Raw genomic sequence first — 72,089 nt, forward strand, 5'->3', positions numbered from 1 at the left:
CAATTTTTTTCAGGCTACTCTGTATGAAAAATGACTATAGAATATGCAGCACAATTTCCTGATGTAGATAGGATATCTGCAATGCAGATCAGAGGAAGGAAATTCTGCCTACATTTACTATATATATAGATATATGTTGATGCATGTTTATGTTTTACTTACATGCCTCCTTGCAAAGAGAGCACCTTTCACATAGATAGACTATTTTTAATTTTATCTACACCTCTAAAAATAAAGTGTGATTACTTTGGCATATGTCCACTGCTGTAATCTCTGCTAATAATTTCTATTCTTAGGTATTAAAGGCAGGGAATGTAGAAATGTGTATTCTTCTATAAAGCTTATTTGTTGAAGAGAGGCATAGTCTTTCACAGCTTCCCTTCTTCACCAGCTATTTTGGTGATAGCTAATGCTCCCTCCCTCTATCTATCCATTTAACTATCTGCTGTAGCTCTCATATATTCAAGGGTAGTATATTTTAAATTATTATTCCATTGACTTATCACAAGGTTTCAAAGGTGCCAAGCAGTTATTTAAGTTTCTTGAATATAACTATGCAAAGTTAATGGCATCTAATAGTAGATTAGGTTTCAGGATTAGTCAAAGTCTAAGCCTGGTTTAGATTCAATTTCAATTTTTTTCATTCCAACAGTGACCTGAAACTCACTCCCAAAATTCCAAGGTAAAACCCCATAAAAACAAAAAAAGCCCATTTCATAAGCTTATATTTTCCCCTCCAGATCTTCTATTCTCTTACAGAAAATTTAGAAATGCATGTTTCTTTCTGAAAACTTAGAACCACTCAGAAAAGAGCAAAAGCAGCTTTGAATTTAGATTGCATCCAATGTAAAAACTACAACAGAGGATCAACAATCTATCAAGGTTGCTGTGTCAGGCTGCATTTTTTCATCCTCAAATTGGAGACTGAATGCAGTGGCATCCTGAGGATGCCTCGTCTCAGAGGAAAAGGAGTCCAAGTATCTTAATTTCTCTATTTTGTCTCTGGGTGAAGCAGCAGATCCCTGAGATTTTTTGCTGAGTTTGGACCTCCTGGAAATCAGAAAAACCAACTATTTCTCATAGATGCCACTGTCCAGATATAATGCTTCAGTGTTGTACCTCCTATTTTTATTTAAAAATTTGCCTCAGACAAATCCCTCTATCTGTTTTTGGCACCTAGACTGCCTGTTAGCAGCCCCTGCTATGTCAGCTGCCTGAAAACTTTCTTACCCTTATATTTAAAGGCACTTAAACAATGAATTTGTATTAGCACCTTTCTCTTGTTGTTACCACTTTCTCATCCACTGGTGCAATTATAATGACATGGCTAAGTAAAGGGAGTTGTTGCAAGAAAAGCAGAGATAATTAAATTCAAAATTTTATTTGATTGTGTTCTGTATTTTCTAATAATTTGTCTATTTCTCCTATTTCCTCTCATGTCCTTAAAACTTTTTTTTTCCTCACTTGAACAAGATTCCCTTCCATTTCTCATTTAACAGGAAAAATGCTGGGTTCAAAGTTTCAAGTTTATTGATTAGGAAGATGTTTATTTCACTCTGGAGGGAGTACAGGCCAGATTTACATTTACTTTTTCTTTACTAATATATGTCTGCTCACTCAATTTTTACTAGATAATAGTAATAGAATACTCTTGACAACTCTACACTCAAGAAGACTTAACTGAAATGACCAACAGATGCTAAAGAGATATTTACAAATATACAGATTGAGACAATTTGGCTGCATGCCTGATTTCTTCAGGAAACTAAGGTGAATATTCTGCATTAAAACAGTTCAACACTGTAGATGCTTTACAAACCTTTTCTCCAAACCCTATTCATGGGGTTCTCTGGTGAAAACCTTACTGAAAATAGATTGGAACAACAATGAAATGTAAAATTTATATACCCATACAGGTCTATGAAATCCTATCCCACATTTAGAAATGTGACTAGGCAACTTAACTCTGAGAGCACTAAAACTCTCCAGAAAGAATCAAAATATCTTTTGCATGTTTTTTGAAATATCTGTTTATACTCTTCTACCTAGGTTAATTTATACTGAGTTATTAATGAAGAGTAACTGACCAAAGCTTTCTGCAGATGAAATAAAATATTAAGCTGTATGAAGAAAAGCAGAGCACATGGTGGAAAATATGTCCTTTTGAAAATGTATATACAATTGATTGGTGAGATCGGCAGCTGAAAATTCTTACTGGGCATTGGTGTATCTACTAGGAAATTAAACAATACCAGTACTGTTACCAAGTAAAGCAAAACTGTTGTTTCTATGTTTTGAAGTTACCAAAATGGTCCATGGCATTACTCTGGCCCATTGTGATTTGCATCTTTGCAAAAAATTCCTGATTGCATTTGAGTTGGCACAGGCTAGAAGTAGTTGAGGACAAGCTTTTCTAGTAGGGCCTCTTGCAATGGAACAAGGGGGTTTGGTTTTGAACTAGAAAAGGGCAGATTTAGATGAGGTATAAGAAAATTTTTGTGCAATGACAGTGGTTAAACACTGGAACAGGTGTGCCACAGAGGTGGTAGATGCCGCATCTATGGAAACACTCAAGGTCAGGTTGGATGGGGCTCTGAACAACCTCATCAGGTTGAAGATGTCTCTGCTCACTGCAGGGAGGTTGGACTAGATGACTTTTAAAGGCCACTTCCAATCTGAACTCTTCTGTGAGTGTATGTCTCCTTAAAAGTAAATGTCAAAACAGAAATGAAGTATTCTTTCAAAGAATTAAAAAAATGCAAAGTGTTTCTGGATATGCATTGCATATCCATTATATGTCTGGATATGCATTACAACATTTCCACAGTGGATTAAAATAGACAAGTCTTTAAATATATGATGACTGAAGGATCCCAACACTGGAAAACTTGTTGGAAGAAGAAATCACTATAGAGCATCTGACAAAATTGTGTAAAATGAAAGTAGCAATACTTATGAAATTAAAATGGCAGTAGCTTTGGGAAATTATTACTGACCTTTGGATGAAATAATATTACCTCTTCCAATGTCTTCTAGTAGAAATCTTTGGAGTGAAGGATATTTGCTTTAACTATATTTTTTAACCTCTTAAGAGAGTAAAATAATGATTTAAGAAAGAAGGGAGGACGCAATATAAAGGTGATGCACAGTATTACACCTTCTCAGAGCTGTAACTCTTAGAAACAAAAACATAAACCAAAAAGTCATTAACAACATCTTTGCAGCCACTCTGTTAAAAAAAAAAAAAAAATAGTATAGACATGGATCATTTTGTTCTGTAGCTATCTATGTATGCATCACGATACTGTTTTGACCTCTGTGACTCTGTGGGCTCATGAGATAATCATGTAAGGAACAGTCTTTTATTCACCATCATTTTTCCCCAGTTCAGAACAGCAGAAAAAAAATTACTTTGAACAAACAGTAATAAGCAGACATTAGGCTTTCTTGAGTCATCATGAGTCTCTTTTAATTCAAAATAGCTCAAATCTAGCTACTTTGAGTGATACTGTAAATCTACTACATATAAGAATTAAAAATGAGGGGGTGAGAATGTATATTTATAAAGTTTTTAAAGATTTAGAGTTGTATTGATGCCTATTTCAGAAAGAAGTTTTTGGTATAACAATATTCATATGCACCAATGGTTCACACATTTTATATTCCTGGGTTGTTGTGGGTTTTTTTAATTTATTTTTTTATTTTGATAGATTTTGCTACAGCAGTCCCTTTTAATAAATCAAAAATTACTTTCCTAGTACAGAAAGTCACATAGAACCTAGATATCATCCTTAAAAGAGAACATTTACTATATACTGGACCTTCATAACTGAAAAAAAAATTATGCATGAAATGCTAAAGGAAATCAGTAATATGTTAGTGGATTAAAAAAAAAAAAAACAAACTAACAAAATCAAAGCAAAACTCAAACCAAAAATACCTAACATAATGAATGGCTTTGAGTACTCCTAGTCTTTATTTAAAGTTAAAATTAAGTTGCTTTGGCTTTGAAATTTTGAAATTTTGAAATGCTACAGTTTCTAACTGTGAGTCAAAAAAATAAAAAGTGTTACAAAAAAGATGTCACTGTTTTCCAGTGACAGATCAGTATAACAAATTCAAAGTGGAGGATATCAAGTTCAACAAATTTTAAAATGTTAATCATTTGCATTTGCCATCCATGTTGTTAGGGAAAAGTAACTTCCAAATTCATAAAGAATATGTGTTTATCTACTAGATCTATCCTACTATGTTTGAACCCAGTACCTAATCACAGTTGAAGAAAAAGAGGGTAAATATCTACAAAATATTATCCCTCTCTACAAGCTGAATAAAAACTGTCACCAAAAAGAGACATCACTGTAATACTTCTGTGTGGGAACTGCTAAATAGTGAGGTCATTTGTAAACCTCATTCATTTAACTGCTAGTACATAGGCAGCCAGGATATATTTACCAGGCCAGGTAATTGGAAAGTAGCTTTTCATCAAGGACATAGCACTTACTTGACAAGCCATGCAAAGAAAGATAGAGAGTAGGAAAAGAGATGGGGACTGGCATTGAAACTGCTAAATTTGTGGAAGTGACCAGTGGTTACTAGGTCCTGTTTAGGGACCACAAGAAGGTATGCTTTCCACAAAGGGTTGGAAGACTGGTCTAATACCAGTGACATTGCACAATGTCTTTAGTACTTAAGAGCTTCTGTAGGAAACAAAGCCTCATCAGTTCTGCTGTTGGGGAAGCAATTTTGGTTTGATATTGTTATGAACAGGGCTCAGTTAATAAATTGAAATACACGTGTTCAAAGTCAGTTTGTTTTATGGCCATCTAGCCACAAAAAATTCTAGACTGTGAGTACCATGACTCCTTCCTAGGGATTTGGTTGAGTTACTACTCTCACGCTTCATGCTGGGTGCTTGTAAGTAAAACAAATACTGTTGAAAAGCACATGGCAGTTGCTTTATCCAATTAAAGGAATTTATAGAAAATATGTATAAACCAAAAAACAACAAAATTGACTGGATGGAATTAAACAAGTAGGGTCAGAGACATGGGCACACCTGCAGGGCAATGATCTTACTGTCATCACTGAGACATAGTGGGATACCTCCTACAGTTGGAGTGTCGAAACAGAAGGATACAGACCCAGGCAGGGAAGATGAAGAGGAATTGTCACTCTCTGTGTCAATGACCAGATGGAGTACATGGAGCTCTGCCTGAGAATGGATGAGGAGCTGAACAAGAGCTAATGGGTCAGCATTAAAGGGAGGGCAGGGTCATGTGACATTATAGTAGGGGTGTCCTAAAGGCTGCCCAGTCAGGGCACTGAGTAGATGTCACCCTCTATAGAGAGATAAGAACAGCCACATGTTCATAAGCCCTGACTTCATGTGCAATTTCAACCACACCAATATCTGCTGAAGGAAGAACACAGCAGGACACAAGTAACACAGCACATTTCTGGAATGCATGGATGACAACTTCCTTCCAAGTGACAGAGAATCACATGAGGAGAGATGCTATGCTGGAGCTTACCCACAGCAATGAGAAGGGATTTATTGGCAATGTGAAGTTTAGGGGCAGCCTTGGCTGAAGTGACAACAAAATAGTGGTGTACATGATCCTTAAGGAGAAAGAAGGTCTCATGGCAAACTCACTGTCCTGGACTTCAGAAAAGCAGACTTTTGTCTCTTCAGGAGTCCATTTGGTACTATGGAATAAAGCTTTGGAGGGAAGAGAGGCTCAAGAAAGACTGTTGATATTCAAGAGTCATACCCTCCCACCTCAGAAATTATACATCCTAGCAAAGGGGAAGTCAGGCAAAAACACCAGGAGCCCTGCATATATGGACAAGGAAATCCTGGAAAAAGGCAAGCAAAGAGGAAGCCCACAGAGAATGGAAGCAGAGAAAGGTAGCCTGATAAAGTCTGACTACTGAGAGATGCTTCTACCCTAATTAAGTTGCAGATGAGACCACATACCAAAGTCAATAGCAGGGATTTTATTTAACAGTAAATTATCAGGTAGAGACATAGAAAAAAAAAAAAAAAAAAAGAGAGAGGGGGTGAAGAGAGAAAGATTAAGAAGAAGATAGCCACCACCCATGCACCAAGTGGCATCCTGTTGGCCCTTTTTCACCCTGGTCTCCTTGATGCTGCAGGTTCCAAGTTCTTTCAAAACTTTTCACTATTTTTGCACAAAAAGGAATTTATGCTTGTTGGCTACACATTTCTCTTATTCTATTGGTTAAATGATTCTGTTTCTTCTAATGCTAATTAGTCCTTTTGAGTCAAGGAGTTTCTGGAGTCAGTGGGCCTCAATCTCCCCCTGACATTCTTTTACCTAGAATGATTTCAGCACAGTTGTTGAGCTGGTTTTCCTTGTGGTTCTTTGTGTCCATGAGCAGTGACACATTTTTCTCTCACAGCTTTGTTTAGGTCCACATAGGCTTGAGATAACACTTGGACAACTTTTCCACCTTTATCTTATCACAGTGGCTTAATTTACAGTCCAGGTTTCAGGTATTCTTAGAGAAATATTCGGCAGGGGGTTGGGCTTTACTAGTCACAGATGAGCAGTTGCTTCTTTACACAGTTTTTCACAGTGGGAGTTCTTTGGTGGAAACAATGTTTGAGATAGGCAACTGTGATTTGAGACAGAAAACTGTGATCTTTTACGTCTTTTCACCTGGGAGGAATAATCTGAAGAGGAAAGGATCAGGCAAGCCCTGAAAGAATCAAACTCGGCCAGGGATATTAAGGCCAGTATGAAAAATTTCAATAGGTAACTTGGTGATAAAAGGAAGATTAGGGAAAAAGTGAGATCACTTTGGAAAGAAATAGGATACCTGTTTACCTGTGACATGGAGAAGGCTGATGTACTCAATGACTTTTTCTCCTCAGTCTTCACTATCAAGTGCTCCAACCACGCTACTGAAGTTTCAGAAAGACAGGCACTGGGAGAATGAAGAACTGCACATTGTAGGAGAAGATCATGTTTGAGACCATTTAAAGAACCTGAAGGTCCACAATTCCATGGGTCCTGATCATATGCACCACAGATCCTGAGGGAATTGTTGAAAGAGATGGATGAACCACTGTCCATCATATTTGAGACATTTGGCATTCTGCTGAAGCTCCCACTGACTGGAAAAGAGAAAACATAATCACTACTTTTAAAAAGGGAAAAAAAAGATGTGGGGAATTACAAGCCAGTGAGTCTAATCTCTGTGCCTAGCGTGATCATTGTGCACATCAGAGCACAGCATTGTACTAAGGCACATGGAAAACAAGGTGGTAGTTGGTCACACCCAGAATGGCTTCACTAAGGGGAAATTTTACCTGAAAAACTTACTGTCCTTCTATGATGAGGTAACAGCAATGTTGGACAAGTGAAGAGTGACTGACGCTATCTACCTTGCTCAAAGCATTTGATACTGTTACACACAATGTCCTTATCTTTAAATTGGAGAGACATGCCTTTGGCAAATGGGTAATTCAGTCGCACTCACTCAAAGAAAAGTGGAAAGCAATGATAAGAGGAATTTCCTCAGGGGCTGTTATTGGGACTCACTTTTTAAGATCTTTGTGGTGACAAAGAAGTGGTATCAAGTGCACCCTCCACAAATTTTCAAACATTATCAAGCTGAGTAGTACAGTTGATACACTGGAAGGAAGGGATGCCATCCCGAGGGACTTTGACAGGCTTGAGAGGTGGGCCCATGAAACCCTTATGAAGTTCAACAACTGTAGGTGTCCTGCACATGGATCTGGGCAATCCCAAGTACAAATACAGGTTGGGAAGAGAACAGAGTATAAGGGCTATGAAAAGAAGGGCTTGGGTGTGTTGGTAGATGAAAAGCTTGGCATGATCTGGCTGTACATATTCACAGCCCAGAGAGCCAACCATATCCTGGGCTGCACCAAAAAAGGAGTGGCCAGCAGGTCTAAGAGGATGATTTTCCGGCTCTACTCTACTTTAGGAGGCCCCACCTGGAATGCTGCATCCAGCTCTGGAGTGCCAAGCACAAGAAAAACATGGACCTATTGGAGCAGATCCAGAGCAGGGCCACCAAGCTGGTAAGACAGCCGGAGCACCTCTTCTATTGAAGAGAGGTTGAGTGAATTGGGGCTGTTCAGACTGCAGAAAAGAGAGCTCCTTGAAGAGCATTATAGCAGCTTTCCAGTACCTAAAGGGGACCTTAAAAGAGAGCTGGAGAGGGACTTTTTACATGGCCATGTAGTGGTAGAACAAGGTGCAATGCCTTCAAATTGAAAGAAGGCATGCTTAAATTAGATACAAAGAAGAAATTTTTTACTGTGAGAGTTGTGAGACACTGGAAGAAGTTGCCCAGAGAAAGCCCTGCCTGGAAGTATTCAAGGCTGGTTCGATGGGTGCTTGAACAACCTCATCCAGTGAAAGGTGGTCCTGTCTGTGGTGGAGGGATTGAAATGAGATCATCTTTTAAGTCTCTTTCAACTCAAAACATTCTATGCTTCTAAGACTATAACTGCTGAAAGTCAATGTTGATACCCTGCATTGAACTATACCATGAAACAATGGTTCTTTAATGATTTCTCACAAAAATGTTCAATGTTTGTTTTCAAATACAGCATATGCCACTGCACACCAGAGTCCAGGCTAGCTCTCTTGCTATTCCGGTGTGGTGACAAGAGTGGGGAACTGCCCTGGCTGGGATGAAGCCACAGGCAGACCCTTAGAGCTATCTAAGCTGCAAGCAGAGAAGCAGGAGAGAGACAGTGCTCCTATGCGGCAGGGCAGGGACTGGGCAAAGAAGAAAGAGGACACTCTTCAGTCATAATGTTCCAACAAACTTTAACGATGTCAGATGCATCAGGACAAGGAGAGCCCCAAGCACCTCTGTGCACGGAGTTTTAAAGCACGGCGAAACAGGGGGTGTACATACAATGAAAACCAATAGGGTAGTATCAGAGCTGGAGTTTTGAGGTAATAATCAAGTAGAATAGGGGGAGGAGAGAAGTTCTGGGGATTGGTCCAGGAAATTAATAGCAGGGAAAGTTCTAGAACAAGGGGCTGGGTTGCTTTCATAGGCGGGGAAGAAGGGGCAGGATTGCCTTGATAGGCAGAGAAGTGGCTGGGATGAGGGGAGGGGATGCCTTGAAAGAAAACTGGAAGGGAGGGCACAACTTTGGGAGATATCAACTAGGGATAAACAGGGAGCATAACAGAAGAGACCATTTGACAATCAACTTAATAAAATAAACATAAAACATGAACATCAACAATCATATGCAAGTTTCCAAATTGTTTCTTAAATGAATCTGTGTTAATCACTGTGGAGTTGCGTTATTTGTATGTTTTATTATCCCTGTATTATGTATTGGTTTATTCCTTTGTACCCCCGTGTGCAACTTGGTTTATCCCCAGTTTTCCCGCCTTGTCCTCCCTTCCCGCCTTCCCAGTATCTATCCATCACCCTGAAAGAGGCATTTTACCCCCCCCGGGTGCCTTGTCTATCACTCAGTGCCCCTTCCCATCCATCCAGAAGCTTCTACTCAGGGCACTGGGTGATTGGGCGAGAACCTGGGGCTCCCCCCATATCCTTCCCCCATTAGACCCCACCATATCCCCCCATCCCGGAGCCACCCCCTATCCCTATCCCCATTGGTCGTTGGATACCCCTCCCTTACAGTTTATAAGCCAGTTCAAGCACCTTGTGCTTGTTCCTGTTGGCTGGCACCGTTCTAGAATATTTGGCCCCGTTGGGCTACAATAAACTCGGACTTAGCCCCCAGCAGGATCTGCTCTTCATTTACCACTGCGAGGCTTGCTAGCGCTGCCCGGAACCCACAAAGGCACTCTCCAAACCCCAGCTGGGAGCGGCGGAGGGTGCCTCCATCGCCCGCCCTCGCCCCACAAGAGCTAGCCAGGGCTGAGAGAAAAGGGAACCGGGGCAGGAGCGCGGCAGGTGGCGCCCAACGAGCGGCCCTGTTTTTGCTGCGTTGGACCCTCGTTTGAGGATTTTAGGGTCGTGCGGACCCGAAGAATCGTCCTCCTGGCCGTCAGCTTCCCCGGCGAGAGCAGACCCACGTTCTAGTGGGTGGCACTCTCGGGGACAGGATCGGCAGCTCTGGAACGCACCGCCGGAGTCGATCCTCTCGCGGAGGAGTCCTACGATTGGATTTTCTTTTCCACCCTTCCCTCTCGGACCCCTGTGGTTTGTGAGTATAGGGGCCCCTGGGGCTTTCCCGGTCCTTTTTTGGTTGGTTCCTTTCCCCTAGGGTTTAGGGGAAGGATCCCTTTTTGGTGGGTTTCTTTTTTCCCGGGGTTTGGGGAAAAAATTCCTGTTTTTGGTGCTTCCCTTTCCGGGCGGGAAGCTTAAGGACCGCGACAAAGCCGGAAGTGTGGTCTTTTGTTTTTCGTTCGTGTTTTCCCAATCGTAGGCGCTGCGGCACGATTTAACATCTAACAGCCATGGGTGCAAGGCTGTCCGTGCTGCAGAAGAGCATTTATTCCCAAGTTGTGGGTATCCTTTTAGTGGGGGGAATTAAGGTTAAAAAATCTGAAGTTAAGAAGTTTGTTCAGTGGTTGTCGCAGACTTTCCCTGATATTTCGGCAGCTAAATTATACCAAGCCCCTTTTTGGGAACAGGTAGCAGGGGAGATCCTGCGACAGTCAGATCTCTCTCTCTCCATATTCACCCATTTGGCTCTCCAAATTCGCGATATAATTAAATATCGCTACAAAAGTCTGCCACAGCCAGCCGCAAACAAACCGATCCCCAGTTCGGCGGGTAGTTCATATAACGCTACTCCGCTTCCCTGTCCCTCAGCCCAGTCGCTGCAGTACGATGCGGCGCTTGCAGCTGCGGCGGGGCGCAGGGCGGCTGCTGCCGCTGCTCCCGAGGCTGCGGCTGCGGCGGGGCGCGGGGCGGCTGCTGTCGCTGCTCCCGAGGATGCGGCTGCGGCGGGCGCTGCGGGAAAACTGCAGCAAAACTCTCCCTCTCTCCCGAAGTCGGGTATTATCAGACAGGCATCCCGGCATTGCCCGCAGGCAGATTCTGGCCCCTCTGAGAATACCCTAGACATCCCGCAGGGCGGTGCAGGCACTGTCTCTGCTTCTACCCGTTCCCCTTCTTCCCCACGCTGTACAGCCCCGTCCCGTAGAGACTCCGTTCGTTTTCAGTTATCCCAGACCCCCGAAGATCCCTCATCCCCCATCCTCCATCCCCAAACCCCACAAAATGTCTCCCCTTCTCCCCCCTTCCCCTGGACACAAGATGGAGGTGACCGCGTGGGTTTTCCCGCCACTCGTGCTCCTTCTTCCCATGATCCCTGTCCTCCCCCCTCCCATAATCCCTTCCGGCAGACCAACCCCTTCTGCTCCCCGGATTTCTCCGCTCACCTCCCTCCTCCACCCCCCGTCAACTCCCCCTCTCTTGAATTATTCAACACCCCACCCCTCAGCTCCACCCCCGGGGAGGGGAGTCCCCACCATACCACTCCCCCTGCTCCAGACCACGCCTCGTCCCCTGGTTCCCACGACCCCACAGCCCGTTCCCACGCTTTCGGTTCCGGGGGGGGGGGAGCGTGGGAACCCCGATCCACCCCAATCCCTACCTGCCTTCTCGGCCGCACCTGTCACCTGTACCCCGCGGCGGGGGGTAGGCCCCTTGCACAGTGGTCCCCCATCCCCCAGCAGACCATCAAAGAGCTCTGCAAGGCCAAGAAGGGGTTCGGGATAGAAAGTGAGTACTTCCGAGGCTTATTAAAAGCAACCCTCTCCTCCAAAGAATATGCCCCAGCAGACATGCGAACTCTCTTCTCCTGTTTAATTACCCACGGAGAATTCCTCATCTGGGAGTCCGAGTGGAAGCAGGAGATCAGAGAGGTGTTACCTGACCTCTGGGCCAATGCAGATAGCTCTAGGGATGAGGATGGGGCTGTAATATCGCTAGACCACTTGTGCGGGGAGGGGGATTGGAAAATGGGGACCAAGCAGGCGGAAAAAATTCCCAGAGAGGCGCTGCAAGTCAGCACTAGGGCGGCAGAAAAGGCGTTTTTTAAGTTAAGTCCCAGCGGTACGGTTATTAACTTCTTGTCCCTAAAGCAGGAACCCCTAGAACCTTTTGTCGCTTTCGTGGGTCGCTTGCATTACGCGATGGAGGCTCAGGTCCCGGACGAGAGGCTGCGAGAGGGGATGCTTGCCACAGTTGCGAGGCAGAACGCCAACGATGCGTGCCGGCAAGCAATCCTCAGCCTGCCCCTGGACCCTGAGCCTACCCTTCAAAGTATGCTTCAGGTCTGTGCGAGGAAGGTGACAGTTCCTGCTAAAGACATTCCAAGGACTCCTAAACCATCTACTAGGAGTGTAGCCTTCGTTGAAGCCGTGACACCGCCAGCCACCCCTTCTCCAGATCGCCGCCCTACAGGAGCACCCCCGAGAGGACAACAGCACCATCAGGCCTGCAATCTATGTAGGCAGAAGGGACATTGGGCTTCCCAATGCCCGCTGAGGGACGAGTTTTTTAGGTTTAAACAGCAGCAACAAGAAATGAGTGCCCCCAACTCAGGGGGAAAACAAAAAAACTGAGTCATCAGCGCAGTCCCTCCCTGCGCGAGGACATAAATATGGTGGGTTCTATAACATCAGAGGAGGGGAGGGACGACTACCTGCAATGCCCACCTGAGGACATTTCACTGGACTTGACACACCGGATTATGGCTGACAAACCAGACTATATGAGGGAAGATTTCATTCCCACTGCCTGGCTGGGTCGAGGCCCAAACCAGCCCAAGCCGATACTTAACATCGTATCTGATTTCTCCCCATATAGGTTGGCCCTGACTGAAGCTCTGCACCTAAGGGACAGTGACTGGCACTCCATCGCCGTCGACACAGAAGACCCAGGAACCTGGAGGAACCTCCACAGTAAGTACATCGTTCTTGGGGACACAAAATTCACGCCTCTCAAAGTCACTATTGCACCATCCTTAACATCTAGGAACACCGAGCGATTAGTGGTGTGGCTGCACTGCCCCCATCCTCCGGTCTTCCTTCCCAAGGGCCAAATCATCGCCCAGGCCATTCCAGCATCTGGGCCTCCGGCACACCCTGAGGATCTATGGAAGAAGTCAGCGAAGAAGAGCTACCAGGTGTGCCAGGCCCAGGTCATAGGGAAGGAAAGACCAAAGCTCTCCTGCTATATACGGAAGGATGGGGAGTACAAACACCTAAGTGGTCTCCTGGACACAGGGGCAGACGTGACGGTCATCCCCGCACGGGATTGGCCGCCTCGCTGGGAGCTGCAAAACGTGGCGGGGAAAATTCAAGGTGTAGGGGGTTCTCAATTGGCAAAACAGTCAAAAAACATCGTAAAATTTGAGGGGCCGAACGGACAATCGGCCTATTTACGCCCGTTCGTATTAGATTACACGGAACCCTTATGGGGGAGAGACCTGATGGCCCAGTGGGGGGTCACAATTAACATCCCGACCCCTCAGGTTTTTCGGGCAGCGGTCACTGAGGAGCGTCCTACCTGGAAACTTAATTGGCTCACAGATACACCAGTGTGGGTAGAGCAGTGGCCGCTCAATAAACAGAAATTAAAAGCGCTTCGGGAGCTCGTGAAGGAGCAACTCGCCAAAGGGAATATCCAGGAAACAACATCCCCCTGGAATTCCCCCGTCTTTGTCCTGAAAAAACCTGGCAAAGACGAGTGGCGCCTCCTTCATGACCTTCGTGCCATCAACAATGTAATAGAAGACATGGGTCCTCTCCAGCCAGGGATGCCATCCCCCACGATGTTACCAGAAAATTGGGAATTGGCTGTCATTGACATCAAAAATTGTTTTTTCCAAATTCCCCTACACCCTGATGACGCACCACGGTTCGCCTTCTCGGTTCCTTCCATCAACCGAGAAGCCCCAATGGAGAGATACTACTGGAAAGTTCTTCCCCAAGGCATGAAAGTCAGCCCAAGCATTTGCCAGTGGTACGTCTCTTCATTGCTGTCCCCTGTGCGTGCAGCCACCGAGGGCATGATCATCCAGCACTATATGGATGATATTCTTACCTGTGCCCCCAACAGCGATCTACTTACACACGCGCTTGAACTGACAACCAGTGCGTTGGTTGCTGTAGAGTTCGAGCTGCGAGAAGATAAGATTCAAAGAATGCCACCTTGGAAGTACCTGGGTTTGGAGATAAACAAGTGGACCATTGTTCCGCAGAAATTGGCCATAAAAAATTCAATTCAGACTCTAGCCGACGTGCAGCAGCTGTGTGGGTCTTTAAATTGGGTGAGACCCTGGTTAGGTATTAACAACGAAGACCTAGCCCCCCTTTTCAATTTATTGAAAGTGGGGGAAGAGCCTAGTTCTCCCAGGAAACTCACTCCAGAGGCCAAAGCTGCTTTGCAGAAGGTTCAGGAGGCAATGTCTGCCAGGCAGGCCCACAGGTACGATCCGGGCCTGCCCTTCAGATTCATCATATTGGGCAGACTGCCACACCTCCACGGTGTCATCTTCCAATGGGCAGACACCCTAGAAAGGGCAAGGATCAGGACAAAAGGGACCCACTCTCCATCATAGAGTGGGTATTCCTGAGTCATTCACGATCCAAAAGGTTGACACGGCCACAAGAGCTGGTGGCAGAGCTAATCCGCAAGGCTAGAACGCGGATTCGGGAGCTGGCGGGGTGTGATTTGATCACATCCACATTCCTTTGAAATTGGAATCGGGCCAATTCACAAAGGCAATGTTGGAACACCTGCTGCAAGAGAATGAATCATTGCAGTTTGCACTGGACAGCTACACCGGAAAAATTTCTGTTTTGAGACCGGCCCACAAAATTTTCAATTCGGAAATCCAATTCACTCTGTCAACAAAACAAATTCAGAGTAAAAAACCCTTAAAGGCTGTAACAGTTTTTACGGACGCGTCCGGAGGGTCCCACAAGTCAGTAGTGACTTGGAAAGATCCTCAAACTCAGCAGTGGGAGGCGGATGTTGTTGAGGTGGAAGGATCCCCTCAAGTAGCTGAGTTGGCCGCAGTCGTTCGAGCTTTTGAGCGGTTCTCTGAACCTTTTAATTTGGTAACCGATTCAGCCTATGTAGCAGGTGTAGTGTCTAGAGCACAGGATGCCATCCTGCAAGGTGTTTCCAACGATGCCCTTCACAGGTTGCTCTCAAAGCTGATAAGGTTAGTCTCCCACCGAGAGCAACCGTTTTATGTGATGCATATCAGGTCACACACCGACCTGCCGGGGTTCTTGGCAGAGGGCAATCGGCGTGCCGATTCCCTCGCTGCCGCCCCCGCACAGCTGGCGCCGCTCCCAGACAAGTTCCAGCAAGCAAAGATCAGCCACCAGCTTTACCACCAAAATGCGCCTGGTCTGGTCCGGCAGTTCCATCTAACCCGGGACCAGGCCAAGGCCATTGTGGCCACATGCCCGTCCTGTAAGTCGCTCCCTCTACCATCAGTGAGCGCAGGGGCTAATCCTAGGGGTCTGAAGTCCTGTGAAGTGTGGCAGATGGACGTTACTCATATCCCCTCCTTCGGGAGGATGAAGTACGTCCATGTCTCCGTGGACACCTTCTCTGGAGCAGTTTTCGCCTCTGCCCACACAGGGGAGAAGGCCAAGGAAGTAGAGAAACACCTAGCCTTCTCCATGCTGGGCGTCCCAAAACAGATAAAAACAGACAATGCCCCCGGGTACACGTCCAAGGAATTCGCAGGCTTCCTGCAGCAATGGGGAATAGAACATAAAACTGGCATTGCCTATTCCCCATCAGGTCAAGCCGTGGTGGAACGGACTCATCAGAGCATCAAAAGGATGCTTAAACAACAACAGTCGTCAGCTAAAAATGAGTCCCCCCAGGTTCAGTTGGCGCGGGCCCTTTTTACCATCAATTTCTTAAACTGTTCCTTCGAGTGCCTCAACCCCCCCATCGCAAGGCACTTTAATTCCTACGAGCAGAGCAAGGTCAGGGAAAAGCCGCCAGTTCTCATTAAAGACCCTGAGACCTGGCGGCAGGAAGGACCCTATGACTTGGTCACCTGGGGACGGGGGTACGCTTGCGTATCCACGCCCTCAGGCCTGAGATGGGTCCCTTCCAAATTCGTCAGACCATATGTCCCTAAGACCGAGAAGAGAAAACCGGACAGTCCTCAAGTTGAGTACGCCGCCCTCCGACGGCGGAAAAGGTCCCCCTCACCTGATCCCCCCGCTTCCCTCTCTAGCTCCTGGGATTCTCTGTTCCCCTTTGAGTTAGACCTCCCCTACCTCGACTATTAATTTCAGTTGCTTTCTAAAAAAACAGGACTTTTGCTGCTGCTGGGACTCATTGTGTTTATTACAGGCTTTAGCGTAGTGATGAACTGGAACACTTGAACAAGGAAGGGTTCCAAGAAGAAGAACTTCCTGAAGAAAACAACATCTAGTTTCAAGATGAGCCCAGTGACTGTAAAGCCCCCGTTTAAAGACTTACTTTATCCTCTTCACCTTTCTTTCTTTTTAAACAAAAAAAGGAGGAGATGTGGAGTTGCGTTATTTGTATGTTTTATTATCCCTGTATTATGTATTGGTTTATTCCTTTGTACCCCCGTGTGCAACTTGGTTTATCCCCAGTTTTCCCGCCTTGTCCTCCCTTCCCGCCTTCCCAGTATCTATCCATCACCCTGAAAGAGGCATTTTACCCCCCCCGGGTGCCTTGTCTATCACTCAGTGCCCCTTCCCATCCATCCAGAAGCTTCTACTCAGGGCACCGGGTGATTGGGCGAGGACCTGGGGCTCCCCCCATATCCTTCCCCCATTGGACCCCACCATATCCCCCCATCCCGGAGCCACCCCCTATCCCTATCCCCATTGGTCGTTGGATACCCCTCCCTTACAGTTTATAAGCCAGTGCAAGCACCTTGTGCTTCTTCCTGTTGGCTGGCATCGTTCTAGGATATTTGGCCCCGTTGGGCTGCAATAAACTCGGACTTAGCCCCCAGCAGGATCCGCTCTTCATTTACCACCGCGAGGCTTGCTAGCGCTGCCCGGAACCCACAAAGGCACTCTCCAAACCCCAGCTGGGAGCGGCGGAGGGTGCCTCCATCGCCCGCCCTCGCCCCACAAGAGCTAGCCGGGGCTGAGAGAAAAGGGAACCGGGGCGGGAGCGCGGCAAATCACAATAATTTGAATCAAATCAAACTGATTTTGAATTTTTAAGCAAGGAATTTTCATCTACTATTTAGTTTTTCCACGTAACTCACCTTGTTGAAAGCATGGGGACTCTTGTTGCTTCTCTTTCGACCGCCACTTTGCTCTCGGGGGTTACTCGCCGCTGTCCCCCGTCCCTCCCCGGCCCCCCGGGACCCTCCGGCTAGCTGTCCCCTCCGGGGCCGGGGTTTTCCACGGTCCCGCTGCCCTGGGCTTACCAGGCAGCGTCTGGGTTAGCACGGTTCGAGCTGCGGCGTTGCCTCAGTCGCCGCTAGGATTCGAGATAAAGAGACCAAGAGAGACCAATGGTATGCTTGTCCAGAGAGATTGTATTGCCTGAAGCGTTGCAGTGACCAAAGGCCCTGGGCTATTGCCCAGATACAGTTTTATACAGCAAAATTAAGAGATAAGGATTAAACAATAGAGACAGTGTTCAGCTAAGGCACATCAGAACCACCCCAGGGGCCAGGTCCAATGGGAACTGCTCAGGGGTGGGGAGAAGGGGGTTTACAGAGGAATGCTGAAGCGGGACTTTCCCGAAACAGTGGAGCATACATAAATGTATCTTTTACCTCAGTTTACCATTCCCAAGGCCTTTCTAATACAATGGGGCATACATGAATGTATCCTTTTCCTCAGTTTACCATTCCCAAGGCCTTTCTAAAACCTTCCTCCACGCTACCATGCCAGCATGATAACAACAGTCTCTGTTTACTGTCTCTGAATATACAGTCTCTGTATATTTCATATTTCATAGGAGTAATCTTTTATGACACTTATTTGATTAATGGACTCTGATCAGGAATCTACACCATGCATGATCACTCAGGATCAAAGCCCAGTATTTGTCTGCCCATGTAATCAACTATTCTTCTTACAATATATAAGAAATATTAATGGATACAGGCATATACTGGTGAAGTAAATGAGAGATTTTCCATGGCACAATAGGCTTGGGTGCTAAATCACATGATCTTGCCTAGGCACTGGACGATTTGAAATCCTAAAATAAAATTAAATCCTGAACCAAAATTGAAATCCCAGAAACTGATCAGTCATGTTCCACCTGCATATAAAGTCATAGCTCAACACAGCCATTCAACTTACACGCAGATGTTGCAACATTTCTGAGAGACAGAGGTCATGATTTATGTTTGGAATGAGATTTGAGCTACTCCAGTCAAGGCTTCAGATTTGGGCCTTGCAAGGCCTTCCAGCCTCTGATGCAGTTAGAAATTAAGAGTTTGTGGCGCAGTTAGAAATTATGTTACGGTAACTACAAAGTAATCAGCTATCTGAGTGCAAATTAGAGTAGAGCTGCAGTGTGAAAGGTCTGACCACCTTAAGACAAAGATAATCAATGTTAGCTTGCCAATTAGAGTGCCTTTCAAACTGTAAACTATGTAGAAGTGTATAAAACTGCCATCTTCTCTCAAATAAATGGAGAACGTTGCATTAATCATATTGGTTGGATGTGCATTCTGTCCTGTCCAGCTGTCCCACGTTATGAGGTCCCTGGCTTTTCACAGATTTATTTTTCAGCTAGTATCACAAGATTTTGATTCTTCTTTTATTTTGGGTGAATAAATTATTTACCTTTTTCTAGATAAAAGAGGGTTTTTTAATAAAAAAGAGTACAAAGTTATTTTTTCTGCATACTGTCTTACAAGATTTAAACTCTGAATGTTCTTATTTAAAAATGTAGTTTCTAGATGCTCTTACCAATTGCATAAAGACAGAAAACAAATTAATTACTTTATAACAGAAGTAACTGCTGAATGTTCTATATCTTTTGCCACTTTTTAGAATTCAGCTAACAATTAATGCAGTTAATTGGTAACCTTGTCATCTAAGAACAAACTTTATTAGAACTTTTTCATGTTATAAGTAGTCCTCTCCCTTCCAAAATTAATTTGAATTATGTGAAACCTTATTTGCATAGACTTTCCAAAAAAGAAGAGTAGTTTCCAAGTGGATGGAAAAAAATAACTATCATCCAGGAAACTGGAATCTAGGAAAGTTGCCAGGAATGTATGTAAGCCACCAAATAACTAATAAAAAACTTCCCAGAGAATATTGCATCATGGGTAATAGCCATTTTCCTAACAATACAAAATTCTTAACAGCAAATTCAGTAAGTGATAATGAATATACCAATGGTCCAGAGAAGAAGATGAAAAAAAAATTTTTTAGGATAATAGTTGGAAAAGCAGTAAACTTGAAAACTGTTTTGGAATCTGGCCTTAAAACAGGAGACAGTGTTTAGAATAGGCCTAGTAACTGAGGACCATTATTTTACTTTTGATTATTATAAACCTGTTATCACAGTAATTTCGTAATCTTTCCATTAGTGTTTTAACTTAATTTGTGACACCATTTATTAACAGCATATAAAGACCAAGGGAGAAAATAAAATTATCTCATGTAAGAGTATTTTCTAAGTAACCATGGGGTAGTTATCTTTCAAAAAATGCTTTTGAACTAAGAAAAGCAAATTGCACAGAGATTTAGTTAACTACTTCATGCAGCACATATAAATACCTGTGGGATTCCTTAAAATCAGAGGGTTTTGGGCACATTGCAAAAGGCAGGCCTCAGAGACAGCAGGATGATGATTAGAACTAAGCAGTAGCTGTAAGATTTGTCAGCAGAAAAATTATACAAGAAGTAGAAAGAAAGAACAAATAGAGCAATGGTCTGTGTATTAATGCTTGAGTAGAACTATTTCCTAAGTTGCAGAAAAGTATATCTGGTGAGATATTAAGAAAGTCTAAGCTTAATAATGGAGCTCTGTGCATTGTATCTTGAGGCTTACAAGCAAGTGTTATATTCTAACTAAGCAAGCATTGTTTTAACTAAAGGTACGTGTGCTTATAGTGATTGGATAGAACTACTGTTAGCATTCTGGAACACACATAATCACAGGATATGATTATATGCAGGTGCTTTTATTAAGAGCTCTGGGAGTCAGGGGTAAAAACCCATATCTGACTCCAACATGGCTTTTGAGCTGAACATATTTTATATTCTATCGTTATATAAGTTACATATTAAACTTATATTGTTATATTGTATACATTGACATGAGTTTCTCGTGATCTTTCTTAGGTCCCTGACCACAGTTTCTCATGAATATTCTTATAATTAAACAGCAATTATATTTAATTACTAAACAATCATCACATCTAACAATTATATCATTTATCATGTACTAGCTACACAGGTGCAGTTCTAGCAAGTACAAGTTCTTCATGTGCTTAGGGTATTTATTTTTCCAGGGCCTACTAAGCTTACTTTCCTGTTAACCCTAAATCCCCATGATTTTAAAACCCTTTTACTATCATTTTCTCCTCTTTGAAAGTATTTTCACTTCACTATACGTGCAAATATTTTCACTTGATTCAGTCTTTAGTTTCTAAGTTTATACATGACATTCTTCAAATCCAGGATTGATTGTCATGGACTGGAGGATCAGAGGATGATGGGTGTGGATGCTGTGCCAGTACCTTGATTATTTTCCGGTTCCAGGATGTCCTCTTCTGTATCTCTCCTTTTAGGACACTGTAGACTAACCAAATTACTAAAACACAATTAGTAGGATTATTACACTCTCAATGATAGACTTAATCCATGAACTCACATTCTACCCTAACCCATTAAAGACTTTGTCTAACCAGCTCATAGTCAAATCTTTCTGTTCTTCTTGTACTTCATGCTCTATTTGTTTTAACTTATTGATGTCATATTCTACGTCTGCAGTTACATTTGGGATGTGGATGCAGCAATGATCAATCTGTCCCTTTAAAAATCCACACACTTCATGCTCTTTCAGAAGTAACAAATCTAAAGCAAATCGATTTTGTAAGGTCATTTTTGTGGTGGCTTGTAATTGTACGTTTAGTTCTTTAAATCCTTCCCTAGTGACCCTAGCCTGTCTATCTACTTGACCTGAAAGTTTGTACAACATTTCTTTATTCTGATAAGTTTGCTATAGGACCAAGCAAAGACTCTAAGGCCCACATAAATTTCACTCCACTAGAGGGTTCTTGCCAAGTTGCATCTTGATTTTCACTATCTGGAACTTCTCGTCTTGTTCTTATCTGCAGAAGTTCATCTTTTCCCTTAAATGGGGACTTTCCCAAATTGGACAAAAAGTAGGGAGGCCTAAAGTAATTTCTTTTACTTTCCCGTCTACAGGTAGATGGGTTGTCCAGGTACCATCACTTGTTGCCCATACAAATTGTCCTGGACTTCAGAGTGTACTCTTGGTACATCCTATAAGTATTTTATTATTCACTTTACCCTGTTTGTGTTTGATACCTCTGCAGGCACAACCAATTTGTAAGGCTACTGCCAGTCATGGAATTTGTTTTATTTCTATCATCAGAAGTGCAATTATATGTTTTATTACATGTCCACCAACTTACTTTGTCTGCCTTTGTTCTACTACTAGTGGCAGTGTTCACTACTGTTGGATCTGTTTCATTTTCTGAACCTTCCCATGTAATGAACGAAGGAGTGGTAGCCATGTACTGGAATTTTTGAAGTATACTCAGAGACCATGCAGTGTCCCAAGGCTCTATTTAACCTTTGTGGTCTTTTGCCTCGCACTTCCACACTAGAGTAGTTTCTGTAACATTTTATGTAACCTTTTTATAATGTGGTAAGAAGCATTGCCATTGATTTGGGATGCCCCCTGCCCATTCTATTTGATATCCTATTGTGCCATTATTTTGAAGACAGTCTCGTTGACTCAAAGGATGTAACCATTGTTCTATTACTTTCCAGGTTACCTTGATTACCTGTCTTGATTCGATTCTGGTACCTGTTTGCATGTAATTGTTTTGTTCTTTTGTATTTCAGATAGTAATGTCATTATGATTCCCCAATTTATTGGGTCTCCCTCTGCCTTAGGTATTGGCAGACAAGCAGTTATTCTGCTAGTGTTCTGCATTTTGGCAAAATTTTTAACGAATCCAATCATTACATTCTCAGCCCAAATTGCACTGGAAACCTTTATCACCTGTGTTTCTGCCTGCACCCCTCTCTTCATTCTAGAATGAAGAGTGGTTAATTGATCTTTTTGCATTCCACATCCCAAAGACCATGAAATAAGCATTGGTACAATTACTGGTAACATTCCTGAAACAATTAAACACATCTTATCTGCAGCTTTGTTGGTCCCACAGTTTACACAGTCCGCAGTTCGGGATGGGTTTTCTTCACTCGAGTGTAGTGTATGCAGGAGTCCACTCCAGCTACCTTGACTGCTGTAAAGGTGATCAGTAGTACCTGATGGGGTCCAGTCCACTTTTCTTTCAATGGTTCTTCATTCCAATTCTTAATGTACACCTCGTCTTCTGGATTTATGTAATGAACTGGATTCTCGAGAGTCAGTGGCCTATTCTACATGAGGATGCTCTGAAGTCATGCTAAAGTTTTCCCGAGAGACAGAACATGGTTATATACTTCCTGTTTTCCCGTGACATGTATATTTGGATTGGGTCCAGGAGATTCATATGGTTTCCCATACAATATCTCATAAGGACTGACTGACATCCCACTCCTAGGCTTTATCCAGATTCTCAGTAATGCTATTGGTAAAGCCTGTGGCCACTGCAGTTTGCCTTCTTAACATATTTTACTGATCTGCCTTTTTAGTGTCTGATTCATCCTCTCCACCTGTCCACTTGACTGGGGTCTCCATGGTGTGTGGAAGTCCCAAGTTATTCCTAGTAACCTACTTACATCTTTTAACCACTGTGGCTATGAAGTGGGGTCCCCTATCTGATGCTATCTCTAGAGGCACCCTGAATCTGGGAATGATTTCTTGTAGTAACCACTTAACTGTTTCTTTTGCTTGGTTCGTGCGACAGGGAAGGGCTTCTGGCCATCCAGAAAATGTATCAACCCCTACTAACAAATATTTGTATCCTCTAGTTCTTGGTAGTTCTACAAAATCTACCTGCCAATAATCTCCTGGTTCTATCCCTACCCAAATCCTTCCTAGTTGTGCCTGTCTTTTAGCCACTGGGTTATTTTTCAAGCAAATCTCACACTTCGACATTACTGATTTTGCCATTGTTAACATTCGTACTGAGACCAAATAACGTTTTAGAAACTTTACCAACGCCTCTGCACCCCAATGACATTTGTTATGTTTAATTTGTAGAACCTTTCTCATTACCAAGGGGGGTACCACTATCTGTCCGTGTGCAGTTACCTACCACCCTTCTGGATTCTTCCGTGCATTCAGCGAATGTCCCAGTTTCTCATTTTCTGCTGAATATTTCAGCTGTGAAGGTAAATTGAATTGAGATACATTAAGTTTTAAAGGGACCAATGCCATTGCTGTTTGCACCTTTCGAGCAGCCTGTTGAGCTGTCCAATCTGCCTTTTGATTTCCCTCATAAATTTTGGAGTTTCCTGATTGGTGTGCCTTACAGTGCATAATTGCTACTTGTTCAGGTTTTTGTACTGCTCTTATCAGCTGCAGAACTACATTTTGATGTTTAATGTGCATCCCTTGAGATGAAAGCGGGCCCTGTTCTTTCCATAGAGCCCCATGCACATGCACTACTTCAAATGCATATTTTGAATCAGTCCATATGTTCACCTTTTTCCCTTCACTTAATTCTATTGCTCTGGTTAAAACAACCAGTTCTGCCTTCTGGGCAGATGTATTTGGTGGCAATGCTTTTGCCTCTATCACTGTACTGATTGTTGTTACCGCATATCCAGCGTGTCTGATTCCGTTCTCCATGAAAGTGCTTCCGTCTGTGAACAACTCCCAGTCTGGCTGTTCTAGGGGGACATCTTTCAGATCTGCTCAAGCTGCACAGGTGTGTTCTATTACTTCCACGCAATCGTGTTCCAATGGGCTTTCTTCAGATGTTGTACCTAGGAACAAGGCTGGGTTCAAAAGGTTAGTTGTTTTTAATGTTACATCATCCTGCTCCATTAAGATTACCTGGAATTTAATCATTCAACTCAGGGAGAGCCAATGGCCCCCCTTCTGTTCCAACACAGTAGTTACCATATGTGGTACATAGACATCTATGTGCCTTCCCATGGTGAGCTTCCTGGCTTCTTGTATCAGGATCACAGTGGCTGCGACTGCCCGCAGACATGAATGCCATCCAGCACTGACGTTGTCAAGTTGTTTGGAAAAGTAGCCCACTGGCCTTTTCCAGCTTCCCAAACGTTGGGTTAAGACTCCCAATGCCAGACACATCCTTTCATGTACAAACAGCTGAAAATCTTTGGACAAATCAGGTAACTCCAATGCAAGAGCAGTTGTCAAGGCCTCCTTTAGTTTGAGGAAAGTCTCCCTCTGTGGTTTGCCCCAGGTAAATGATCCACAGGTGGCACCACCCTGTCATCCCAAGGAAGACTCGCAGCTTATGTCGATTCTGGGGCTCTGGAATGGCACAAATAGCTTGAATATGGTTAGTACCCAATTTTCGCTGCCCTTGTGAGATTTCACATCCCAGGTAAATCACAGTAGGTCAATTCGTGCTTTTTCTTTAAATACCTTATATCCTCCCATTCCCAGTGAATTTAAAATCTCAATTGTTACCTTTATGCAGGTTGTTTTCTCCTCTGTGGCTATCAGTATATCATCAACATACTGTAGCAGCAGGTATTGTTCTCTTGGTACTTGCCCTCTTGCCGTCCAGGTGTCCAGCTCCTTTGCCAGTTGGTTTCTGAATAGGGTTGGACTGTTCTTGAAACCAGGTGAGCTGGGCCTTTCTTCCATTTCCTGGATTTTCCCACTCAAAGGCAAACAAGTTCCTACTTTCTTTGTCAAGGGGTATGCAGAAAAAGGCATCTTTTAGATCAATTACTGTAAACCATTTATATGTCTCTTTCATGGATGTTAACAATGTGTAAGGATTGGCAACCACTGAATAAATGTCCTTAGTTATTTCATTTTTTGCTCTCAAATCCTGCAATAGTCTATACTCACCACTGAGTTTCCTCACTAGAAATATAGGTGTATTCACATTCTTCTAAAATTTTGTATTTCAAGAATTTATATTAAAAGCTCCACATTCTCAAAGGTTATCACCGCATCAAGTTTTGCCAATAAATCTCTACCTAAAAGGGGAATTGGACACTCAGGCACATACAGGAATTAATGCGTCAGGACCTTATTTCCAAAACACAGATCTAGGGGTTGTAGGAATGGCCAATTTTCCACTTTCCCTGTGGCCCTGACTACTGTTGTTTGTTTGTCCCCAATTTGTCTTTGCAAATCATTCAGTACAGAATACATGGCACCCGTATCCACCAGGAATTTTACTACTCTTTCACCTAGCTGTATGGTCACAAAAGGTTCCTTGGTATTTCCCATATTTAGTCAATTACTGCATTTCCCCAGCACCATTAATTTTGCAGTATCTTGATCCTGGCTTGGCTGGTTGCCTTGGTAAAACTGGTTTGGACACTCATTCTCCCAGTGACCTTGCATGCAAAAAGCACACTGGTTAAATCCTAATTTTGGCACAGCAGTTCTCCCATGTCCCCTGCCAAATCCACCTCCCCTCCCCAGTCCACAGCCACCCCTGCCCCTCCCTCTGATGCCTGGGTTTCCTTTCCCTTGTATTACTACCAAGAGGTTTTGTTGTTGCCTTTTACTTATTTCCTTTTCCCTGTTATTGTATACTTTCCAAGCTACTTCAAGCAATTTGTCCAGATTTCTTAATTCTTCCCCTTCTAGTTTTTGCAGTTTTCTCCTAATGTCATCCTGTGACTGCCCCAGGAAAATGAGAGCGATCTGAACCTTTGCTTGTGGTGCATCTATTTGGAGATCTGTGTATTTTCTCACTGCTTCCTTAAGCCTTTCCAAAAACACAGTAGGGGATTCTTTCTTCTCCTGCCTTATCTCATATAATTTAGACCAATTTATAGTCTTAGGTACAGCATGCTGAACACCTATCTGCACCCACTCCTGATATTTCTTCAGTCTCTGCACATGCCCAGATACATTAGGATCCCACCCTGGATCCTTGGTTGGAAAATTATCATCTAGTGTTCCCATTACAAGCCTGTTTATGATATCCTGCCTTGCCTTTTCCTTGGCTGCTTTAAGTACCATTTCTTTCTCTGTAGAATCCATTAGGGTGTCTAATATTACTTGTATATCATCCCAATCTGCATTCTGAGTTTTCATAATAATTTTTATCACTCTTGCCACTTCATCAGGATTTTCTCTATGAGTTCCAGCCGATTGTTTCCAAATTACTAAATCTGCAGGGGAAAAAGGTACTTTTACAAACACTGGCCCCTCTGCTCCTATTCCCTGTCATAAGGGGGCAATCACAGTCCTCTTCTGTCTACCCAGATCTTTTCTGGCCAAGACTGGGGTGGGCTTTGACTGATTCCAAGTCCTATGAGATACTGGTATCGCAGATTCACTTTCATCTCTACTCTCACTATCTCCTTCACTTTCATCCTCCCCCCTTCTATGCATCACAGTTAAATTTAGAGCATTTCTAGGGGAAGAGGGGTCAGGTAATGGTGAAAGAGGGATGATAGGTGATCGGGAGAGAGGGTTTGAGTGGGTGAAATAGGACTAGACAAAATAGGATTGGGTGAAGCAGGGGATGAAGTAGGGGTAGGGGCAGGCAGGATAGGATTAGGTTCTCTTGGTCTTGCGGGGGCTACCTGTAAATCAACATCTGTATCGTTCCTCAAACTCAGACTTTCTTTCAATGCAAAATATTCTAAACAATGTTTCTCCTTCATACAAACCTCACACTTATCACTTGTAGATGCCTTAACTACCATCAAACCTCATTCAACCTGCCATTCTGGCTTATCTTACAAGTAGAAAAACAAATCAATATATGGAACCTCATCCCATTTTCCTTCATGTTTACAAAACAACATTATTTGCAAAATAGTGTTATGTTGTAATGTTCCATTCAGTGGCCATTTTTCACCACCTTCCAAAACATATTCTGGCCACCATGTATTACAGTAATCAATTAACTTACCCCTATGTAAGTCTTGCCCAAAATTGCCTTGTTTCCAATGTGCTAATAAGCACCCCAAAGGAGAACGTGGTATGGGGGCATTGCTGACCAAGAGACCTTTAAGCTTCTCCATATTACAGCTACAAGACACCACAGAATGCCAAACCTGCAACACTTTCGCGAAGTCTAATGGACAACGCCTAGGCAATACCACAGGAATTCCTTTAACCCAACCGAGCGTAGCTTTCACTGCTCTTATTGGCAGGTTCCACACCAAATTAAAAGAACCTTACCTCTCTCCAGGGGACGTTGTGAGTGGCGGAGGGTCGCGGCACCGATGGGCTCCCCGAGAATCCCTCGGTGCCGGCTGGAGAGTGATTGTGTTGCAGGGTCCTCAGCAGAGCTCGCAGGGTCCCATCTGGGTCACGAAAATGTTAGCGTTCAGAAACACACATAATCAATGGAATATGATTATATGCAGGTGCTTTTATTAAGAGCTCTGGGAGTCGGGGGTACAGACCCAAATGTGACTCCGACATGGCTTTCGGGCTTAACATATTTTATATTCTATAATTATATAAGTTACATATTAATTATTAAAATTATATTGCTATATTGTATACATTGACATGAGTTTCTCATGATCTTTCTTAGGTCCCTGACCACAGTTTCTCATGATTATTCTTAAGATTAAACAGTAATTATATTTAATTACTAAACAATCGTCACATCTAACAATTATATCATTTATCATGTACTAGCTACACAGGTGCAGTTCTAGCAAGTACAAGTTCTTCATGTGCTTAGGGTGTTTATTTTTCCAGGGCCTACTAAGCTTATTTTCCTGTTAACCCTAAATCCCCATGATTTTAAAACCCTTTTACTATCACTACTGTCAATATGCTTTTGCTTTGTGTGACTGGTCAAAAAGCTTATAAAGTAAGTTGTAACATTAAGTTCTTGGTCTGTTGCCTGGATGTGAGCTGGCATCTTCCCATTGAAATAGCCATGTAATGAAACTGATGCTAAAAACTAAACAGCTGAAGATGCATACCACCGCAGTCCCGTCCCATTTGTGACTTGTATATAGCTCCCGGCCGGCGATAAATGGTGTTCCTCTGTGAGGACGACGGTTAGACTAGTGGAATAAAAAATAAGATTGTGGATTACTCGGTTGCTGGAGGCCCAGGTGTTAATAAATAGAATGGTTCATCCCCTTCGTCGTCAGTATCTTATATGCTTGTAAGCACCCAGTAGCAATTTTAGTGGTTCCTGGGCATCATGATGGGAGTTTTCTATCTAAAACAGAATGGGATGTCTTTTACTGGCTTGAGACAATTTTACAGGATAAAGGACATTCAGATATCTCAAAACATGAACTAAAAGACTTATTCATCTGGGTAAAGGCAAATACTTAAAATATAGACTTGAAGTCTGCTTTTACCTGTGATTTTTTGGGACCAGATAAACTGGAAAATTTACAATCTGTTCTCTCTTAAAAAAGAAGAGGCTTTGGTAAAACTAACGCCTGTCTCCAGAGCTTTAATGGAAAGTTTCAAACCAAATGATCTTAGCAAAGACTTTCTTGAGTACCAAAACAGGACACCTGGTTCTGAAACTTTAATTCTGACTGCTGCTGGGTCTTCGTCCTTCTCTGGGGGGGGTGTCGGGTTTTGTTCGGGGTTCCTTCCCTTCTCCTGGCATGTCCGGGGTTTCCCCAGGCAGTGTGAACAACACCCCGACCCCTGAGAAGGGGGAATCCGATCAGCTTCCAGCTTCAGTTGTGTGCTTTGTTTCTTCCGGAATTCCCTGCATCACTGATGCTACCACCGGGCGTCCTCCCATCCCTCCGCGAAATCATCCACCCCCAGGGCTCCCAGGAAAGCTTTCAGGATTTTTTTTGTGCTCTGAGAATCTGGGGGGTCCATGGTCATGTTCTGGGGAGGCTGGGATTCTAATGGGTCCGGGAGATGAGAGTTTGGGGAAGATTAGCAAAACAGTGGCTGCTGTTTCTGTGCCCTGCTTTTCTTCCAAGTAGGCTGCGGCCGGGTTTTGTTTGGAAGTGTTGCAGGCTGGGTTTGCTGAGTGGGGCTCTGGATCTGCTCTGCCTGGCCAGGGGGCTGTGGGAGTCACCCCTGCCACAGTTTCCCCTTCTCAAGAGGTTACTCCCTCATATTGGGCTTAGGCGGACAGATTGCTTTGCAGTTCAGAGACTTCTTTTCCTGTTACTTCTTCCCTCAAGCCCCTTCCGGGATTTTTGCCATTTGTAACCCCCCAGCCTCCGGTTGTAGCTGGAGGGGGGGCTTTGGATTTGGCTCTGCCTGCAGGGGAGCAGGCAGGAGGGCAGAAGGACGTGACACGTGACAGCCAGGGGTTGGACAGGGCAGGGATGTCTCTGCGCAGAGAGATGGATGGGGTGGAGGTGGGAGAGCTCAGGAAAGTTTCTGCGGAGATACAGACAGATCGTTTGGAAGCCTTGAAGCCTGTCTCATTCGCTGTTGGGGGGGAAAAAAGAATGTCAAAATTGCAGTTTGGAACTGAGAGTTTTCCAGCTGCATCCCCACTGGTGGGGATATGGTGTGGAACTTTTAACAGTTCATTGGAAAGTGTCACAAATACAAATTTGGGATCTGCAGCTCAAGAGCACCCCAATTTGTATTAATCTAAAAGGATCCAATTTAGTGAACTGAGACATGATTTAGAGGGCTCTGGCTTTCTTTCTGTACCTGATACAACGCATTCTGCAGCTGCTACCTCCAATAGGGGGGGCGATGTTGGGAAAGTGGAGCTCTCCTCCTCCCTCCTCCCTGGCAGGGCTCCCCGGGGAGGCCTGTTGCTACAGCAATGCTACCGCCAAGAACTTGGAGTTTCTTGGCAGGGTTCCTGGGACAGCTGATTGTTGTAACAATACTACCTGTTATTCTGGGTCAGACACAGGAGTGATGAGAGGGAAAAACAAAACAGGGTCTAAATCAGAGGTAAACCTTCCACTGCAACCACCTAATTGGACTAATATTAGTCAAAATTTATAAAAAAATTTGAATTCAAATAAACAACTCCTCACCTTATCGGTAAGGTATGGTCATAATGATGAAACTCTTTCTCACCATGTTATAAAAGAGCTCCGTCAGGCTTTGAAAGACAGTGGGTTCTCTTCGCCTTATTTTAACAATGTATTGAAAAGTATATTTAATTCTTATGACTTAGTCCCTGCTGATTGTCGAAATGCGGTTTCCCTGATCTTAACCAATTCACAATATCTCTTATGGGAATTACAATGGAAAAACCTTATTAATAAATTGGGTGAAAAATATGAAAACTCTCCTTATGAGAACATAGATATTGTCCAACTAGCAGGTGATCCACCTTTCCATAGACCAGAAAATCAGGCAGCAGAATTGCCTCGGCCTGTGCTCACAGATGCTGCTAGAAAAGCTTTGTTTTCAGTTGAGCCAGCTGGTACCCATGTAAATGCTTATACTGCTATCAGACAAGGTGAATCGGAATCCTTTGTCTCTTTCTTAGATAGATTGATCCAAGCAGTTGAAAAACACTGTCCAGATGAGCAAGCTCATTCCTGTATTATCCAAAACCTTGTTTTGTCAAGGCTAATGAAGAATGTAGAAAAATTATTTTAACTTTACCTGATCAGCCTCCAACTGTAACACAGATGCTAACAGCTTGCAGTAAGTTCACTTCTCCACAACATCTTGCTAATGTGCAAGTTAATGCTTTTGGAAAGCAAATTACAGAATCCCAAGAAAAGTTAGGAAAAACATTGGGAGATAATTTGGCTAAAGCTTTGGGAGAAAATTTGGGACAACAAATGGAAAAGCTCGAAAAGGTCCTGGAAACGCAAACAAAATTTTTTGAAAAATTTGTTGGTACTGTACAGTTGGACTCTGATAAAAAGGTATGTTGCTTTGCTTGTGGTAAATCAGGACACATGAAAAAGGATTGTCCTACAAAAACAATCCAACCTAAACAACTTTCTATTTGCCCTCGATGTCAGAAAGGGAAGCATCTTGCTAAATACTGTCACTCTCAATTTGACATTGATGGCAGGCCTTTGCTGTTAAACTCAAAATAGAGCGTGTACTACCACTGCGCTTCAACACAAGTAGTAATTCCTCCTTACAGTCAATTACCCAGTCAAATGATATTGGTACCTCAGTCATTCCTACCTCAGTCAACCATTCCTCAAATGGTCCCAGCTCAATACCCTCAAGGTTAGAATTGGCCCTCTCAAAATTGATATACCTTTTAAATAATTTTTGTCATGGAAGCATTTCTACTGGATTTATCAATTTCTTTCAACAAAGGCAAGATTTTTTGATTCTGGGCAAAGCCAGCAACAAAATTTTAGGACTTTCAGTCCTTCCAACTGTTGTTCCAGTAAATTGTAATGAGGAGCTAGTAATTTGAGCTCTTTCACCTAATGTTCCTATGGTTATACCACCAAAAACACCTATAGCTATTGCATTTCTTTTACCCATGAATACACCCAAAAAAAACAACTTTCCAGAGATTTCAGTTATGTCTGTGCCATTTAGTACCTCAGGTCCTGAGGTCATTTGGGTGAAATGTGTGGGCCACAGCCAACCAAAATTGACTAGTAGCCTGACTCATCATGGTAAAACAATTTATATTACAGGTATGCCGGATACTGGTGCAGATGACATTGTAATTTCTCACATATTTTGGCCTTTTGATTGGGATTTGGTAGCTCCTTCAGGTTCCCTCACAGGGATTGGAGGTGCTACTGTGTGTTTGAAAAGTGAATGCATGATTAACATTACAGGTCCTGAAGGAAAAACAGCGATGTTCAGAAGCCTCTTACTTTCTGGGGGAGAGACGTCCTATCCCAGTGGGGAGCAAAACTGGAAGTAGGCCTGTGATGGGAACCACTTCAAAACCTGCCACTTTAAAGCTGAACTGGAAAACTGATCATCCTATATGGATTGACCAATGGCTTTTAACAGAGAAAAAATTAAATATTCTTAAAAAATTGATAAAGGAACAATTACAGCAAGGTCACATCACTCCCACGAACAGTCCCTGGAATTCACCAGTATTCATCATCCACAAAAAGACATCAGACTCCTGGAGGTTGCTTCATGATCTGAGAAGAATCAATGAAGTGATTGAAGACATGGGACCTCTTCAATATGGACTTCCTTTTTTATCAATGATCCTGAAACATTGGCCACTTGTTGTCATTGATTTAAAGGACCGCTTTGTCCACATCCCACTTCATCCCGATGATGCTCCAAGATTTGCGTTTTCTGTTCCAGTCATCAATAGAAGAGAACCTATGCAGAGATACCACTGGAAATCATTGCCTCAAGGAATGAAGAATTTGCCTATAATTTGCCAATATTTTATTGCACAAGTTTTGTCTCCAGTTCGGCAGAAGTATCCCAGATCCGTAATTCTACACTACATGGATGATTTGCTCATCGCTGCTCCAACGCTACCAGAGATGGAGCAAAGTTGTGCTAGTGTTGTTACTGAAATCCAAAATGCTGGATTTGAAATTTCTATAACCAAAATTCAAGAAGTTCCACCCTGGAAGTATCTGGGATGGAAGATGACTGAAAAAAACAATTACATCTCAAAGGAAACAGCTCTGGACCACTGTCAACAACCTACAAGATTTACAACAACTTCTAGAAGAAATCAATTGGGTTAGACCTGTTTTGGGAATTACCAATGATGAACTGGGTCCACTTTTTGATTTGCTGAGAGGAAGTTGTGACATCAACTCTCCTAGAACTCTAACACCTGAAGCTCGTGCAGCTCTTGACAAGGTCATGGAAGTTCTCCAAAGATGACAAGCTCATTGCTGTGTTCCGGAAAAGCCTTTCCTTTTTGCCATTTTGGGAGAAAAAATGCAACTTTTTGGTCTAATTTTCTAATGGGACCCCTCTGAGAGAGATCCTTTGTTGATAATAGAATGGATTTTTCTTCCCTATAGGTCTCCTAAGACTATTTTTACAGTTCTAGAGATGATAGCACAAATTGTAATTAAGGCCAGAACAAGAATGTCAACTTTAGCAGGTCAAGAATTTTCAGGTACCTATTTACCATTGAAAAAAGATTATCTTGATTGGACAATGCAAAATTCTGATGATTTGCAATATGCATTGCTAAATTTCCCACGTATTTGTTCTGTTCATTACCCAGCTCACAAATTATTACAGACAAAATTGAGTTTTAGAGAAAAAAACTGTGTTAAGTGAAGAACCTTTAAATGCAATAACTCTCTTCACTGATGGATCTGGCAAAAGTCACAAATTGGTAATAACTTGGTTTTACCAAACAACTAAATCTTGGGAATCAGATGTCTAAATAGTAGAAGGATCTCCTCAGATTGTTGAACTTGCTGCTGTGGTTCAGGCTTTTCAGCTCTTTCCACAACCTTTTAATTTAATTACAGATGCTGCTTATGTTGCTAATATGGTCAAAAGAATAGAAGAAAGGATGTTAGTAATGATATTTTATATCATTGGCTTTCATGTCTTTATACAGCTTTGCAAAACAGAACTAATCCATATTTTGTTTCTCACATTAGGGCTCATTCTTCACTTCCTGGATTTCTAGTGGAAGGAAACACGAGAGCTGACAAATTGACAATGGTTATTTCAAACACTCTACCAAACATTTTTGAACAAGCAAAAGTGAGTCATGCCTTTTTCACTAAAATGCACAAGCACTTGTGCGAATGTTTCAAATTCCAAAAGTCAAGCTAAGGCTATCATTAGTGCTTGTCCTGACTGTCAGCTTGTGCAGCCTCCTGTTTCTACAGGAGCAGTCAACCCACGAGGCTTGCAAAGCCTGCAATTATGGCAAACGGATATCGCTAAATATCCTTCTTTTGGTAAATTTAAAAATATTCATGTTTCAGTGGACACTTTCTCTGGTGCAGTTTTTGCTTCTCTTCACACAGGTGAAGCAGGTAATGATGCCTGTCACCATTTTTTGCAAGCTTTTGCTCTGTTGGGTGTGCCCCAAGAAGTAAAAATTGACAACGGTCCCCCATATATATCTCAAAAATTTGCCACATTTTTAAAAGATTGGAGTGTTTGCCACATCTTTGGTATTCCTCATTCTCCCACAGGTCAAGTGATTGTTGAGAGGGCACATCAGACATTAAAATACATACTTGATCAACAGAGGGGGAGGAATGGGGGCTTCACCAGACATGAGGTTGAACAAAGCTTTATATGTTTTTATTTTCTTAAACAGCTCTGTTGCAAAATCCAATCCACCAATTTTTAGGTATTTTTCAAATAACACACATGAGAAATGGAAAGAAAATCCCCTTGTTTTCATTAGAAACCCTGTGACAGGACAAATTGAAGGTCCTTTCCAATTAATCACTTGGGGCAAAGGGTATACTTCTGTCTCTACAGGTGCAGGAATTAAGTGGGTCCCTGCGAAAAACGTCAAACCATATCACTCCCAAGAACGTGTTGACTAATCCAAGACTGTAGAAGCAAGTACCAAGAGCTTGAGTTTGAAAGAGTTTTGGTCTTATACAGACTACACACCAGGGATTGCTTCTATGCATCTTTCTAAGCAAAGCAAGAGACAACTTTTTAGTTTTGATCAAAAATACAAACAGAAAAATGAGCCAATTTTTAACATCATATTGAAATTTTCCTGTGGCACACAGAGAAAAAGCTCTGTACAATGTATCTGAAGCAGCAATTAGTGCATAAAAAGAGACATTCCACAATTTCCACAGCTTCGCACTGCCAGCATGCTTTTCTCTGGCAATTAACAGCAAGAAATGATACCTTAAAAAGTGTCAAGGAGAAATAGAGAATTTGATAAAAGTGCAAACTCTTTTTAAACAAGTTTGACACTATTCAAATAACCTTTCTCTTTTCCCATTTTATATTTTTCCCCTATTATATTTTAACACCTTTTTGGTGTGCAACTGTGTCCTGTCATCTTCAAATAACTGAATAAATCTATTATTCAATAAATTCACAATTCAAACATAAACATATTTCCATCAGAAAAAAATTAGTTATGGCATTTCCCAAACACCAGGAATGTATCCCAAGAAGGAAACTTACTCTTAAATAAGTTCCAAAAAAAAACTTTTTAAATTAACTTATTCTTAAATAAGTTCCAAAAAAACTTTAATTTTGCTCTCTATATTTCAGGAACAGGATGCTTAACAGTGATAAACATTTCAGAAACAGTGGTTAGCTCAGAGAATTTCTCTCTGTGGCTATTCACCATGAAAGTCTTCCGGATTCCAGAATGTTCATTCTAGGTTTATGTTCTCATCTCTTTCTCAAACAAACAGCACTTTCTAGATGTGGAAATAGTAACTGATGTAAGAATTGGAAATACAAGTAAAATTTTTTTTGTGCTCCATTCTTACACTGCCATAGTCACTCTCTAAGCATCAGCTGCTTAACGTAAGGATTATATAATTTAGTTCATGGAGTTCCTATGGGTATAGGCCATCATAGTTATCTTCAAAAACATAGAGCTGCTCTGCCTACTTCCTACTTCTTGCTATGCACCACTGTAACTGCAGCCCTCTTAACTTCACTGTTTATTAAAAAAGATTGACCTTTTATGCATGTTTAGGGAGACTAAATTAGAAAGGAAAATAAGGGAAACAAACACAAGTGACAGGGCAAGACAAGGCAAGGAAAGGGACAAAAATGACATACGTGCACCTGCTGCATAGTATGGTAGCAGGACTCATGTAAAAAACTATATTTTCTGTCACATGTTGAGTGGAAATCATAAGACTTAAGGAAGAGAAGAGGAGGTCAGGGATTGTTATCTATCAGAATAGCTTATTCAGCTTTCAAACCCATCTAGAGGAAGATGATGCATTAAAGGGTAACTAAATTCTAATTACATTTCTTCAGAAAGCAGTACCTAGTGCCATACTTAGCTCATCCTATTACATACTATAATTGATTATTATAAAAAAGGAGAATGCAAATTTTAAAAAGAGCTTGTAATAAAGTGTCTCATTTAAATTGCTGTGGATCTTGCAATCACATTCTAAAACTGATGTATCCATTGCCCTATAATGATATTTATGTTAATATCCTCCCTTCAGCAGAAAGGGACTGAAACTTGTATCCATATGGCACAACATGTTTATTCTGAATGTAATATTGTTAGACTGAGTACAGCAATTTAGGGTATTTTATAAAAAAGGGAAAGTCTGTTGGTTTTCAATCATCATGTGTTCTGAACATTTTCATTCTTCCCTGTTTATAAAGAACAATTTAGCCCTTCACAAAAATAAGTAGACTAAAATATCTTGAATTATATTTTAATAATATACTACATATGTACATTACATAATATATTACAATATATGTCAATAAATATGTGTTCTTTTTTCAGTTCTAATAACAGGAAAAGAAAATTACTCAGTGGCTAGTGTATATTCATCATCTTCTTGTTTGGGTTTTGGTCTCTTTTTTTAATAGAAATAATTTCAATTAACATAATGAAGAATTTAAGAAAGCAATAAATTAGTATGTCTGATTTTTCCATGGAATTTTAAAGGGATAGATCAGGTGCATCCTTTTATGGATACAAATTAAAGACTTTTGAAAGCACAGCAAAGTGTTATTTTCTGTTTTCCTTGTTGAATAAATCATGGCTTCAGAATGACTTTAATGTAAACTTCAATTTTTCAAAGCCATTATAAAGCTGCATACTTAGTTTCTTTTAATGTAATGATATATGTAGGTTGCCAAGAAATAAGAATAGAAGTAATAAATGAGAGTTTAAAATAGGAAAGAATATTTTTCAGCAAGAATTCTCAGAATTTTTTTCCCTAGACATTGTAGAGAGAACAGTTGAGAAAAAGGAAAACAGGAACTATTCATAATGATAAGAATGAACAGAGGCAACATGCTTGCTGACAAAAACATCCCACAAACTTGCTAAGTTCTGGCATGTCTCTCTGAAGAGAAAGAAAACTAACTTTCTTTCTGTGGTTTGTTGGTGAGGCAGAGTGGCAATGGAAGAACAAAATCCAGTAACAGAGGAATAAATCTTTTTGTATTTAGATCCCTAAAGTCGATCTAAGCAACCTCTCTAGGCCAGTCTTATTGTCAAAGTATGAAATCTGCTGCCTATTAAGAGGTGGCAAATGTACTTTTGTGCATATGGCAGCTACAGTAGGCAATGAGAAATAGTGCAAAGAGCCAAGAAGGTATTATCATGCTAAACTTTAAGTGAGTATGGGAAAGACAGATCTGTTTCATTCCTTCATCTAACAACAGAAATGTAAATTAAAAAAAAAATGGATAACACTACAAGTATAATCAATATTTTTCAGTCTGTATACCAGTGAGATAAGTTGCATCTCAAGAGTGATTCTGTCATTAAAATGGTAAAATATTCTGCAGTCAAGAAAAAAATTTCTTGACATTTTCATTTAGTCTGCCACTCCATCTACAGAAGGCTTCAGAGTCCAAGTATAGTCAAGTATAATTTTCCCATTTCTCCATGTACCAGGATAAGAAACTAAGTCATAAAATTCCTATACAAGCAGTTTTGATATCACACAGCAAGAAAACATTTTCTAATTTTGCAGACAGTGGCTCTGTGGATTTTTTTTTCTAGGCTTTTAATTGTCCTTGCATAAATCTTGCTGTATTTTAGGTTGAAAATTTTCCAGCATTCATGAATTGAGGATATCACATCTTTTCACTTGTATCTTATGGGTAAAATAATGCACAGGGTTTCTCTCAGGCACACTTCTACTAGACCAATGTCCTAGGGTGACTCCTAAACCAAGATAACCACTAAACCCAGGACTTCTAACAGATTATTTATTTTCATTAGCTGTAGCTTCCCACTCTGTTTTCTCTTGGGAGTTGCTGGAAACTCCCTCTACATCAATTTTTTATCATCCTTTGTGAGTTGATCTCCCTCTCCATTGCATATCAGCAAGTCTAGTCATAATGAATGAATGGGGTGTACAGACAGGACCCAGGAAGGAAATTTACATTCCTCTGAGTCTCCAGTTTGTTTCTGTACTCTTCTACCTTCCAGAAATTAGCAGAAGGTATGTCTTTGACTCCTCTCACCTATTCTTCCCCTCTGCCAGCTAATCTGGAACATTGTAGCCCAAAAAAGAACTTCTTCATTGTATTAATCTGTGATTAAATTGCAAGCTTCTCTTTCCCAGAACAATTTAAAATGTTACCTGTACCTTTGAAAGTACCTCCCTAAGAAGTAGGAAGCTGTGACTCCTCTATATACACTTTTATGGGTTAAAAAACATATTCTGGATGTTTTAAAGGTACCATCATCATGCTGGCAAGTAAAAAAATTGTCAGTTTACAGTGCAATGGGAGAGAGAGAAAAAAACACAAAAAGAGCAAGAGACATATGCAGAACAGGCAGCTGTAGAAAAACACAGGCAGGATGTAATGCAGAATATACAATGAATTATATGGGGGCATCTATATAGATAGAGAACTTGTGCATAAGAATGCGTTGTCTCTTCAAACTTGGATTTGGTCTGCTGTGTCTAATTTTGGGTAAATAACTTCCTTTCAGAAATTTGGAAGTAAAAATAAGATTTTGCACATTCATTTCTATTTCAGAACAGTTTAAGGAAAATCCTGGAGGTTTTTTGAAACTTGGTTTGAGATTCCAGAATGCATTGGGTTCAAGTTCAGCTGGCAAAATGCAAAAAAATGCCAAAACTTAGTGCAAAATAGATTTTACTATTTCTCTAAGGGATGGACTAAAATATCTTCCCAGTGTTCTTTCTTTTTTTTTTTTTTGTTTTGTTTTGTTTTGTTTTGTTTTGTTTCAGAGTACCTTTCTAGTTTCTAAACTTATTTTCATCTACTGTATCAAAGTAGATAGTCTCTATTTTTTCCAATGGAGCCCTATAAAAATGTACAAGGGGAATATGAGACCACAAAACACATACCTAATGGTAAGATAAAATGTGTATGGGGTGAATATTACCAGACAGAAAAGTGACAGCTTTATGACAGCCTGAAATGTGTCAGCATACAAATGAATTACACTAATAATTTCCAGAAACTAAGAAAGTATCTGGTATAGGGAAGTGCTTCCTCACTCCTCTCTAGCCTTACTGCATTCAGATACCTCAGTAACAACCAAATGGGATTTTATCAAACTTTTGAGACATTTCACTTCTGAATTGGACAGCAGTGTGAGAAATTTCCTTCTAAGAGTAAATGGCTTGGAAAGATATAAGCAGCAGAAATTAAGCACTTAAAATGGAAATAACATCTTAACCACAACTGCTAAACTTATACCTCTGTCACCTCAAGCTGTGAGTTCATATCTCAAAAGATATGTGACAACAGGCTGACTCAGTGCTCAGATGAGAGCCATTTAGGAAACATCCAAGCAGAAATTCCCATAGCAGCATTCCCACTGGGCTGCTAATGAAGTAGTACCCATTACATGTGTTTAACCCTATCCAAGACAAGACATATAATTATTGTCTTCTCTGTCTAGTGACGTAGTGACTCTGACTTTACAGATGTGAAACCTAGTATCCTGGTCTGAGGCCAACTTGAATAGTTTCTATCATCCCTCAACCTCATTTGGTTATACAATTCTCTGTTTCTTGCTCTGGAAGAGTCAAGGTTTAGCCATCAACAGATAGGCATTCACTGGTCTTCACTCTCATTTTGCAGCCATGCAACAGGAGACTGCTAACCACAGAAGACAGTTCTCAGCCCTTGTCTTGTTTTCCTAGACGAGCCAGACAGAGTTTTTAGTCTGGTAGCCATGAATTTAAGTTATTAAACAAGACACTTCATCCTAATTGTATGACCTCTGACTGAAGCAGAAAGGCAGATCTGCCTCCTTTTACAACTTGATTGTCCAATGAGGAATCATATTTACATACTAGTAGGTAAATGGTATGGCTGAATTTCAGTCCACCTGCCTAATATCCTTCTGTCGCCCTGTTCTTTTGAGAGTTTTAATGTTCTTCTAAAGGTTCCTATGCCTTCTGATATTTACATATTTCAACCGAGTTTTCTCACGCATGTTTATGTAAATAATGATTGTTTTGCTTTCTTCTTTGAGGGTGGAAAAAATAGATGGACTGTTGGTTTGACCAGTGTGGTTGAAGAGGTGGCAGATTCACCCTCCAAACCACCGTCACTTTTGCTATTCTATATATAGTGGAGTCAGAAAATAAAGTTTGCTTTTTTGGGTTCTTTTTGGGTTCTTTTTCTCTCCTGTTACATTACATCTGCTTCTGTGAGTTATTTCATGTCACAGTGTGACATCCTTCAGCCTATTAAGATGACATAAAATTATTTTCCAATTTTCAATGAACACTTTGATTTAACATCCATGCACATCTTTAAAAATGTCAGATTGTGACAATTCTTATATATGTAGCATATATAGAAAAGCTGTTAAAACATGGAAGTCTTGAGATCTGTTTGCCTGTAATTTATTTTGTACATGAGAATGTGTCATAAAAGTAAAGGATGTTCATAGGGTCTGATTTCCCCAATACACAACTTCATCTAAAGAAAGTGATTTATCGCTCTTAAAATTCCAGCTTTGAATATTTAATCCTGCTGTTGTACTGCTTCAAAACAGCCATTAGTAAATTCAGTCTATTTTCAGGTGAGAGCCTTAAGGCAAGGTCTTCCCACATGCTTTGCCATTTTTCCAAGCACTGGGCTTTTTCCTTTTTTGTATGTTTTCTGTGTCCTCTGGATGACGCTAGTTCAGAAGAACATTTCATAGAAATTTAATGGCCCTTGTCAAGTAGGTTGATCTACAGACACACATACTCTCTTAACATGCTCATGCTACTACTAAAACTCATGGTTAGTATGCTCCTTAAATATCTGTAGACATTCTTTAACTTTGATTTTATGAGGAAATTAAACTAATACTGAAATAAGAGATTTTCCAGAGATCACTTGAGCTAACAAAATGAATGTATCAAAAATGAATGTATCAAAAATGCATGTATCAAAAAAATGAATGTATCATGTTTGTAGAATCATATGTTGAATTTTAAGAAACCTCTGCCATGGTGCAAAAGACATAGGAAAGAGAGAAGAAAAAAAATCTTTAAAGCTTCTTGCAAAAAGACAAATACCAGAGAAGACCAGGAATGCAAAGAACTCAGATAAAGGAGGCCCCTCTGTCAAGGATGATGGACTTATCCAGATAAGATAGCAGAAGAACAAAAGCATATGCGCAGAGGAGAAGAGTTCAAAAGTTCAATGCAGAGGAAGACTATGGTATCAGACTCAAAAGACCACCAGAGACCCCCTAAAGACCACCACAAAAAACCACGCATGCCCAGAAGGGCGTGGACCTATTTAGCATGAGAGGCGAAGACAGGCGGGGCCAGGGGTTGAATATGCATAGAAAAGTTGTGTAATGTATTGCATATGGAACACCTTTGTGAATAAAATTGTGGGACAAACTCCAGCTCGGGGCACAAGATTTTGGAGAGCGATCTCACTTGTGCCGGCTGCTGTCATACATACCCACTTCATAACTACATCGAGTTGTGGAGTCTATTTATTTATTCCGCGTATCGCTTCATTTGGCGACCACGAAGGGACTTCTCTGCTCGTCTGTGGGTCCAGTTGAGGGCAGACACCCTCAGGCGCCGCGGGGCACTTCCCCGGAGGGATTCTGTGCCTCGGCTGTACACTAAGGAGAGCAGACCACGGCCCGTCGATAAGCGGACCAAAAGCGGTATGTATTATTTTCTTTTGTTAAGGAACAGCACTGATAAGTTGCATTAAGACGTTTTTGCGCACAGGTTTGCCAAAGGGGCTTGCAAGCAGATCAGCGGAGGAGAGGTTCCCCCCCGAGGCTGATTGCACAGCTCGGGGAAGGAGAGAGGTTGCACCCCCCCAAAGCTGATTGCGCGGCTGGAGGGGGGGAAAAGGTTTCCCCATGGTCGATAGAGTGGCTTGGGGAAAGGGAGAAATCCCAGTTTCAGTGTGGTGTGTTTGTTACACCTGGCCGTGCGTGCTTGCATACGTGTGGGTGTCTGTGTGAGTTTAAGAGGGTGAGATAGCTCGCCGCGCGGCGTTTCGATATTGCTGGAAAGTGCTGGGGTGAGAACTGGCGGTGCTAGGATATCTGAACACAGCACGGCGTTGCGATATTGCTGGAAAGCGTGGGGGTGAGGCAGCTCTCAGCCAGCACTGTCTGATAGAGCAGACGGGCACATCTGCTTAGTGGGGTAAGCAGTGCGCATGCAGGGCAAGGGCTGTCTCTGGTGAGTGAGAGCGCAGCTCAGAACTAAGAGAGTGTGACGTGGCAATGCTAGGATACCTGAACGCGGTGCGGCGTTGTGATATTGCTGGAAAGCACGGGGGTGAGACAGCTCGCCGCGTGGCGTTGCGATATTGCTGGAAAGCGCGGGGGTGAGACGTGGCGGTGCTAGGATACCTGAACACGGCGCGGCATTGCGATATTGCTGGAAAGCGCGGGAGTGAGGCAACTCTCAGTCAGCACTGTCTGATAGAGCAGATGGGCGCATCTGCTTAGTAGGGTAAGCAGTGCACATGCAGGGCAAGGGCTGTCTCTGCTGAGTGAGAGCGCAGCTCAGAGCTAAGAAAAGTGCTCTAAGCCCAGTGTGGCCAATAGCGCAGTGGGTGTGCACAAACTGCGGTTTATAAAATTGTTTTAAACACGGCTAGCTACTAGCGCAGCTAGTACAAGTTAGGACTTGCAAGCACCACTTACAAGCATCACTGGTTACTAAGTGTTTGTTATGCGGTGATACTGCCGTTCAAGATCAAGAGCATATGCTGCTGAGTTCTAACTAAAAAAAAAAAAAAAAAAAAAAAATAAATTTTTATTTTTTTCTTTTTCCTCCCCAGTGGTCTGGATTAAACTCGTAGGAATTGGTAATTTGTGTGGGAAGGGGCAAACAACAAGTTACATACGTAATTAAAATAAGTAAAGGAGACATAATGGGAGCAAAACAAAATACAGAAGTATCCAAGGCCAGCCCATTAGGATGCATCTTAGCTCACTGGAAAGAAATAGCAGGCAAAGGGGGTGTGGAAAATAAAAAGAGTTTAATCAAATATTGCTCCCATTGGTGGCCACTCTATCACCTAGAGGAGGGGGCCAGATGGCCTCCTACAGGTACATTAGAGTATAATACCTTGTTACAGCTAATGCTATTTTTACGAAGGGAAGGGAAATGGGAGGAAGTTTCTTATTGTGATATGTTTTTCTCCCTCCGAAATAACCCTGATTGGCAAAGGGACTGTGGCATCAGAGCCCCCTCTGATCCCCTCATTCTAGCTCTTGAAAAAGAAAACAGAAGCAAAACAAGGAAACTTAAACAATGCTGCTCAGCCTGTAGTATAGGCCAGAGGTGCACCAGGATAGATAAAGTTTATCGCACAGCACTAGAAGAACAAGAACAAGATCTAAGCTATCTATTCCTCACTTAGGAAGGGAAGAAGGAAGGGGTGAGAACTTAGGAGAGGCATCAGCACCACCTGCAACACCTATACTACATACACCACCTGCATCACCTGCAACACCTACACTACATACACCACCTGCATCACCTGCAACACCTACACTACACACACCACCTGCATCACCTGCATCACCTACATCACATACACCACCTATACCACCTACACCACCTGGTCCACCTACCCCTTCTCTTCCTTCAGAAAGAACACATGCTCCAACCCCCATAAGCAGCCCAATTGCATCTCGAACCAGAGGACAAATATTGCAAGGCCCTTTATGAGAGACAGTAACATCGGAGGGAGAAAAGGTACTAGTTAAGGTACCATTCTCCACCCTTGATTTGGAAGCATGGGAAAGGGTCGCGGGAGATTACCGAAATGACCCTTTCAACACTGCCAAACGTTTACGATACATTATGAAGCAACACAACCCAGACTGGGGTGACATTCAATTGTTATTAGATGCATTCACTGAAACAGAAAAGCAGTTGGTTCTAAAAACAGCAGGAGATCTGGTAGCGGACCACTTTAGACAACAACAAGTAGATCCAAGGGAACATTTTTCACTTCAAGACCGGGCTGGAACCCAAACCAACCAGAAGAGAGACAAAAGCTAAAGAAATATCAAGACTGGGTGATATTGGGAGTGGAAAGAGCAATGCCTAAAACCATAAATTGGTCAGCTCTATATGCTATTAAACAGGGACCCTCGGAATCCCCCACAGAGTTCCTAGACCATTTGAGAAATGCAATGCGGAGCTATACACCACTAGACCCTGCATCTGAGGTGGGGATACAACAACTAATTAATCTATTTTTGGGGCAGTCCACAGGGGATATTAGGCGCAAACTCCAAAAGGTTCGAGAAGAAAATGCCCGGAATTTAGAAACTTTACTGGGAGAAGCTTGGAGGGTCTTTAGCAACAGGGAAGAAGGATATAAGCGAGGGATGAAAAATTTAGTAGCAATAGTACAGGAGGAGCAGAGAGGAAAACATGGAAGCAGGCAGGGGCCATCCAGGCAAGGCCCCCCCTGGTTGGGCAGAAATCAATGTGCAAACTGTCGGAAACAGGGCCATTGGAAGAGGGACTGTCCAGAATGGAAACAAAATGGTCAAGGGAATCAAAGGGGGGGAGTAGTGGCCCATGTGCAGGAAAATTAGGGGGGACCAGAGGAGACTACCCCAGCAGGCCCTCTGGTTATAAATCTGAAGCTGGGGGAAATGGAGAAAGAAGTAAAATTCCTAATTGACACTGGGGAAACATACTCAGTTCTAAATACAGCTTTGATGCCCATAGGAGATGATTATGCTATAGTTACGGGTGCGACTGGCCAAACTGAAAAGGCATTTTTCTTCAAGCCACTCAAATACAAACTGGGAAAGCAGTGGGGAATCCACAAATTCCTATATATGCCCAACTCCCCTGAGTCACCTTTTTGGCAGAGATTTGCTAGCATAATTACAAGCAACCATTACATTTAAAAATGGGGAAATTACCCTGGAGGTAAACAATCAAAAATATGTAGAAATATTAAGTTTGATATTAACCACTAACGAAATCATGAGGGAAACTGAAATTAATAAAGAGGTAATGGATCAGGTATTCCCTGGGGTGTGGGCCTCTGATGTACCAGGGAGAGCGAAAAACGCTTCCCCTATACAGATCCGGCTAAAAGAAGGAAAGCAACCGGTCAGAATTAAACAGTATCCCTTGAGGAGGGAGGATAGGGAAGGGATTAGCCCAGTTATTGAGAACTTTTTGCGTCTAGGATTATTAAAGGAATGTCAGTCTGATTTTAATACCCCTATCCTACTGGTCCGCAAACCTGATGGGTCATACCGGTTAGTACAAGATCTGCGAGCTGTGAACAAGGTAACTGAAGATCTGTATCCTGTGGTGGCCAATCCCTACATGTTATTAACTTGCTTAACACCCGAATTAACTTGGTTTACCGTTTTAGATTTAAAAGATGCCTTCTTTTGCCTTCCTATCCATGAAGCCAGTCAGAAAATTTTTGCATTTGAATGGGAAAGCCCCAAAAGTGGGTGAAGGACCCAACTTACGTGGATGAGACTCCCACAAGGATACAAAAACTCACCCACTCTGTTTAGAGAGCAACTTGCAAAGGAATTAGAGACCTGGAAAGCCCCTCCCGAGGAAGGGAAGCTGCTACAGTACGTAGATGACATCCTGATAGCCACACGAACGAAGGAAGCATGCGTGGCCTGGACGGTAAGCCTCTTGAACTTTCTGGGGCTCCAAGGGTACCAGGTATCAAAGAAAAAGGCCCAAGTAGTCAAACAGAAAGTAATTTATCTGGGTTACGAAGTCAGTGCTGGACAACATAGCCTGGACCAAAGCCAGAAGGAAGCAATATGTCAAACCCCAAAACCTCAAACTGTAAAGGAATTGCGAACTTTCCTGGGGATGACGGGGTGGTGCAGATTATGGATCTATAATTATGGACTGTTTGTGAAGCCCTTATATGAACTAATTGCAACCGAAAGCAGGGACATCCAATGGACAATGGAAGCTACGCAGGCTTTCAACCAACTAAAAAAAGCCCTCATGTCAGCTCCGGCTCTGGGATTGCCAGACGTGAGTAAGCCTTTCCTTTTGTTCTCCCATGAGAAGCAAGGAATTGCCTTGGGAATATTAGCACAGGACCTCGGCCCATACCGGAGAGCAGTTGCTTATTTCTCTAAGCAATTGGACACAGCCGCCAAAGGGTGGCCTGGGTGCCTCAGGGCTGTGGCAGCAGTCATAATGAACATCCAAGAAGCACGTAAATTCACCCTGGGCCAGAAAATGACTGTGCTGGTGTTCCACACGGTGTCTGCAGTACTGGAGGTGAAAGGCAGGCACTGGCTTTCCCCACAGTGATTCCTGAAATACCAAGCTATTATGGTAAAGCAAGATGATGTAGAGATAGTGGTGACTAACATTGTCAATCCAGCCTCCTTCCTCAGTGGAAACCAAGGAGAACCAGTGGAACACGACTGCCTAGAGACCATCGAGGCCACCTATTCCAGCTGCCCTGACCTGAAGGACACCCCTCTTGAGAATGCAGAAGTCTGGTTTACTGATGGAAGCAGTTACGTCATCAGTGGAAAACGGCACGCCGGGTACGCAGTAACTACCTGCTAAGAGGTAAGAGAATCCGGACCCCTGCCAATGAATACCTCTGCACAAAAGGTCGAGATAGTCGCTCTTAGAATTGGCAAAAGGGAAAGAGATAAATATATATATGGACTCAAAGTATGCATTTGGAGTAGTGCACGCTCATCGAGCCATCTGGAAAGAGAGAGGACTGATGAACTCTCAAGGGAACAACATTAAACATGCATCTGAAATACTGCAACTTCTGGAAGCAGTTCAGTTGCCAGAGAAAGTAGCGATCATGCACATTAAAGAACATCAGAGGATAAACTCAGAATTGGAAGAAGGAAACGAGCTGGCGGATAGGAAAGCAAAAGAAGCGGCAAAAATTGAGGTAATAACTGAGGCAGCCCTGATTCCAGATGGGAAAATTTCCCTTGAAAATAAGCCAAAATACAATAAATTGGACACAAAATTGATTCAAGAGCAAAAAGCGGATTACAACCCAGAGGGATGGGCCACCGTAGAAGGAAAGTTAGTCACACCCTCCTATTTATTATGGTCCCTAGTAAGGGAGGAGCACCGGAAAACACATTGGGGAATTGATGCTCTGTACAAATATCTGAATGAAAGGATCATAGCTAGACATTTACGAGCCACCATCACTCAAGTGACTCAACAATGTGACCTTTGCCTCCAGACAAACCCCAAGAATATTCCCAAACCAAAACTTGGCCAGATTGGGAAGGGCCAGGGGCCGGGGCAACAGTGGCAGATTGATTTCACGGAATTGCCAAGAAAGGGGGGGTATAAGTTTTTACTGGTCTTAACAGATACCTTTTCAGGATGGCCAGAAGCATTCCCCACCAGGACTTCTAAAGCTCGGGAGATAACTAAGGTATTGGTACAAGAAATCATACCACGATTTTGGGTCCCGGCTACAATCTCCTCAGATAGAGGATCACATTTTATTGCAAAATTAGTACAACAGGTGAGCCAATACTTGGGCATAGACTGGGAACTTCACACCCCATATAACCCACAATCAAGTGGTCAAGTAGAGAAAATGAATCACTTGATCAAACAACAAATTGTACGATTGGGACAGGAGGCTAATTTGCCGTGGCCTCAATCCCTCCCATTAGCACTACTGCGGATTCGAACCAAACCCAGGACCAAAGGAAAACTGAGTCCCTTTGAATTGCTTTATGGGAGACCATATGGGGTGCAAAAGGGAACGTCTGCCCAGGACGTATCACTAACCTCCTATATGATCGCTCTAAATAAACAACTTAGAGCAATCAAGAAATATGTGGCCGGAACTCGGGGTGCGGGGCTGGATGCACCGGTTCATGATGTACAACCTGGAGACTATGTATATATTAAGTCTCTTACAGAGAAAGCCCTAGAACCACAGTGGAAGGGACCATACCAAGTACTCCTTACTACCTTCACTGCAATCAAGATTAAAGAAAAAAACACGTGGATTTACCACAGCCGGGTTAAGAAAGCTCCGGAAGACACTTGGAAGATAACACCGGGTGATGGTGAACTGAAACAAAAATTTACTCTGACAAAATGAATGTATCATGGTGGGTGGGGACTCTTGCTGAAATGTTGTTTACAATCATAGCTGTATTCCAACAATTAGAAGGTAAACCTAGTCAGAACAACGCTAAATGGCTTTGGTCCCAAGCCTTTACTCAATACACGGGATCCATGGGGAAGTCTTCCGATTTAAAAGGTTTAAATCTAACAACTCTGGTCATGCACAGTAACCAAATATATACACAACAAGAGTGGCATAACCAGAAGTTGTGGTCACTTCAAGGGACCATAGGAGAGGTAATTGAAATAGGGTGTCAGATGATTAATGGGACTACCCACAATAAAGTTACCCAAATCAGTGTGAATAAGCGCCAGAAGATCTGCAATCATCCAAGTGAATTAGACTGTTGGTACAAATTCAAATTAAGACAAACTGTTGATGTGGTTTGCCTCTGGGCCCGTGACACTATTAGGCTGTCTTTCAAATTTACAATAAGTTCTATAGCCAAACCTACTACAACCCACTCCAGTACTCAAGAGCAAACCCAAAATATACCATTCAATCTTGAACCCAGAGTTTATGAAATCGGGCCATATGTTATAAGGAATACGGGTCAACAAAAACTGTTATTTAACCCAGAATGGTCCCTTAAACGTGTTGAACTGTTAATGCAAGCTAATATCTCGACAGTTCAGCCAGCCTGCCCCCCTTTCCTAAGGTCATCCTTCGAAGGATGGACAAAGTGGCTACAAAAACAAGTACACCTTCGAGATAGAATGCGAAGGGATTTAACTGGGATATTAGGGACCAGGTTAGGAGTTTTGAATGAGATTGACTCCGAAATATTAATGAATAAATTAGCTATAGCAACTAGCGATCTGACAAAATTAAAACAGCCTTTACAGTCATCTCTATTAGCACTAGGAAATAGTCAGTGGCAAGTCTCAAGAGTGCTGCCAAAATGGAGAGACTTTGAAGATCAGGACCTTAGCTTACTGGTAGATGCATTAGAAAGAGCACAAGAGAACATATCTTTAGCCCTTAGCTGTATACAAGCGCAATTATGGATACAGTCAACAGCTGCTTTAATCATAAGGGAAGGGAGTGAAGGGGTGTTTCCAGCTGAAATATGAAAAGTTGTCTGGGACAGTGCTACAGACTTTGAGAAAGACCTCCAGTTTTGGTGGACCATGGTAAATTTTACATATGATCCTACCACTAACACTGCTACTGCCTTTGTGCTCACTATTTGTAATGCCACGGTTCACACTATTCACCCCATTGTTGCTCTAGGGTTGGGTCATGAAAAGTCAGTACTATACCCCTCAGAACACAGGGCAGGGGCCTGGAAAAACCAAGGGAAATGGCAAACCATTAACCTAGAGCCTTGCATTGCTCAAGAACAACAGGGATTCATCTGTGAGAGTAATCTGATTAGTGCTCAAGATGTATGCCTTGACACTAATCAGGGCATTTGCCACTTTGAAATCCACCGAGACACCAACCAACAAACTATACTAGTATATATAGGCGATGGCTGTGTATGTTTGAGAACTGTGTGTAATGTTATAGAAATTGATAAAAACAAAGTCCCCCTATCTAGTAAAAATAATTCCAATTTCTGCATTTGCAACTTCATCAAGATTACTGGGTGTGACTTTATATACTCAGCACCAGTCGTATCCCACCAGTTAATAAAATCAAACTACACAACCTACAATGAATTACCACCCACACCTATTGGAATGAATTTAACCCTGGTAAAACAATTAATGAAACATCAAGATCTAATCAAAATTATAGAAGAGATTCACAAGAATGGGCAGAGAACTCTGGTTACAGTCCATCATGACGTAACTGAAATAAACAGAGTCCTGCAAAGAATAAAACAAGACGGAAGTCATAACTGGTGGGATGCACTATTTGGATGGTCACCGACTGCAACAAGGATCATGAACACTCTGTGTCACCCCATTATTGTTTTATTAATATTAGTTACTATAAGTCTAATAATGTCTATTTTAACACTCTTGTGGAATTGGAATATGTTACAACATGTGGCCATTCTGACTTCATTCTCTAGAACTCATGGAATCCTGCTAAAAGAAAACTGTCATAATAGTGGGATAAAATCTAGACCAGGACCCCTGTAGTAAAAGAATTTACTATGTTTTAAGAAAAGGGGGGACTGAAATAAGAGATTTTCCAGAGATCACTTGAGCTAACAAAATGAATGTATCAAAAATGAATGTATCAAAAATGCATGTATCAAAAAAATGAATGTATCATGTTTGTAGAATCATGTGTTGAATTTTAAGAAACCTCTGCCATGGTGCAAAAGACATAGGAAAGAGAGAAGAAAAAAAATCTTTAAAGCTTCTTGCAAAAAGACAAATACCAGAGAAGACCAGGAATGCAAAGAACTCAGATAAAGGAGGCCCCTCTGTCAAGGATGATGGACTTATCCAGATAAGATAGCAGAAGAACAAAAGCATATGTGCAGAGGAGAAGAGTTCAAAAGTTCAATGCAGAGGAAGACTATGGTTTCAGCCTCAGAAGACCACCAGAGATCCCCATAAAGACCACCACAGAAAACCACGCATGCCCAGAAGGGCGTGGACCTATTTAGCATGAGAGGCGAAGACAGGCGGGGCCAGGGGTTGAATATGCATAGAAAAGTTGTGTAATGTATTGCATATGGAACACCTTTGTGAATAAAATTGTGGGACAAACTCCAGCTCGGGGCACAAGATTTTGGAGAGCGATCTCACTTGTGCCGGCTGCTGTCATACATACCCACTTCATAACTACATCGAGTTGTGGAGTCTATTTATTTATTCCACATATCACTTCAATATATTTACATAGTTTATTCATTTGTCACCCTATTCATTATCACCCTATCCCTGATACCTATTCTTTGTTTAATTTATTGGTCAGAGTTCAACCACACTTGGCAACTGGAAAAGCCGTTTCAAACATAAATAGAATTCTGAGCTTGTAAACATTAGTCAGAGAGTGGAGTGTGGAGAGCTTGTAATTTTTCTTCTTTCCCCCCCCCTCCCCCTCCCCATACGGTCCCCTTTTGTCCTGCTACCCTGTGTTCCCTCACCCGTTGCCACGCGGTCAGTTCCCCCACCCCCTCCCCTCCGTTCCCATACCCGTTGCTGCCTCCCCGTGGTCTCCTGCCTTCCCAGCAGTCTCCGGGGGTTTCCCCCATCCCTGTCCTATCCTAATTGGCCGCGGCTCCGTTCCCCCCACCCCCACACAGTTCGAAAAGTTGTATCCGAGATCCCGCCGGTATGCCAGGGTGTCTCGGGCTGCATGCTTCTACAATGAACACGTATATTCACCCAAGCCCCGTGTCACCATTCGTCTGTCCCTGCGCTGAAACGGAGCCCTCGAAGAGCTTAAGGGGAAAGCGGCGCCCGCCTCTCCCCTCCTCCCCTGCGCTCCGCCGGCGCCCACCCGGCCTGGTCCCGCACGGCAACAGTAGAGCTGTGGTTACTGCAGGGAAAGATGAAGTCATTGTTTTACTCTTCTGCTAGAGAGAGAGAGGAATGCAATTAATGCACCTTTCAATGTACATACCTCACTTTCATCTTCTATGGGTCCAGCAGTGGGAAGGAAATTGGGTTCAACAGGCCATATATGCTCTAGATGGAGCAAGTAACATTCTGCTCTGCTGTGGCTCTGTCTGTATTTTCCTCACCATTTTCACTGTGGTTTTACTCCTAAACAGAACTGCGCAGTGCTAAATAATATTTAGGACCAGGGTTGTCTTGGAAACTGGAAACTGGACAGGGAAACATGCAGTACGACTTTAATGCCCTGGAGAAATTACACCTCCAGTTAATATTAACAGGACAACCATTACTAACCAACCATGATTCCTCTTGTATAAAGGATGGAGAATGATTTGTTTATGTATCTCATTAACTGTGCCACTTAAGCAAGTATAAGATGTGAGAATTCTCAACAGACAAAAGCAGGACCAGCATCCACATCTAGGATTCACAAGCATACTTCTCTTACCAGAGAAGCTCTTATGGCAATAACGGTGTGTGTTCACACATTTTTCATAGCAGGCTGAAACACATATTTAAATAACTATAGCTGCAATGAAGCATTTCAAGTATGAAATACAAAACAAATCAAACAAAAACAAATCCACCAGAAAAATTTAAAAAGGCAGTCATCACAAATTATTTGGCAGGCTCAGCCAAAGCACTGTGGTGCACTGCCAGCACATCAGAGCCATATGACTTATTTTTTATGTTCTGAAGAAAAAAGTAGTGTAGCATTCAAACTCATTCAAACTGCAGAGCTTTTGTTACAAGGACTTTATCTCACCAAGTGGTCTCAGCATTTCAATTCCATCTTCTAAAACCTAAAGTGGAATTTGATCAAATAACAAATTGATTTTAAAATCCCTTCCATTATTTTCAAAAGCATTGCTCAATTTGGGATCCTCTGTTTATATTTACCTTCAGTTCCATTTCTGCACTCAAATTCATATTGCTGTTTGAGAATAGTTGGCCATTCTAAATAAAGGTGCACACACTTGTCTTTGCAGTGTGTACTGACAAAAGGAGTGATTTCTTGCTTCAGGCTGAAATGCTCACTAAAACACAACCTAAATCTAATATTATTTTACTTTTTGATGTTAGTTATTTAACATTATAGCAGGGTTTCCTTGGGCTTGTATTTAACTTTGCTAATGATGCTAAATTATAGATATTGTGAAAAGCATTTCATTATGCATGTTCAAAACCAAGGTTTTATAATGAAAGAAAAGACAAAAATGAGGAAGGGAGGGAGGGAGGGGAAAATTTTTCCTGCAGCTTCTTGGTACACAGATCTCCTCTCACTGAAGTTAGTGACATTGATGCAGCACAAGGAAAATTATAACAATGTAGAATATTTGTGGAAACATCAGTCAAAGAAAATGCAGTTCCAGGATCATCCCTGCTAGTAAGAGCAAATGCTCAGAGACATTCCAAGGTATCATAAAAACCACAAACTCAAGAAATTTGATTTTCATAGGCCTGGTTTAGACTGTTATGATAATAGTTCATTACATACGTGCTATGCAGGATAATTTTCATATTGATATAAAGGTTCATGGAAATTATAATTTGCTTTTGAAATGTCAATATTTTTCTGAAAATCTTCCAGAAAGCAAGTCTTCCAGATGGAGAAAAGAAAGTCATGTGCAAACATCATAGTCTTAATTTGTAAAGTGCAGTCTATATAGCAATCAAATTAATTTAACATTGCTCTTCCAAGAAGATTAAACAAAAACTTCAGTCTGTATCCTAAGCTATTATTTTCTTTCTAGTACTTGAGTCAAATGAGTGAAATTCAAGGTATTCTAAAGAGAAATAGTAAGGCAATTAGAATGCAATTGGAAATATCAACATAGGTATTAAAAGACACAATTCCTGTAAGTAAAATCTGATTTGAAGAAAGCTAAAAATTTTCCCAAAACTTTCAACATCAGAAATCTATTTTCTTAGGCAAATAAAGGACATAGGTATTTTCACACACCTTGGAGCAAGAGTGAATTATAGACTCTTAAACAGTACCTAAACTCCTCTCTCTCACAATTGCTGCACAGAGGTTTTCATCCTTTCTTATATATATATTATGATCAAGGTACCACCAGACTTTCTGGTGATTTCAGCGTTGGCTATTAGCAGGCCTGTTTTGGAGCCAGGTGGAATTGGCTCTGTACACTACAGGGGCAGCTGTCTCTTTCCACAACATCCACCTCTATAGCCTCTTGCTACTAAAAGCTTTCTGCATAAACCAAATGAAAATATCTATCATTCAAGTTTGAAATAACTTATTAAAACCATGTACCTGTAAACATAAATATAACCTCAGTTTCTCATGAGCAACCTACATAGAGGAGGAGGAGAGATAACTGTTGTATTGCATCTGCAAAGTCCCTCAAGACTGAGAAGACATCAAAGAATGAGAAGAATTTATTCTGGTAGTTCTTCCTGTCTTCTTGGGGCCAAGGTGGATAAGTGTTCCTCCTTCTACATGTCTCTAGCAAGTTTCCTGAAGATATGGACAGGTTACACAAAAACATCTTTCTTTATTTACTTTTTCACAATTAAGGGGACAATATATGCATCAATTCTTTTTACTAAGGTTTCCTGCTAACTGCTTAAATTATATTGTTTGGAAGATGAAAGCAACTATGAAACAGATTATGCTTTTTGGTCTATTACAGTGGAGGGCCAAATAATGCAGTGTGATATATAGCTGAACTCTATATAAAGTTATACTTTGCATGCTATTAGGGCAGTTATACAGTAGAATACTTATACAGCTTTAATTGCACCCAAATGTAACAGCAGCCCTCAGAAAGATATCACTATCATCTATTTCTACGGATGTGAAGGATGATTATGAAAAAAGACTCAGAAATACAACAATGTGTGTGAGTAAAACAACACGGTGTTATTGCTGAGATGGCTTGTATCCAGCAACAGTACACATTTTCCAGTTAATCTTAAAACTATACGATGCTATTTAACACATGTAAATATAGATGTACATTATATTCAGTATTAGGAAAGCAATACAGATTACGATAACACAGAATCTACCATACTAAAACATCTGTTCACTGTATTGTATTAGTCCCATAAAGTTAATTACAAGTCCATGAAATTCTCAGGCTTATTCTATCACCTGAAAACATCTTATAAAAAACTGAGCCCCAGGTTTCACATTATTGAAGCAAATAGAAAAATGTTTATTGACTTAGAGAGGACTTGTATGAATATTTCAAAATACTTATTTGAATCTCTAGGTATTCAACTTTTTTGAATGACACCAACATCAGGGTTAATATATTTTATTTCACAGGAAGGGGCTACTTTTTGATTATCCTTGAAAAACAGAAATCTTACAGCTGAGCATACCTCAATGTTGTTAATTACATTCTGAATTAATATTTTCAAAACTCAGATCCTGTTTTGCTCTTTTGAAGTAAGCTTGATTATTGATTATCAAGTGGGTAGATAAAGGAGCCTTTTTGACATCCAAATTCTAAGCTAAATATAATTTTCTAAATATTATGTACTTTTAATATTCCATCAATGTATTTGGAATAGAAGAGGGAATAATATTTACAAAAACATTGAGTATTTCTTATAGTTTAAAACAGACATTAATATTTCATATCTGAAGGTAGTCCTGGTGGTGAAAATAGGTATACTAATAATTCAAAATACTATTTTCAATGTCAATTCCATTTTCAGTGGTGTGCAAAGTAGGGGAAAAGGAGAAAGAAGAGCTGTGTAACTGCATATTTTTACTTTTGTCACACAGTGCAGTAATACTGCATGAAGTAAGATTGCCATTACTTCCTTAATATAATTCACCCTATCTTTCACCTCTACTTCCAGAAAATCAGTCTTGCTAAGGTACATAACACATAATAAGTGCTGGGCTTTTTACACAAGTAGAAAGCATAGAGATTGTCTCAAAAAATTTACTTCCTACTGTGTGGAAATAACCACTGAAACTAAAACAAAATTGATTGAAAAAAATAGAAGCTGGGATAACAGAAGAAAGGAAAGGAAACATGAATACAAAAAAAACAAAACAAAACAAAAAAAAAAACCAAAAAAAACCACCCAAACAAACAAACAAAAACCCACCAAATTGAAAGTTAGCAATTTATGTAGTGAGAAAAAATAAAAGTGTAAAAGAAAAACACAATCTCTATGTAAAGAATAATTATGGTACTGTTTCTAATGACCAAAACTTAAACATATCCCCTTGTCTATCTAAATAAGAGGGGAGGCTGGAGAACTACCACAGAAGCAGTGTCCTTTTTGTATCTTCTGATACTAGTAAGCAGTGTTCTGAGGCTTCACCCCGCTGGTGTTTCATTCAACATCACTCGACAAGGTACATCTCCCACACCACCTGCGTGCTTTGCAGCATTCTAGATATTCATATCTTCAAAAGGCTTTCTCACCATCTTACAGATGTTGAAAAAAACAAGCTGGTTAGAAAATCAAAAATTTGAAGCAATTTTACCATTGAGAGTGGTTGTTCTGATCATTTAGGGGAGAACCAGGAGGCAAATATATTTTCAGAGTTCTACCCAGGTATCGTCTACACAGAGTAAAGAGAGTGAGGTGGATGAAGGAAGACAAATGTTGGCAGCAGGTTATAGAGTAATGGTCCACTCTTTCTATTAGCTCCCACTGCCCACATGGGTATCTTATGCTGAATTGAAAATTCCTGGATTTTGGCATTGATAGTGAAAATAGATCAAGGGTACACCCTTGTTTTCAAGTCAGAGAAAAATTTGTGTAAAGTGATTAGTTCTTTTGACACAATAATCACAGAAGATATTTGAATTTATAATGATGCAAGTTCTTGGAGGTACTTTGAACTGGGAGCTTTTGAGAGTGAGGTAGGGTTCCTCCTGTTAGGGGCAGAATGGAAAAAGAATATTTGCATGAAGTACATTTCACTTAATTTTTATGATTTAGCCTAGAAGAGAAAAATACAACTGCATCAATTATAAAGCTCAGGAAAGCTAGAAAAGCAAACTATCTCTGCAATTTTTCATCTCTTTATGAACTGTTATTGTGCTAGGAAGAGATACCACACAATAATCCGCAAAGAAATAACAGTATAATTTCCCTCTTCAAATTCTTCCCTCTTTGGAAACAGATGCTATTTATGAACAAAAACATCCATTCTCTGATCTTAATAACATATGCTTCTGTGCCAGCATGATATTATGAAAATTGCTTTCATTTCAGTAGGAGCTACAATCAGCCGCACCTCTAAAAATTAATCTGTTTTTTAACCTTAAAAGGAGAAACAAAGTGCCCACTTCTGAGTTATTGCAAATCAAATATATAGCGGTGAATTAAGTAGAAATCAATATTCTTTAAAGCAAAAAATTAGGGTCTCTATATTCTGTAAAAATCCCAAACAAATGTACTTAATTTTCACTGTACAAGAACAATAGCATGGGTTAAAACCTCTGTTATTAGGGAGATTTGCATTCAGAATTGACAGTCCTCCTTTTAGTGCCCCAGTTATACAGGAGCATGAGAGGAGGAAAATTACTAATATTTTTATTTTAGAGAGAATGCAAAGACTATGGTGGCCAATCTATTTTCAGTGAAGAATGCAGTCATGTTAAAATATTATTCAGGGTATAAAGGTTATGATTTTAAGTTGTCAGCAGAAACACATGGTCCCAGGAAAGAGAAGGAGCAAACATGTCAGAAGCCTGAAGTTGACCCTGTGAGTATAGGTTCACTTCCCCCAACACTCTTCAACCTCATCCAAGAAAGAAGCAACTAAAAAACTAAAACAATTACCTGGAATAGGAGGATTTTAGTCATCCTTGCTTCCTGCTGTATAATTCATACTATTCTTCCAAATATGTCTTGAAAGATCATGAATACCCATCAAAAAGTCTCCTGAAATATCTATACAATTGTTGAGAACTGTCTTTAAAGGTTGCAACATTGTCATGAAGTGAAAAAATGGCTGTGCTATGCAGAAGAAATCAAAGAGAAATTCTTTGTTAATTTAATCTGTCTTCATCTGTCTATAGGGTTATTTCAGATAATTCAGGCACATTTTGAACTAAAAAGCTTAAAAATAGTCAGCCAAGCTACAGATCCACTCCAGTCAAAGATCCCCATAGCCCAGTCACACAAGGGGTCAATACCTTAATTGTTAATTAGAACAGGACATATTGCCATAAAAGATTCAGAAAATATCTGCCCAAATCACTCATATGCTTAGCTACTAGTTCAGCAAATGCCCAGGCCTTAGAAATCAAAAGAAATGGTTCAGTCCCTTGAGATCCCAAAACTAAATCAAGTTGCAACAGCCCATATTGTGTCTTAGTCTAAAAGTTTTAGATTTTACCTCCAGAGACAAAATTAATGTTGAAAAAAAGAGTAATTACAACTTAAGAGATAAAGTACTCCAATCTCTAAACCTGGTCCTCATTTTCAGCTCTCAAGCAATAATTCAAGTAATATTTTCCTTCCATATATTTTTATAGTTAGATTTGTGTGTCAAGGTTTTGATATTCAGGGAAGGGCCGTGGGACTGACTTCTGCAAGATGATAGAAGCTTTTGCCGTGTCCAACAGAGCCAATGCCAGCCATCTCGAAGATGGACCCACTACTACTCAAGGCTAAGCACTTCAGTCACAGTGCTAGTGCCTCTGGGATAATATATTTACATAGAGTGGAAAACAGTTACATAACTTCATATGGACTTCGACAGGCTAGAGATGTGGGCGGAGAATTATATGGAATCCAACAAAGGCAAATGCAGGATCCTGCACCAAGTGAAGAATATCCCCATGCACCAGGACAGGCTGGGGCTGACCGGCTAGAAAGCAGCTCTGTGGAGAAAGACCTGGGTGCCATGAGCCAGAAGTGCAGCCAAGAAGCTCAACAGTGTCCCAGGGTGAAGAAAATAGCTTGCTCCTTGCATGGTGTGGATGAAAGGAGGCAGAGATCTTTGAAGTTTGCTCTTGGGGAAAGAGGTTTATTGGGGGTCCAGAAGGTCCTGCTTCGTGCTCCCAGGCACAGCACGTGGCCAGGCCTGAGAGGGTGGGGGAAGGGAGAGACAAAAGGAGGGTTTAGGAGAGGGGAAGCTTCAAGAGGGGAGCTCTTATCTCCCCTCCTTATCAGGGGCTTCTAGGTGGGTTGGAATAAGGCATGGGCCAATGGGGTTACAGACATTTGATGTTTGAAGGGAGGGATAGAGGTGTGGGGTGAACCATACATCTTTTGGGGGGTGGGATGGAACAGTCTATTTCACCCCAGGACCCATCCAAAGGCAGGGGCATTGCCCGTCTAGCTGGGAGGACTGTTCTCATCCCGATGTATTATTTATGAACAATTATATTTATCTATCATCTGCAACACCGGGGTGCATTAGGAAGAACATTACCAGCAGACTGAGGAAGGTTCTCCAGTCCCTCTAATCAGCTCTGGTGAAGACTTGTTCGGAGGATTCTGGGAAGTTCTGGGCTTCTCAGCACAAGAGAGAGATGGATTTCCTAGAGTGGGTCCAGCAGAAGGTGACAAAGACAATTAAAGGACTGAAGCATCTCTTTTATGAGGACAGGCTGGGAGAGTTGGTCTTACTCAGTCTCTAACAACCTGCTGTCTGAACAGTTATTTTCAGCAGGTTCAAGCATAAGCATTCTTCTAAGCCTAAATTTGCATACTGAGCATTTATAGGAAGACTTTTAGACATTTAGCTATGCAATATAGCATTTCATTAGAAAACAGTCTAATTTGAGGAAAGGTTTACTTGTTTCTTTCAGTTATGACTTTATCATAGCGGCCCCTGTTCACTGATTTGTTTGTTAGTTTATTGTAAACAGCAGTGAATAGCTGAATATACATGAGAAGCTACTATTCTCCAGTAAATTGGAATTATAACTGCTATCATTTTAACAAAGAAACCATATTCTGGATTTGTCTCATAAGTATGAAAGTATTTTCTACTAAAGCATCTCACATGTATTCTAACTAAAGTGTGGGAAGAATGAGAGTTATTAGCACAGTTTTGTACTCAGTAAATTATTGCAATGTACCAGTGTGAGTAGGCTTTCATATTGATATCTATGGTATGAATATGTCTTTTTAAATTTAAACTAGTGATAGTGCTACCATTCATACAGCATTCATGGTTTCAAATGCACTGCTGTGCTTTGTTTTGTGTCAAAGTGTAACACTAGAGGAATCCTTTGGATGGAGTCCTGATATACTATTGATTATAGTATTCTGCAGGTCACCTGTATTAGAGGCCACCTAATACACCTTAATGAAGATTAAAAGTGACTGAAAACATTTAACTGCAGAAGTTACTGCTGTTTTTAAAAATGGCTCTCAAGACCACTCTCTCAGCCGGGTAAAGAGGATGCTCAGATTTTTTCCTTCAAACTGAAATAAAAATGGCATTAAAAATACTTTGCCTATTTGTCTTGGTCTGTACAGACATTATCAGGTATCTTCCAAAAAAATCTAAAACACTAGTATGGCTTTCTAATTTCAGCTTGAGATTTGTCTTGGTTTGACAAGACAGGAGTCTGTGAAAGAGGGCAAAGCCTCCTGTGCAATGGAGAACGGCAAACCCCCCTCCCTCTGAATTACCAGGATCTTTAAATTAAAAGGCTCTCAGGCAAAGATATGGGAATGGGAGTAACAATTCTTTACTAGGAGAAAACTAGACAACAATTTAAAAAGGCAAATGCAATCGGTACAAACAAAACCAGTGAAAAAAGTCCAGAACCTGAGGATTCGGGGTGCCAGTAGCAGTCCTGCTGGGACTATTGCTCCCCTTGCAGTGGTTGATGAATTGCAGCTGCAGTGGTGATCTTTAGAAGGGTTTAGTTTTCTCTGAAGATCTGGTGGCAGTGGGGCCGGTCTCCCTCTGTGCCGGGGTTGCCTCCGAGCTCCGCCACTGTCGCCTCAGCGCGCTCCAGCTGCTTCGCTGCGAGTGCCGCCGAAGAGAGCTGCTTCTCTGGGAATCCCGCTAAGAGAGAGAGCCAGCTGCCTCTCTCCCCAAAAAGCTACCCCTTTATACAATAATAGAGTGCTTGGCTTCCCCCTCTGGGTGGGACCCCTCACAATAGGATAGTGTTACATTTACCAGCCCGGCAGTGAGTCAGTCAATAGTGTATAAACAAACCATTGCCTCTACAGGGCAAAACATTGTCTTTGGGAGAGATAGCAAAACCTGCTCAACAGGTTTGCCTTCAACAGATGGCAAATAGAATACAAGCTTATCTTACAACCCAGGACAAGATTGACAAATTCTTTAAATAATTATTTTTTAATAATAAGATTTTACAAGGATTCTCTTGACAATTTATTTTGCCCTTTTTTGGTCAAGTTTTGAGTTCATCTGGTATGTTTGTGAAAGGTTAATTTTAAATTTTTGGTAAACATCCAATTTCAAACATATTTAAAAAATCTAATACATCTTTACATATAGTGTACATATCAATAGTAATTTCAGTAGGCCAATCACATCTGACCAATATAACTTACATTGCTGGAGTAAATACTTAAATAGTATTTCAGCTATCTGTAGTACACAGAAATATTTCATAGAATTGAAAACAAAGATATATACTGATTTTCATTTTTAGTTCTTTACATTATCTGTGGTAAATAAATATTGGACAATTTCCTGGTTCTAGGCAGGACAGCGTTAATTTTTGCATGGCCAGGACCCTGAGGTTACTCTATACTTCCTTACCTCATTTGCTGGTGATGGGGGCAAGGGGTCCCTTTTGGATATGGAGTGTTGTAGAAGGAGTGGTTTGGGATTGCTGGGGGTTTCTGTCTGAATAATTTGCCTCTTTCTTGTACCCTCTATCATTCGTATTCTTGCTGTTAATGTTCATTTTCTTATCTCTTAAGTATTGTACTTAAGTATTACTTATTGTAATAAGTAAATCATTCTTATCCCAGTCTGTGGCCTGTTCCTTTTGTACCTCCAATCCTCATCTCCATCCATCCACAGGGACGAGGAGAAGGGGAGAATGAGCGAGCAGATCATGATTTGAAATGTTGCAGTGAGAACACTAACTTGGGGAACACCATTCCTAAACCATGACACCAATGAGATAAATAAAATTCTTCCTGATCGGTGCTTTTTTGGAGAAAGAGGGAGAGATGTGGGGCTGCTGAAAATTTCTGTCAGTATGAGAATGTACTTATTTTTCCAGTAGAGTGAGTGATGCAGTTTTCTGTCCTGCAATCACACAGTAACTCTCATTAAAAGGTAACACAGCTGTTGATTTGCTAAGAAAACACGAATTAAAAGAATGGAAAGAAATTAACAACCAATTAACCTGTCAACTACATTATTAAGATTCATATTTAAATTGCATTTAATGATTAAATTAATCATTAAGCAAGGTGTACCAAAACCATTTTTTAATAAAAGACTAAACAAGTTAAACTGGATCAGCAATAAAACCAACTCAAAACACCACTTAACAAAAATCAAACATTATATTGCTATTTCTACAGTATTCTAAAAATAATTGGTAAAAATTATTCTGATTTCAACACATTTGCAAATATAGAAAGTTACAAGCAATAAGGTGAACACCAATATAGAGCACCCTAAAGGTATTTCAAAAATACAGAGTTATTTGAAAATTTGATTATAAATACAAGAACTGTTATATTTCAGCAATATATTAATGTGATTTTTTAATAATCAAGTTTTAAAAAGACACATAACTCCTATTACAAGAGAAATTAAAACAAATAGTCACCAGCTCTCTATGTTCCATGTACAGTTTTCTAATTCATAACCATCCTTTACAGTACCCTCAGTAGTCAAACAGGTGTGATCAGAACCATGCCTTGACAATCATCAGATCTGAGCTCTTCCAGGGCTGGGGTGAAGGTCTATCCAAAAAAATTTTGCAGAAATCATTTTACATCTTGCCTGCCACCAAATAAGATAATTGTTTAGCTTGTATACTCCATGTGCTATGCCAACAGCATAATGATGCTGGATTTCCACCATTTTGGAAAACAAGGTACACTAATTAATATTTTCTTGAAAGTTCATCCAAACATTTTGGTGATGAAATCACAATAGCCCACCTGAAGTGCATCTGCACCAATGCTGGAGGAAGTTGTTAGCAACCTGCTGTGCCACTAAGGTACTCACAAGTCTGTGGGACTGGATGGGATTTACTTGAGGTTACTTAGGGAGCTCTCAGAAGAGCTCATTGAGCCATTCTCCATAATTTATAGTAGTCCTTGTTAAGCAGGGAGGTCCCAGATGACTGGAGGTTGGTTAATGTGATGTCCATCTACAATAAGGGCCAGAAGAAGGATCTGGGGAGCTACAGATCTGTCAGATTGACCTTGGTGCCAGGGAAGGTTAAATAACAAATCATCTTGAGTGTAATTACACGGCACATACAGGACAACCAAGGACTCAGACCAGGCCAGCATGGATCTAAGAAAGTCAGTCCTGTTTGACCAGACTAATCTCCTTTCATGACCAAGTGACCTGCCTAAGGGATGAGAAAAAGGCTGTAGATTTGCCTGACCAGACTTCAGCAAAGCCCTAGCCCTTGACTTTGTTTCTAACAGGATTCTCTGGAAAAGCTGTCAGCCCATGGCTCGGACAGGTGCACTGTTCACTGGTGCAAAAACTGGCTGGATGGTCAGGCCCAGTGGTGGTGAAAGGAATTCCAATTGGCATCCTGTCACTAGCGGTATTCCCCAAAGCTCTATATTCTGCACAGTGCTGCTCAACATACTTATGGATGATCTGGATAAGGGGATCGAATGTACCCTCAGTAAGTTCACAGATAAGATACTAAGTTGGGCAGGAGGGTTGATCTGCTGACGGGCACAAAAGTTCTGCTGAGGCAGTGTGCTGTTCAATAAAGTGACATGCCAGGTCCTGCCCTTGCAATGCTACAACCCAATACAGTACTGCAGGCTAGGGACAGTAGCTGGGCAAGTGGAAAAGGACCTGGGAGTACTGCTCAACAGTGGCTGAACATGAGCCAGCTGTGCCCAGGTAGCCAAGAAGGCCAATGGCATCCTGGCTTATATCAGGAATAGTGTGGCCAGCTGGACCAGGAAAGTGATTTTTCCCTGTATTTGGTACAGTGAGGCCACATCTCATATCCCCTGAACCCTCAGTTCAAAGAAGACATTAAAGGGCTGCAGCACACAGAAGGGCAAAAAAGCTGGTGAAGGACCTAGAGAATGAATTATATGAGGAACGGCTGAGGGAGCTGGGACTGTTTAGGCTGGAAAAAAGGAAGCTCAAGGGTGACCTTATTGCTCTTTACAGCTACCTGAAAGGAGGTAGCAGAGTGGGGGTCAATCTCCCAGGCAATTAGCAACAGGACAGGAGTATATATCCTCAGGCTACATCAGGGGAGTTTCAGGTTGGAAATCAGGAATAATTCTTTTTATAGAAAGGGTTGTTAAGAATTGGAATGAGTGTCCCAGGGAGATGATGGAATCACCATCCCTGGAAGTGTTCAAGACATGACCAGACTTGGCACTTAGTACTATGATTTAGTTGGTGTGATGGTGTTCACTCAAAGGCTGGACTTGATCTTGGAAGTCCTTCACATCCTTGATAATTCTATGCTGATTTGTCAAAAAAGTAACTTATAGCCTAAAAAAAAAAAAATTAATAGCAAATCAGACATCATTAGCCTGCTTTAGTTATAGCTCCACTTTTTGTGTGCTTTCACAACACAAAGGAGAAGACAAAGAAAGGGGGCCTAAACACAAATCATGATTATACTTTATTTATCTACTTATGTTCTCTGAGGGAAAGTGAGTAAAAGGAGAATGAATGATGACAAGCAAAGCAGGTGCCATTACTCTAGACTGAGAGTGTTGTCAGTTCCAGGAATCAGTGCATTTTAGGTCACCAAAATCCCCAAACATTCCTGGAAATTCTTACAAAATCTAAATGAGAAAAATATACTACTGTAAAATGTGGTGGTGTGTTTTTTCTTTTAATTAATATTTTTTTCAGTGTCTGTTCACCCCCCCCCAATCTCCTCCCTTCCCCAGTTGTCAATCTTCCCAAGCTCTTCCCTAACCCCCTCCTCTCCAAATTGTTAATCCTCCCTTTCCCTGCCCCTTTCCCCAGAACATTCCCTGACATTCCTCCTAGCCCCCTCCTCTGCTTACAGAGAGTTCCTGTTCATTTAGTGAGGCTCAACACCCTGTTGGTTACTTTGTGTTACTCCCCTCCAGTTTCCCCTGATAGGTTTGTGCTATGTTAGTCCCACCCTAGACTCCTCCCCAGCTCTACCCTCATTGGTTGCTGTTCCTACACCCCTCCTCTTACTTTCCTGTATAAAACCTTTGTTTGCCCTCCCCGTGGGGGTCTTGGCGCTCACTGAAAAAAGCCATCCTATTCACCCCCAAGTCTATCTGTCTGTCCCCACACCGACAACTGGGATCACAGAGCTTCACAGGGGGAGCAGCTGCCCGTTCTCTTCCCTCACCGCCCAGCACGCCACCGCTAGGGGGTATCGCGGCGAGAGGAGCTGACCGCAATACAACAGTAGAACTTCTAAAATTCTGGAGTTAAAACATGCTCATCTACATGCCAAGAAAGGGCAAATATCACCAGCCTGCAAAAGACAATGTAAATACAGACTACAATAATTATTTACTTCATAATTTACACAGATTAAATAGTCCCTGACTTTACATGATACTTAATTTGATTAACACTATATATTTAAGTGCAATAATTCTGTGATAAAGAGAAAATATTTGACTTCAGTTTCATGGTGGAAATTAATTCTGTCCTGAGCATGACATGTTATGTCATACATATTACTCTGCTCCCCATTTTTTAAACTGTTCATGTATTCAGACATGATCTAGGATCTGATTAATTGCATTTTTCACTATAGTCAAAGTAATGATATTATTCAGTATTATTAGTTTTTTATTCAAATGAAGAAATACAATTGGCTATGTATTTGTAAAAGAAAAAAGGGAGAAGCCTTTGCCCTATTACTAAATTATTTTAAATAAGATAAGGAAATTTAGACAACCCAAATTCTCATCATTTATAATATGTAAATTATAGCAAGTTGAATATGATAATAGAAAAAATAAAGCACATTCTGGTTATGCCAACTTTAAGAAAGAAAGATTTGTCTCAGTTAAATTTAATAAAGCAATCTTGAATCTTCCTAACAAGACAGACAAAGGAGTATTAGAATATAGTATAGCTTCCTGAAGGTTTATGCAGGACATTGGACAGATTTTCCATATTACTTGGAATCCTCTACTGCTAAAAACAATTTTTAAATTCCTTCATGCAGTTAGCTTAACATTATATCTCACATACCTATACAACCTTCAGCTATGCCTTCAGATTTCATTTTATTAGTATCTAAAATATGATTATTTCAGACATTTCTCATATTTCCCAAATGATCTTTCATAAAAACCATGTGATTGTAAGTATATATGGTTTCATCATATGTCTGTTCTCAGGCTGATCATTTGCCTCTGCCTAATAACATTGTGGGCTACTATTGATCTGAAAAAACAAGTTTCAGTTTGGCACGTTCCTCCCCTTGGGGTGGCACACACCAGACTTAGTAATAAACAGTGATCCTTATTGCCACCTCCCAAATGAAAATAGCGCAAGCTCTTATCCAGTAGGTTGCCTCACTGCAGAGCCCTCGAGTTGTTAAAGATCATCTGCTTGACTAAACTCTGAAGCACAAGTATTCACACAGTCAATACCATCCCCTTCAAACATTGCATCTACCCACATTGTTTTTTGGCCTTCCAGCCTGACTCATCTCACACCTTGTCCTACAAGAGCTTTAAAGGCTTTTGGGAGTACTAGAGTAGAGGTCAATGTTTAATTTCTGTATGGACAAAAAATCTGACCTCAGATTCTACTTTGAGAAAGAGCATGCCTAGAAATACAAGCCTATCAGATGTTTAATATACATAATGGTTTCATGACAGGTATTTGATTGCTGATTTATGCTATAGCTCAACTACTAAGACTTCTCAATATTGCTGAATACATTAAATAAGGCAAACTCCCTCCTGTTTCATAGCACCATTTTTATACATGCTTAGAAATACAAAAGGTTTTCTTTCTAGAAACTAGGTTAGAAGTTCACCCAGACACAAGAAACTTCTTTCTCAGATTTTTCCTCCCTTTACAGTGAAATATTAAACATATTCCCACTGCTTCCCATCTGTTCTCATTAATGAGTCTAGCAATAACATGAGCTTCAGGTTTTGGTTTCAAAACAGACACTAAACAAATGTCTTGACTTGACTCACAATCTCCTCTCTGCGTAAAAACCAGTAAAAATCAAGTAGCCTGTTCTTTGAGCTTCAAACCAGTTCTGACAAAACTTCAGTACAAACCCTCAGTCCCTTTTACTAGTGCTCCAATAGATTGTTGAAAATCTCAGTTATGACTCCTGTTCAATATAAAATTGCTAATGGCTATGTGACCTTTTAAAAGAACCCATAATCAAAGGAAATTCTCTTTATTTATTATCATCAAAACCACTAGCAAATTTCAATTTTGCAAGGCTTAAACATGGAACAAAAAGAACACTTGTTAAGGGGATTGTTTTGCCTGTAAGCCTATCATTATATTCCAGACAAAGCAGAACTCAGTCTAAAAATTAATGTAGATAAAAATTGACAAAGGATTTGCATGGGCTCTTACAATGTAGGAGCCCATATCAGGATTTTGCATATCAGGTTCACAGGGTGTCACAGTGTCACTCATCAGGATTACATGAAGACAACAGGCTTCCTCAGCTGCTGCAGCCACTCTTCAGAAGTGACAGCCTGACTGAGTCACAGAAGCTACTGAAACCACAGCCTGCTTGGAGGAGGGATAATAATGCTAGTAACTAGCAGGGTGAGTTGTTTGGGTGTTTTTGTTATGCTTTTGTAGAGGCCACTGACTCCTTACGTAAGCCAAAGATACTCTACTACTTTATTTTCTGTGGGCTTTTGACAGAAGAGACCCTTCATCAAATGAATAAGTCATCTGGAACTGCAATGAAAACTTGTTTTGAGCTTTTCTACCTAGACTAATAGCTGAATCTAAAATCTTACTTTGAACTTAAATAATCTAATTATGTAGTACCTTCTACATGAAGAAAAATCCCATATCTGAAGATAAGAATAATTTACTTTGAACAAAAATACTTTCTTATAGTGCAGCATTGTTTGAGTTGGATGAGGCATATTTTATTTGACAGATGAGAGGAATTTGACAGATGAGAGGAATTTAATATGAACTTCAAAACAATCTGAGAAGCGCTTTTTTTTTTTTTAAAACAGATCTGAGCAAACTATTAATTTAAGGCATTTTGTAATTTAACCAGCTACAACTTAAAAACAATTAATCATTTTTAGTTAACCACAGTAATTATATGGAAACTTGACATCTTACTCTCCTGGAAGGGACCATACCCATGAAGTGACTCTTACTATGTCTACGTTATGAAGTAATATGGAGGAATATATGTACATCTGTGACCTCACCAACTGGCACTCAGGACTTGACATTTCCCAAGCTTTAAATTATTTAAACCTAACTCAGATCAGCCTAGATCTGGGGACAAAACGCCCTGGGGAAAAAATGCCCAGGGGACAAAACCAGGTTCATTCCTGTGATTCATCTGCCAGTTTATTTTTTCCAGATGGGAAATAAGTCCATGATCTTGAAGTCTGTTTCATTATTGTGTCCGAAATATGGTTTACAGTAGTAACTAGAATATTAGATAAATATAGATTTCTCCCAGTCCTAACTGTAGGTACAGCCACTACTTACTAAAGTGATTCAGTTTTTCAGGTATTCTCTCTATTTTCCTTTTCACATAATCCACTAGCATTTCCACACCACTCCCATGAATACTCACTTCTAAATCGGAAAACATCAGAGACCTCAGATGGGACATAAATGTTCAGTAAGGGAAAATTGTACTTACCTAAAATAAACTTGAATTAAACTGCTTTTAAAAAATGGAGAATATGAGAGAGATAGCAGCTACATCTTTAATTCAGGACTTTGTTGGAGAACCTGGCCTTGCTGTTTGCAGCTGGGTCTTGAAAGCCATTTTTGAAACCATTTGTGTGTTCTTCTTTCCTGTCTTCCCAGTGGTAGATTGTGCTGTAAATAAATATCTGTGTATGCATTTCTGTTTCTTCTTTCACATGCATAAAACTTGGCTGATGAATTTTAGTGTAACCTCTCTTTTCACTGAAATGTCCTTTCTGCCTCAAAGGAGCATTTTAGCTCCTGTGCTCCTTTGTCTCACATGCCTTGGAGAGGCGAAGAAAAGTGGGAATGGTGAGGCAGAGACAAGTAAAGACACTGCTTCTACAGGGAAGTGAGAAACAAGGCTACACTCTCCTTGTAGTTGCTACAGGCAGATGGATCTTTCCCTTTCTTAACACTGGTTTCTGGTATAAATCACATACTGCATTAAATATAGCAAAAAAAATATATTCGGATTTGAATTCTTTCTTAGACATGTTTGTATGTATTGACAGCCACAGAAATGAGTGAAGCAATTTCCTAAATGATGTAGATGGGAATATCATCATATGTTTAATCTTCAGCAGAGTGTTCCTTAATGCACAAAAGAGCAGGACAAAATAAACTGTAATGACATGGAAATAATTGTCTGCCTGCAGGCAGTTAATAAACTAATAATTCTGTCTCTATTAGGGCCTCAAACTTCCAGTAAGTTTTTACTTAATTTAATTAATACTCAACAAATAGCCTACATCTAGGCAAATCACATCCCAGAGCAGCAATGCCAACTGGCATTTATTAATCTATTTGCTGATGCTTACTTAACATCTTTTAAAAAGTTTTGGTTAAAAAAACCATGGTAAACAAAACCATCCCTTGTGGTTATTCTGATTTATCAGGAATTTTGATTCAGTGGTCCTTTACAAGTGCTTATTTAAATGACATGTCTTCCAATTGGAAACTTCTTGATTCTGCTTTTATATCTGTCCACTGCTGGATATGGTAACAAACTTAAAAATTATAGAAATTGAAAAATTTTACATTAGATATATTTATATGATTATTTATTATAATTTCCTAGAAAAACTAGTTGTAAGTTGCCCAAATGTTCTTAGAGTATGGAGCATGGTTGGTTTTTGGTTTACATTATTTTCTGCTAAGAAAAAACCCACATAATTATAAAAACTTAGTTTTTTTCTCTTTTCTTAACCTCTCTTTCTTGTAATTAATTATTACTCGATGCATATATTTACATATTGCAACCAACAATATCTTAAATCTTTCCACAATTTCCTGCAGTATCTTGGTTAGCAAGACACATTTATGACCAAGAAATCACAGTGCCAGAGATGATGAAAACCTGCAAGAAGGAACAGCTAGTGCCTGTATTACAAAATATGCCCTAGTTTAAAAAACCTTTTCTATGTTTGTGGCAACCAGGAAAATAGCTCTACTAAAAGTAAAAACAAGTTCAGCACTTCAGCAAGGTAGCATACACACAGAAGTATATTAGACAGGGAAGAAAATGGAAGTAAATTTGGTAGATTTACCTCCTTTAGCCTATCTCTTGCAGTTACAAGTCATGTGTTGCATTAAAATTGTTTGGTGAGAAAATGATAGTCTGGATTTTGAGACAGCATACACGAGGTACAGTGCGAAGTACATAATCTGTAGTTTGGAGACAATATGTAATATATTAAAGACCAGTATCCATAGGCTGAATACCTAAATAGACCAAATATTTTTGAATATGTTATTGATATTTGTCTCCAGATACCACCAAAGTTCAACATGTTACCACTAGTAATGTCACTTGAAGTAAGAAACTTTGTGCTTTCAAACACTACTTCTTTGTGTATCTATATGTCTATCTGCATGTGAATTCAGTGGTTGGAATCCTTGATAGAAAACCATAGTGAGATAGATAGAGAGATCATAATTAAAGAATATTCTGTGTCCTAGTTATACAAAAATCACACATAAGTGTGTTACATTCATATTCCTCTCTTTGCAGTAGGCACACTCTTTGTAGAATAAAGTTTTCCAGCCTTTTTGTGATTTATAATCATCATAGAATGAAATGGATTAATTTAAACATCTGTTGAACTTACTTTTACAGGGTTATACAGCTTTAGGTATCTTATACCACAGTTAAGACTTATTTGCTGAGTATCTTTTGGCAAAATATAGTGCTTAAAGTAGCAGCTTAGGAAGCTGCATCATGCTTGTTCTGCTAGGAATCTGAATAGAATTGCTTCAGTGTAAAGAACGAGGTTTTCCTTTTCTTTCTTTCCTCCCACTGAGGCCCACACTTGCTCTCTCTAACTGTTAACATACTTTTGGTGCAGATTTTATCTATCATGAAGCTATGGCAAAAGAAGCTCCACTAATCTCCAGTGCTACTAACAGTGCCTGTTAGTAGTATGATGAATGTTAAAGAGACATATCTGTTGAAATGCTACGACTTGTCTGCTATGATTTATCTTTTATTATTTTTCATTTCCTTCATGTAATATATTCCTGTGATGAGTGTATTCCAACTCAGTAGAGCCACACCACAGGTCTAGCAGGGGCGTATTTTGCACTTTGCACAGTCCCAGGACTTGATCAGGAGGTTCCAACAGGTTTTGCAACAGCTCAGCTGGATTTATGGCATGTTTAATCTGACCAGGAGTCTGATTTGGTGTCATGGTTTAATCCCAGCCAGCTGCCAAGCACTACACAGTCCTTTCCTTACTCCCCCATCAGTGGAGAGGATTGAAAGAGTAAAAAGTAGAAAAACATGGATTGATACAAAACCATAGGGAAAACAAAAGCCATGCAGGCAAGCAAAGCCAAACAGGGAGTTAATTTACCCATTCCCATGGGCAAACAGGTTATCAGTCATCTCCAGGAGAGCAGGGTCCCATCATGCATAATAGTTTAAAATTACCCTTGATTATTGTTTGTTTGCTTTATTGTCACGTAAACAAATGAAGTAAGAGCATCTCAGGATCTCTCTTGGCTAAAAAGGAATACGCAAATCAACAATCTCTTCTTTCTCTCACTCCCTTTTGTTGTCATGGAAGTCTTTCTTTTGAATGCACACTTTTGCTGCTTGACCTTAAAGACAAGCAAGTGTGAAAAGAAAGTAATCAGAGTTGCTTTGGTGTTTACATTATCTGTAATAAATTACCTCC

The 72,089-nt window shown here is 41.0% G+C and overlaps 1 protein-coding gene and 1 long non-coding RNA gene across 4 annotated transcripts; one reads left to right on the forward strand and one right to left on the reverse strand.

Moving 5' to 3' along the window:
* Nucleotides 1-17,495: 17,495 nt before the first annotated feature.
* Nucleotides 17,496-52,228, reverse strand: LOC116183179 (uncharacterized). Of its 3 annotated transcripts, XR_013340437.2 has the most exons (5): nucleotides 51,901-52,227; nucleotides 51,663-51,816; nucleotides 28,221-28,304; nucleotides 27,460-27,584; nucleotides 17,496-26,438 (listed from the first exon to the last, which is right to left on the reverse strand). It is a non-coding gene; the product is annotated as an uncharacterized LOC116183179 (long non-coding RNA). The 3 variants fall into 3 exon arrangements; XR_013340436.2 differs by having other exon boundaries at nucleotides 17,496-27,584; nucleotides 51,679-51,816; nucleotides 51,901-52,228; XR_013340435.2 differs by having other exon boundaries at nucleotides 17,496-27,584; nucleotides 51,901-52,171.
* On the forward strand, nucleotides 43,458-51,192 carry LOC146768309 (uncharacterized). Its single transcript, XM_085571651.1, is given in 1 exon segment — nucleotides 43,458-51,192. A coding segment is annotated over 1 exon segment (2,124 nt). The 5' UTR covers nucleotides 43,458-48,338; the 3' UTR covers nucleotides 50,463-51,192.
* Nucleotides 52,229-72,089: the final 19,861 nt, after the last annotated feature.

Source organism: Lonchura striata, chromosome 2, assembly GCF_050655825.1.
Source record: "Lonchura striata isolate lonStrDom1 chromosome 2, ASM5065582v1, whole genome shotgun sequence".
Taxonomy (NCBI): domain Eukaryota; kingdom Metazoa; phylum Chordata; class Aves; order Passeriformes; family Estrildidae; genus Lonchura; species Lonchura striata.